Source organism: Cibotium barometz, chromosome 1 (genome assembly GCF_041138505.1).
Source record: "Cibotium barometz isolate CiBa-2024 chromosome 1, ASM4113850v1, whole genome shotgun sequence".
Lineage (NCBI taxonomy): Eukaryota > Viridiplantae > Streptophyta > Polypodiopsida > Cyatheales > Cibotiaceae > Cibotium > Cibotium barometz.
The window spans coordinates 37,055,478-37,127,566 of NC_141046.1; positions in this window are offsets into that span (position 1 = coordinate 37,055,478).

A 72,089-nucleotide genomic window follows, 5' to 3' on the forward strand; every position below is an offset into this window, starting at 1 on the left:
TACTATCTAGTCCTAGTTTACTATTCAGGCCTAGTTTACTACACTGGCCTAGTTAATAACACAATCCTAGTTAATGGCATACACACAGTCCTAGTTTACTATCTATTCCTAGTTTCCTACTCAGGCCTAGTTTACTACACTGGCCTAGTTAATAACACAATCCTAGTTAATGGCATACACACAGTCCTAGTTTACTATCTATTCCTAGTTTACTACACAACCCTAGTTAATACCACAGAGTCTTGGTTAATTGCATACATAGACAGAGTCCTAGTTCACTATCCAGTCCTAGTTTACTACATAGGCCCTAGTTTACTATTCAATCCTACTTTACTACACAAGCCTAGTTTACTACATAGCTCTACTTTACTGCATACCCATAGTCTATTACATAGTCCTAGGTAATGAACCACATGCCCTTTAAAAACCTACCTTACCTCATAGTCTAAGACATCTTATTGTTTTCCTAAGGCCTTGTTTTAGTGTACCCCTTATGAAAGTTTAATACATATGGACCATGCCATGAAATATTGCAATCTCTTACTTGTGGTAGCAAATTCTCAACCCATGCTTTCTTAGCATGGAACCAACATAGGATGACATGGCATGCAACTTGTTGGCGAGTTTCTTGCTCTTGTTGAACCCAACAATGGGGATCTTTGTCAACCACCTTAAGCAATGGCTCTAGTTCTTGTGGACACTTGTCAATGACTAGAGCTGTAGGACGAATATCTCCCATTTTCGAAAAAACCATTTTTGTAGTAATCTCCAAGGCAGTGCTCTCTTGATGAGAGTCAGGGTCATTAGTGTTGGAATTAGGGTTGCAGGAAAGCACACAAAGCTTGGAGAAGAAGAAGCAAGAATGCACACAACACAAAGTGTTAGATTGTGTCAATGTACAAAAGATAAGTTAGCCCTAGAATGATGGGCGTATATACAAGCCGGGGGAAAAAACCTCCTAAAGAGGGAAAAAGTGCCCCGACCGTCCTAAGTGTGTTCACACACATCACTGCCTATATATATGGCAACAAATCCCCCCTGGAGTGATGGTGTGAACGAGAGCTAGCACTCATGTATAGGGGAGTGCCATGCCCGAAGTAGATCAATCCACAAAGGGGAGCAAGCCCAAAGCTTTGCGGAAAGCTTCGAACTTCTCACGAGGAAGCGCCTTTGTGAAAAGATTGGCGAGGTTGTCCTGTGTTGGCACATAGGCCAAGCTTATCTCTCCTGCTGGGAGTCTCTCCCTGACATAGTGATAATGCACCTCAATGTGCTTTGTGCGAGCATGAAAAACTGGGTTTCTCGCAACTGCCAATGCGCTCTGACTGTCAGTGAAGATAGAGGTGGTGGTGGTGGTGTGGCAGACTCCTGTCTAACACCCAAGTCAGCCCCATAAGCCGTCTGAGCCACACACACTCAACCGTAGCTGTGAAAGCTGCCCTGTACTCAGCTTCACAACTAGAAGTGGGCACAGTAGGTTGCTTCTTGCTCAACCAAGATATGCATGAACTATCAAGCATGAAACAAAAACCACTTGTGGACACTCTTGTGTCATAGCAACCAGCCCAATCTGAGTCCGAAAAAGCATGCAAATCTGACGGCAACGATCCCCCCTTGGGATAAAACAACCCAAGATGTATGGTGCCACTCAAGTAGCGAAAGATGCGTTTAACTGCCTTCCAATGCTGAGACCCTGGGCTATGCATAAACCTGCTCACCTGTGAGACTGCAAACTGAATGTCCGGCCTCGTAATGCATAAATAAATGAGGCAAACAATAGCTGTCTGATAGAGTGTGATATCAAAGTGATCTCTAGCATCATGAAGACTCAACTTCAAACCTGTCTCCATTGGAGTAGCAATAGGCTTGCAGTCTTCAAGGCCAAATCTCTGCAACAATCTCTCAATATACTTTGTCTGACACAAAGCAATACCTCCATCACACTGCTTAAATTGTATCCCCAAATAATGATGCAAATGCCCCAAATCTGACATCTCAAAAGAGGCATTCAAATCAGCCTTAATATCAGTAATATGACTTTCATTTGGTCCCGGTGAGCAGCATGTCATCGACATAGAGAGCAATGATTAGATGCACATCACATTAGCATACAAAGTGCTTTCTGTTGGACTATTCTGAAAACCATGTGCAGTCAAATATGCATGTATCTTTTCATACCAAGCTCGTGGATCTTGCTTTAAACCATATAAAGCCTTTTTTAACCTACACACTTTGTTTTCTTGCCCTCTTTGAACAAAACCACGAGGCTGCGATACATACACCTCCTCATGCAAATCTCCATTCAAGAACGCAGTCTTTATGTCCAACTGATGTATATTCCAATCATTATGAGATGCCAATGCACAAATGCTACGAATGGTAGTCATACGACAAGTGGGAGCAAAGGTCTCATCAAAATCAATGCCCTTTTCTTGAGCATAACCCTTTGCAACAAGTCTAGCCTTATAGCGATCAACACTACCATCTGGCTTTCGTTTCAACTTAAAAACCCACTTACATCCAATGGCCTTTTTACCAATAGGCAAATCACACAAAGACCATGTAACATTCTTCATTATAGCATCATATTCACTTTGCATTGCAGCCAACCAATTTTCTGAATTTTGTGCCTCATCAAATGAAAGAGGTTCTTCCTCTTCACACATACTAGACACAGCCAAAGCATAACAATCTGATGTATAAGAGGCATGCTGAAAACCTGAACAAGTACGACTAGTCATAGGTGCATCAATCTTACTATTACGCAAGGTTTGCACCAGCCATTTAGGCATACCTCTAGCCTGCTCATTTTCAGCTCTATCCTCATGAATTACATCCTGTAAATCTGCATCAGAAATAGGCTGATCTATGATGTCGTTTGAAATCTGCATAGGCTAAATATTTGCCTCATTAGGACTTACATTTGAATTCCCACCTGTAAAGAGAGGCAACAATGTATCAAATACATCCTGTGAGCTCACACCTGTCTCTTTGGTACATTATAACAAAGGTTGCACAGCATCTTCCACAAAAACAACATCTCGACTAATCAAGATACGCTTTGATTGTGGATGATACAATCTGTAACCCTTGCTCTCAGCACTGTAACCAACAAAAATGCATTTGACAGCCTTATCATCCAATTTTCTGCGTTGTTGCATAGGCACTAAAGCATAGGCCAAGTAACCAAAGACACGCAAGTGACCAATAGAAGGCTTCCTGCCATGCCAAGCTTCGTATGGAGTAATAGACTGCAAGGCCTTAGTGGGACACCTGTTGAGTACATATGCAGCACACATGACAGCCTCAAGCCAAAATGCATGTGGCAAAGCTTGGCTCTTGACCATACATCGTGCCATCTCCATAAGTGACCTGTTTTTCCTCTCAGCAACACCATTTTGCTGAGGGGTATACGGCACTGTACATTGGTGTTTTATCCCACGACTAGCCAGAAATGCATCAAACTCTTTAGACATGTACTCCCCCCCTTGATCATAACGGAGGGTGCCCACATTACAATTGGATACATTTTCAACCATAAGCAAAAACTGTTTGAAGCACAAAAACACTTCGGACTCTGCCTTCAGTGCATGCCTTGAGTAATCATCAATGAAAGTCATGAAGTACAAGTGTTTACCAAATGACGGAGTTTGCATAGGCCCACATACATCACTACGTACCAGTTGCAATTTGCGAGTGGCCCGCACAGAACCATCCTTTGGAAACGCAGAACGCTGCATTTTGCCCAAAATACATCCTTCACAAACATGTTTCAATGGTGCCTCAAGAGGGGGCAATGAAGCAACCATATCAAATTTCTACAAACGCAGCAAACTAGCAAAGTTCAGATGACCAAAACGAGCATGCCATAGTTTTGCATCTGAAACTACCTTTTCATCAGAAACTGCATTTGCTGAATCTTCCACACACTTGTCATAGGAATTGAGCCTATACAGCCCACGAAACAAGGTGCCAGATACAATAATCGTATCACTAGAAGTCAAATCATGAACAGTACATCTGTCATCCACAAATTTGCCTACAAGTCCAAGTCTAGCAAGCGCAGAGACAGACAATAGATTCTTCTTTATCCCTAGCACATACAAAGCATCTGAAAGTGTGAAAGTGCTGCCATTTGCAGCAGTAAGCATAATTTTACCAATGCCCTTCACTAGGTAAGAAGCATTATTGGCACATGTAACAGTATTCCCATTAGGGATAGCCTCAAGACAAGTGAACATATCACGATGCGAGGTAATGTGCTTTGTAGCACCACTGTCAAAATACCATACATTAGAGTCAACAGAAACTGCCAAACATGCATCATGTACAGATGGGTCATATTGGCAATACACGCTAAACGCCCATTCTGTATCCTGCACAACATTTGCAGAATTTGCATTTGTAGAAGCATCCGCTATTGTGGCTGCATTTGACTCTTTCTTCTTTGCCTCTTTAGTCTTTAGCTTAGGGCAGTTCTTAATGACATGACCATTTGCCTTACAATAGTTGCACCTGGTCTTTTTCTTGCCTTTATCAAGAGCCTTCTCAGACTTATTGTTGCTACCTGTGGAAGGAGAAGAAGTTACAGACCTACTAATAGGAGAAGAAACAGTGGAAGGGGCTGCCTTACCACTTCTTCTCTGCTGCTGGGCAGCAATAAATGCTTGATCAACTGCGCACTGTGCCTGGCCCTATTTTGCCTGGACTGCGCTTCTTGCAAGAGCTTGTTGACTAAAGTATCATACTTGATAGCATCAGGTCTGTCCTCAGCAAGAAGTCTCCATGTGGAAGCAAAAGTCTGATATGTCTCAGGTAAAGCATCAAGAACAGTTTGCACAAGAGAATGATCAGGAATAATCTCACCTGCAAAAATCAACTGTTCTTTGAGATCTTTAATCTCAGCAAGAAAAACATTCATGTCATCATCCTCTTGCATAATCTTCAATTCTAGCTCTTTACGCAAGTAAGAGATTTTTGCCTCGTTACGACCTGCATACAAACCAGCTAGAATATCCCAAGCCTGTTTTGCTATTTTAGCTAAATGAATATGTGGGGTGATGTTACGTTTGACAGAAAGTGCAATCAAGGCATGAGCCTGCGCATCTTTACCATCCCAACGAGCTTGTTCAGCAGTGGGTAAAACAGCAGCAACAGTAGAGCTGCTAGATCCTGCAACATCCTCAACAGATCCTACATCCACAGAACCTGGACGTACATCCATACCCTACACAATGTTCCACACTCCTTTTGCAACCAAAACATGCTGCATTATGTATGCCCAAAGTGGGTAGTTGCTGTCTCCATCCAGCAGACAACATGTGAAATACATCATTGCTGTTATCAGCCATGGCCCCACTGACTAAAACTGATGCAAAAGCTACCTGTAATGAAGCAAAGACTGAACAAAAGACAACTTGTGCTATGTAGCACGGTCCATAATAGAACACGTATGCCTGTTTTGCAGAAAACTGCACTGTCAAAATTTTTACAGAAAATGACGAAAACACCTGTGCAGAACTTGAAATGCAAAAACGGAGCCCGAAACGACCTCAGATGCAAATTCTGAGAACGCAAAGCCCTATGGGTCTATTTGCAAAGTATAGGGACCTGCAAAAGCGCTCGTAAAAACTCACCTCAATCGGAGAACGTGAGTCGGAGGGTGCTGGCGGCGTAGCCCTGGGAGCCGATGCCTGCTCTGATACCAATTGTTGGAATTAGGGTTGCAGGAAAGCATGCAAAGCTTGGAGAAGAAGAAGCAAGAATGCACACAACACAAAGTGTTAGATTGTGTCAATGTACAAAAGATAAGTTAGCCCTAGAATGATAGGCGTATATACAAGCCGGGGGAGAAAACCTCCTAAAGAGGGAAAAAGGGCCCCGGTCGTCCTAAGTGTGTTCACACACATCACTGCCTATATATATGGCAACAATTAGTATACATCATACACCACGCTGGAATGCAAACTCCAAGTTGGTTTGGTAATACAGCTGCATATAATGGTAGGTCAAAATTATTTGACTTGAAAGTACTATCAATAGCCCATGAGTAATTAAGGAGAATTGAAGCGCCATTTGTAACATCCACGTATCTTGAATAATAAGAATTAATGGTTTGTCATTGTCTTCCTTTGCTTGAGGATTGTAGGGCTGACAGAATAGCACCTATATCCACAAAGCATGCAATTAAGAATGTATGTTAAGAAATGAAGGAACTCCAATGATGTCAAGCAAAACCACCAAACTTACCTTGTTTTGTGTCTTTAGTTTCAAGCATTCCATGTACATCAATGCCCAATCATCTTCTGTATCTTTGTTTGCAATAGAAATAATGTCAACAATATCTATTCGCATCATAGAAAAGAAACCAAGAATGTGATAACTATTAGAATGCTACCTTGATTGCGTACGTGGTATGACAACATGATGGAGACTTCTTTTGGGATCATGAAAAACCTAAAGATTGTGTGATCAAGGGCTAAAGATTGCTCCATATGCAATCTCTCTTTTGAGAGTGGCATCCATGATGGCGAGAGTTACCAATGTCAAACAAATCCTCTATACAACGCTCAATGACAATAGGATGGACTGGCAAATGATATCTGATCATTTCGAGTGCCAGGAACATGTCCCTTATGAGAAGCATATAATGAAATAATTGCTTTGTCTTTTGCATTCAAATACTCCACTTGTATCTTAAATGGATAATGACACTTCTTTGAGGTCCTCAATCTCCTTAGTGTCCCCTTTTGACCAGGTTTTCCACCTCTATGAAAAATGTAATCAACAACCCTCTTTGATGGCCCGTGGTTTTTTGTTGAGCGAATTTTCACAAGCCTCACTTTGTGCTCTATCATTATCTCTATCAAATGTCTCTCCACATAAGAGCTATCAATATTCAAAATGGTCATGGGTTCCCTTTTTGGGTTCTTTGCGAAGCCAATGTGGAATAGAATCTCTATCAACTCCTTTTACCATGTTTTTGCAAGCACAATAATTGATGAAGTCCTTTACTAATTGTGCATAGAATGTGGCAATTAGAAAAGCCACAATTGTTAATTACTAATGGAAACATTTTCTCACCACATTCAAATAGACCTGAGAGAGAGAGAGAGAGAGAGAGAGAGAGAGCAAATTACCTTCAATGATTGTACCACCAATGAAAACTTCATCACCATAGTTAGTTCTATATCAATGAAGATTTCCCTTTGCCTTGAGTTGTATTTGAGAGTGGTGGGAGAAAACTTCCTTGAGTCAAAGAGAAGTTAGAAGCAAGCATTTTTCAAGCACAAAAATATAAAAATACTCAATGAGAAGAGTCAATGAGAGGTGAAAGCAAGCTTCTTTGAGTAAAAGAGAGGGTGGAAGCAAACATATGAGAAGGTGGAAGCAAGCATTTTGAATGACAATGAGAAAATGAAAGCAAGCATATTTCTTGCAGGTCCTAGTTTACTTTTCTTGCCTAGTTTACCTTGGGAAGGTGCTCAAAGCTCATTAATTGATCCATTACATGCAACCAATAGATTTGTTTAGAAGATGTGTTGAAAAAAAGATAAAGATTGGAAAATTTGCCAACCCAACCCAAATGATTACCACACGACCTCCCGAATCCGTGATCCGTGTCCTTTTCATAGCCGTCGTCATCCCTAGTTTACTTTTTTTCCCTAGTTTACTTTTTTCGACGGCTAGATCTTTTCGATTTGCCTTCCCACCCAGCTCCACCCTCGATCCCACTTGCTCCACCCTCGATCCCACTTGAGCCCTCTCTTAAAGGCACCGTGCCCTTTAGAGCTGAAGGTGGGCATGGGCATCCACCCTAATTAAGAGAAGGCGGGCAGCTCAGGCTACCACGTGGGGCAGCCAGCAAAAATTAGCATAGTAATGGATGATGCAGGTAGAAATTAGCACAATAATGGATGATGCTCTTCCATAAAGGGTGCTCAGGCCTAGGTAACTGGTCTTTTGCAAATTCTGCCATCACCTCCTCTCTGCACACATTAAGGACCAAGGAAACAAGGTTTCTTATGGCAGAAATTAACCAAGGCTGCTACTCGATGTGGACTACGAGTCTAGCATGGGAGGAGTATCATGAGGCAAAGTTCCTATTGCTTTATGGTACTTACGAGACTACTCCAAAGGTAATTTTGATTCGGCTAGGTCACATGTAAGCTTATACTAGTAGCTCTTCGGTGTGTGCAAGTCTACTCCAGAGGCAAACTTGGAGCTTTTCCTTACATGTGTGTTTTGCTCACGCTTCCCTTTTTGGTTTATCCACTAGAAAGTTAGCTTAAAGTGCATGAAAGTTGGATACACATGTTACTTGGTACGTACTTGTATTATGTGTGGATTCCAACCATGTATTGTGTTTCTTGTGAATGAGTTTTTGCATGAGCCATCTTGTCAATTACTCGTAGTATCAGGGTATGCATTTTCAAGCTAAGAACATCTTTGTATGGGTGACAAGGGTCATTTGTTTAATGCATGGGTTAAGTTGCATCCACAATGTATGAGTGTTTATACAAGGTGTGTGTACACTCACCAGGGTTTGAATGCATGTACAAGGATAGTGTGCACTAAGATAAGAAAGGGTGTATATGCAAGGTGTGTATACCTAGAAAAAAAGTAACTGTCTACACGTACTATTTTGAGGAGTGGGGGAGGAGCGTATGCACAAGGTGCATACACCTCGATAAAACTTATTGCATAGTGCAATTTTTTTTTGGATTTGCACCTACAAGGTCATAGTGTGCATGCACGCATAAGCACACATGCATGCTAAGGTTATTAAGGGCAAGGATGAGCTAGCATTCATTGTCAAACCTCACTTTATACCTAGATGGGTTTCAAGGTGGGACCTTGATCTTGGAAAAAGTTTCAAGTCATTTGGATCATAAGATCATCACAACTTTTTGAAGTCTATAAAGGAGCCCCTTCAATGGTTATGTTGGAATTGGAAAATGACTTGTGAGGTTGCCTGTCATCCTTGCACATGGGTAGTTTTATGCCACCTCTAGTTTGGTATTTTATTGCCACTACAATGAAGATGTAGCAGCTCCATGCTATCAAGGTAAACCTTGGTTTTGACCGTAAAAAGACTTCACACTTAGAGTGCCAAAAGTTATATTTCAACTAATCTTTATGTTCTTGATTAATAGATAGACTGATCATGAGGTTATCAAGAAATAGGTGTCTCTGAACCTATACGAGGTCGCCAATGAACTTGAGCATTCATGATGGGACACATAGTGACTACTAAATTATGGAGGGAAGGTCTCACAAAGATTTCAAATCCTATGGTGTAAGTTACTTTTAGAAAAGCATGTCGTCTCTGTTTTCATGGCTTCAGAGATTGTTTGGCCTACTGAGTGGACCAACGTACAAGTTGTTTTGCATATAGTAGTGGAAATTGGAAGTAAAATATTTCATAGTAGTTCCATTGAGCACTTTTATTTGTGTGGATGGGATCCACAATTGGATTACACGTGTCTTACACACGATGATTGTGTGATCATATGCCATGATCATTATGATGCTTATTTTTTATGTTGAGTATTTTTTGGTTTCTATATCTGTATGATGTAGAGCACGACACTTAAGTTAAACGGGACGAGAAAGTGATGCTTTAAGAACAACTTCTATATCGATATTTACCACCTTTGTAGGACAAAGGGTTGGTGTATTTAGACAAAATGGGTTCTAAGTCTTTTTGAGAGACTTTGTCGAGTAGATGTTTGTATGCATCATACTTTACGAGGAGTTGTGAAGTGATCACTAGTTAGGGGCTATTTTAATCTAGGAGATTGAGGCAAAGTTGAATTTGCCAAACACCTTAGGAAGTTTGCATGTTACTCAACCAAGATTAGACACCATAGGAAGGTGTTTGATTTGATTAGCAAGAACTTCACCTTATGCAAGGAGCCTTAAGTGTGATTTATCTTGGGTACGTAGTCTCTAGGTGAAGGGATCAAGGTGGATCTGAAAAAAGGTTGGCGTTGTCATGGAATAGCCTAAACTTGGTAACTTAGAGAAGTTACATAATTTTGGATGGAAAGGTTCCATCACCAAGATGTATGAGATTATGCAAAGACTTATTTTCCTCTTCAAAGGTAGAGTTTGTGTTTAATAATATTGACTAAGCATGTTTAAGGATATCCGCAAGTTTGTGGCAAGGTGTCACAAGTGCTATGTCAATAAGTATAAATGACTCAAGGTGAGTGGCTCGTTCCATCCATTCAAAGTTCCACAAGGAAAGTGAAATTTATTTTCACCATAACTCATCTATGACATGGTGTTATAAATAGTGATTCATAGTTTGATTAGCCATAGTGAGAGCATTGTTGCCACTACTCATAGGATGAGAATGACCAATCATTCATGGAGTGATATTGGGATACAATGAGTCAATCCGGTCTTAGATGATATTCTAAGAGCATTTGTGTCTTAAATGATATGCTATGAGCATTTGTGTCTTAGATGAAATGCTATGAGCATATGTGTCTTTGATGATATGCTAGGATCATTTGTTGGGTTTGTTTCCTTTATGTTGATGTATGTTTTTCAGTCTCACACTCTCATGGTTGTTCACTTTGAGAGGGAAATGATGAAAGTTGCACACGATAGTTTTAACTTTCTTGGAGATAGAATCTGAAAGAATTTCATAGAGTGATCTAATTTCAAAAGTTGGGGACTTTGACGATGTGGAAGTATGTACAAATTTTGCAGTGGTATTGTGGTTTGCTCACAATACTCACATAAGTTGGTAGTGTTGCTTACAAACTAGAGTTACCAAGGGGATTCTCTAGTGCACCTAGCTGTTTATCAAAGACAGTGGGTGAGGATGACATGGTCATCTCATTGCTAATGTTCTTGTTGTGTACATTGACTATTTCACATGTACTAGAGAGGCCGATACACTAGACACGGTGTCTACTGAGATTATCTCATGTATAGTTAAATGATGTCTCAACTTGAGGGAAAGTGATGCACTTTATGTAGACTAGTATGACTAGGTGCACAGTCTAGAACGCTGACCTAGAGGCACACGCAAGGTTAGGTATAGGTATGAGATAACCTAGGAGGTCAAGCTAGTAGCCTAGGAGGTGAAGCGCCTAGAATGGGTGCCCAAGGGCCGAGTTGCGGCCCATGGTGTGTATACACTGGGTGTGTAAATATACATGTGGGGCTAGACCTAGGGCATCACTTTCATGTGAGCATAGCTACAATGGCTAGGGGGAGATCTGAGCTCCATACCCTCTTCAGGTGTTCATGCGCATAGGGTTACATCTATGTGTCAATGGAGGTGTCCTATTTTGCAATTGATGAAGGTGGAAACATCCACAAAATGGTTACCATTCTAGAAGAAGCTTACAAGAGCCCTCAAGGGGTGCACTAGAAATAAATCTCCTAAGCAAGGTGCATTCAAAGGGCATTTGAAAAACCCCTTTGCTATGAAATTTATAGTTAAAAATGTTAGTATACACTCAATGCCCACCTCTTAGCATGTATCTCACTTTGATGTATAATGCACATTTGTCAGGCCCCCATTATTGACGAGTAGCCATGCTGCATATGTCTTTAGTGGGAACCCCGGCTTAGACGTTGATGGGGTCATTATTGTGACCATTGATGATGGTTAGGAGATGGTCAGGGGTTCGAGCGTTAGCTGGCGAACGGTATGAGGAATATTCCCTCCTCGGATACTAGGTCCATCATTAGTGGGCTGCGTTCTTGATACGTGGGCGATGACCGTGTCTATGGAGTGTAACTGCCCTCGTTGTATACGCGTCTACCACACCGGCTATAGTACTATATATGGACATGGTTGCCATGAGCAAAGGTATCCAATGCTTGTGAGTCCCTTCTACACCTCCTATACATACTCCATCCAAAGTCTGTCTAGATCACCATCTAAGCTCTACTTGTTGTGAGTGCATGGGTGGACATCACCATTACTTGTACCTCTTTGGTATATCAGAATTTTAAATTCTTTCCATTGTGTATCTATTGCATTTTCTATTGTGCTTTGTCTTGCTATCTCTTTCCGCTGTGCCATATTCTTATATGGTATCAGAGCTTAGGTTCTCTTAGCAGGAATAGTGCATAAAGTTCAGTTTTTCTTTGCATAGAATCCTAGGAGTGATGGCTTCTACCTCTGCTTCTGCTGCACACCAATCTTGCGCATTCGTCCATCTGCCTTCACGGAAGGCAAGCTTGATGGGACGAACTATACTCTTTGGAAATTCAAAATTAATGCCATTCTAGACTCTTATGAGCTCCTAGAAATTGTTACGGGAATGGATGCAGAACCAGTTGGGAAGTTCCGACCCCAACAACCCTACAAACATGCTTCCGCCAAATGCTACACTTCCTCGGGCATGGAGAAGGCATAATGCTGATGCACTTTGTGCCATCATCACTAGCGTAAGTGATTCTATTCACTCTGATTCAACATTCTACCAAGGCTACAGAGGCTTGGATCATACAGAGAAATCAGTATGAGACTCGTAAATCATACTAGGATTTTGAACCTGGAGAATTAGCTTGTTGCTGCTGAAAAGTTTGCTGAAGGAGAAGCTGCTGAAGTATTTATCTCGCGGATCAAAAATCTGCGAGATCAAATGGCTACTGTAGGGATTACACACACTAGTGAGGAGTTGGCCCCGGCCGAGTTCTTCCATAGAAGTATGACGCCTTGGCTACATCACTGAACACTCAGGTTAGAGTACCATATTTATCATTTGAAGAATTTAGTGCTATGCTACTTGAGGAGGAGTTGCGGCGGCTGAAGACCCGCAATGGTAGTGATGCTGCATTTTCTGCCAATGCTAAAGGCAAAAGCACGACATCTTCTGATGAGAAGAAGAAGAAGCCAAAGAAGAAGAAGTTTCAAGGGAGTTGTTATTACTGTGACAAGAAGGGTGACGTTGTCAAAGATTGTAGAAAGAAGCAGGTTAACGAGAAGAACGGCACCTTGAAGTCTTCATGCAAGGGAAAGGAGTTAGTCAACAATGTCGACTGAGCTTGAACTTTGGGTTGCCATTGAAGAGGTATGTTCATCTGCTCAGGCTCCAATTGATGATTCATGGATTTTGGATAGTGGAGCATCTCGACACATGACCAGTAAGAAGGGCTGGTATAGTTCTTGGAAGCCTCTACAAGAACCCATCAGTGTTGTTTGAAATGTGGTATTTGCAGAACAGTAACACTCAGTGGAGGAAGGAGGTCCGTCCACTCTATCGTCAACCGGAGAAATAGTCCACTATGAGCCCAACCCACCAGTCAAATTTCCTCTCAAGGAGGAGGAGTTTTCAGATAATGAAGACTCTCACACATCACAATAGCCTGCTGTTACATCACAAGGAAAGACACTTTGAAATTGGGCACAACAGCTCTTTGATGAGCGTAATCCAGTACTTGAGAAGCCAGAATCTTCAGTAGATGGACCACGCAGATCAAGGAGAATAGAGGAGTAGAGAAGAGCATCTGATCTCATTGTTAATATGGCCTTGCTAGTGGCTGAGATAATGGGAACAGTGAAGGAGCCAGGCACCTTGGGATGAAGCCTTAGCAAATCCAAAGTGGAAAGCCGTGATGCAGTTTGAGTATGACACCATCATAAAGAACAACACTTGGGAGCTAGTTAACCGACCACCAAACGGAAAGGTAATTGGTACCAAATGGGTTTGGAAAGCTAAGTATAAGGCTGATGGCTCACTTGAAAAATACAAAGCTAGGTTGGTTGCACATGGATTTGCATAGGGATTTTCACAGGTAGAGGGTTTTGAATTTGATGAAACCTTTGCTCCCACAACTCGTATGACAACTATCAGGGCAGTACTTGCCTTGGCTACTCACAAAAAGTGGCCAGCCTTTCACATGGATGTCAAATTAGCATTTCTAAACAGCCATCTCAAGGAGGAGGTATATGTAGCTTAACCACCAGATTTTGAGATGCCCAGATCACAAAACAAAGTTTGCAGGCTGAAGAATGCATTGTACGAGCTAAAACAGGCTCCAAGGGCATCAAGATAGACCAATTTTTCAAAAAGATTGGGTTTATAAAGAAGTGCTTTTGATGCTAACCTGTATGTTCTTAAAAGTCATGACAAGATTGTTTTGGTTGTCTTGTATGTAGATGACTTAAACATTTCAGGTGACAATGAAGAGATGATCCAGAAGACAATGGATATGTTGAGCCATGAGTTTGAGATGACAGACTTGGGTCTTATACATTTCTGTTTGGGAATTGAGGTCTGGCAAGAGTCAGGTAAAATCTTCATTCCCCAGCAAAAGTATGCTTGGGAGATTCTCAAAGCATTTGGGATGACAAACTACAAGCCTACGTCTACGCCAATGGAAGTGAACATGAAGCTTTCTGCACATGATTCTTCATCACTTGTTGACATCAGGAAGTAAAGGAAGTTGGGAGTTTGATTTTTCTCACTAACACTAGACCTGATATCAGCTTCACACTTGGTGTGTTGAGCAGGTTTTCCAACAAGCCACGAGAGAGTTATTGGAAGGAAGGGATGAGGGTACTTATAGGTACATCAGAGATACTCTTGAGTATGGCATCACTTACAGCATGGGTGACACTCTAACAGGTTATTGTGACTTAGATTGGGCAGGAGATCGTGATTCTAGGAAAATAGCTTCTGGGATATTGTTTTTTGCTTGGTTCCGGTGCTCTCTCTTCGCCAGCAAAAAGCAACCTACAGTGGCACTTTCTCCACAGAGGCTAAGTATAAGGCATCTTGCTTTGTCTCGCATGTGAGGTAGTAGGCTGAGGAGAATCTTGGTTGACATGGGAGTTCAGATCAGGGAGGCTACAGTCTTGAGGTGTGACAATCGAAGTTGCATGGCTATCTCCAAGAACCCTGTGTTTCAGTATCATGAGGTGCGACAATCAAAGTTGCATGGCTATCTCCAAGAACCCTGTGTTTCGCACCACGAAGCACATTGAGATTCAGTATCATTATGTGCGGGAGCTGATAGAGGATGAGATAGTGGAGCTGGAGTATGCTCTACAGAGCAAAACTGGGTTGACATCTTCCCCAAGGCTTTTGGGAAGGACCAGCTCACTCGGCATCTTCATCGACTTGGCATTGGGCCAAAAACCTAGTTCATCTTCGAGTGGACATTGAGGGGGGGTGTTAGTATACACTCAATGCCCACCTCTCAGCATGTATCTCACTTTGATGTATAATGCATATTTGTTAAGCCCCCATTATGAGGAGTAGCCATGGTGCATATGTCTTTAGTGTGGGAACCTCGACTTAGACGCTAATGCGGTCATTATTGTGACCATTGATGATGGTTAGGAGATGGTCAGGGGTACGAGCGTTAGTAGTTGGGGTCTGGGGCATCGCCCCAGCTGGGGGGTCCCAGGGGGGCTAGCAACCCCCCTGGCAGAGGTTCGGGGGGGCGGGAGCCTTTGAGGCAACGGTATGAGGAATATTCCCTCGGATACTAGGTCCATCATTAGTGGGCGATCGTTGGTGGTCAATGGGCTGCGTTCATGATACGCGGGCAGTGACTGTGTCTATGCAGTGTAATCGCCCTCGTTGTATACGCATCTACCACACCGGCTACGGTACTATATATGGACATGGTTGCCCACCATGAGCTAAGGTATCCAATGCTTGTGAGTATCCACCCCCTTCTACACCTTATGCATACTCCATCCAGAGTCTGTCTAGATCGCCATCTAAGCTTTACTTGAGAGCGCATGGGTGGACAGCACCATCACTTCTTTGGTATAATTAGAATTGTAAATTCTCTCCATTGTGTATCTATTACATTGTCTATTGTGCTTTGTCTTGCTATCTCTTTCCACTATGCCATATTCTTATTAAAAAATCACCCCCTTTTCTTTATTTAGATGTGGATTTTTCCAAAGGGTACTAAAACCACCTTTAAGTAAATGTATTTATGTAAATTTTTTTAAACTTTGGGCTTTTAAATACCCTTCCTATTGAACCCACTTTCTACACTTACATATTTTATGGTGAACCCCTTAAGACAGAGTCTGTAAGCAAAAAGTCCTTACTCTCTTGGCTCAATTGCATGTTTTGTATAAAAGGTGGGGCTTCATGAAGGCATTTATAGTCAATGGTATATTGTATGTAGAGAAAGAATGCACAACTTATTTGTATGTTTCTATAAGCATAAAACCTAGGTTTTGGGCTTTATAAAACATAATCATGCTATTCTCTATTGAGCCTCCATTTATTCTATTGTATGTTTGTATAAAAGGTGGTGCTTATTATAGTCAATGTTACATAAAACCTAGGTTTTGGGCTTTATAAAACATAATCATGCTATTCTCTATTGAGCCTCCATTTATTCTATTGTATGTTTGTATAAAAGGTGGTGCTTATTATAGTCAATGTTACATTGTACAGAGGAAGAATACATGACTTTTTAATATGTTTCGCTAATAAAAGAAACCAATGAAGATAAATCACTTGGAGCAGTTACTTTACCTATGCCAATCAAGTTACTTAGAACAATTACTTTACCTATGCCAATTGAGTTTTTAACTTTCAAAAGCATTCACTTTCACATTTTTGAAAGAGGGAGAGAGTTTAGAAATTTAATACTACAAAACAGCATTAGCATTTTATAATGCTACTTCTATCACACGTACCTATAGTTAGTTTCTAGTTAGGAGAATTTTGAAAAAGGAACTACAAAACTCTATGCAAGCTCAAGTTGTTTGCACTATTTTTACTTGTTTTTGGGGATGCAAGATATCCTAACCTTCAACAGCTCAGCTCCAATACATGCATATCGTAATATATAATGAGGCAAGGGTGTCCTAGTGCTTTAGAAGCTAGAATAGTGCTTGATAACTACACAAAACCATAACCTTGGAAAGCCCAAGTTTTCTTAGAAAACGATCATCCAATAGAGACAATCCACCAGGTAGATTTACTACTTGATTAATTGCCAATGAACTTTAAATAATAGCCTTTAAAAAATTAATGAGAAGCTTAATTAAATGAAATCCATAAGGATCAAACACGGTGGGTGGTTGATGGGCTACGTACTTGATACTCGAGTAGTGTAACCGCCCTTGTTGTATACGCGTCTACCACACCAGCTATAGTACTATATATGGACATGGTTGCCCACCATGAGTTAAGGTATCCAATGCTTGTGAGTATCCACCCCCTTCTGACCGTGTCTATGCAGTGTAACCGCCCTTGTTGTATACGCGTCTACCACACCGGCTATAGTACTATATATGGACATGGTTGCCCACCATGAGTTAAGGTATCCAATGCTTGTGAGTATCCACCCCCTTCAACACCTTATACATACTCCATCTAGAGTCTATCTAGATCGCCATCTAAGCTTTACTTGAGAGCGCACGGGTGGACAGCACCATCACTTGTACCTCTTTGGTATAATCAGAATTGTAAATTCTCTCCATTGTGTATCAATTGCATTGTCTATTGTGCTTTGTCTTGCTATCTCTTTCCGCTGTGCCATATTCTTATAAAAAAATCACCCCCCCTTTTCTTTATTTAGATGTGGATTTTTCCAAAGGGTACTAAAACCACCTTTAAGTAAATGTATTTATGTAAATTTTCTAAACTTTGTGCTTTTAAATACGCTTCCTATTGAACCCACTTTGTACACTTACATATTTTATGGTGAACCCCTTCAGACAAACTCCGTAAGCAAAAAGTCCTTACTCTCTTGGCTCAATTGCATGTTTTGTATAAAAGGTGGGGCGGCTTCATGAAGGCATTTATAGTCAATGGTATATTGTATGTAGAGAAAGAATGCACAACTTATTTGTATGTTTCTATAAGCGTAAAACCTAGGTTTTTGGAGTTTATAAAACATAATCATGCTATTCTCCACTGAGCCTCCATTTATTCTATTGTCTGTTTGTATAAAAGGTGGGGCTTATTATAGTCAATGTTACATTGTACATAGAGGAAGAATACACGACTTTTTAATATGTTTCTATCAATACAAGCTAAAAAAAGAAACTAATGAAGATAAATCACTTGGAGCGGTTACTTTACCTACGCCAATCGAGTTACTTGGAACAATTACTTTACCTACGCCAATCGAGTTTTCAACGTTCCAAAGCATTCACTTTCACATTTTTGAAAGAGGGAGAGAGTTTAGAATTTTAATACTACAAAACAACATTAGCATTTTATAATGCTACTTCTATCACACATACCTATAGTTAGTTTCTAGTTAGGAGAATTTTGAAAAAGGCACTACAAAACTCTATGCAAGCTCAAGTTGTTTGCACTATTTTTACTCGTTTTTGGGGATGCGAGATATCCTAACCTTCAACAGCTCAGCTCCAATACATGCATACCCTAATATATAATGAGGCAAGGGTGTCCTAGTGCTTTAGAAGCTAGAATAGTGCTTGATAACTACACAAAACCATAACCCTGGAAAGCCCAAGTTTTCTTAGAAAAAGATCATCCAATAGAGACAATCCACCAACTAGATTTACTACTTGATTAATTGCCAATGAACTTTAATTAATAGCCTTTAAAACAATTAATGAGAAGCTTAATTCATGAGGATCCAATTAATATAAAGGGTCTAGACATTTCTAAACTTAAAATGTTGCTCATATATTCAATCAAGAGAGGGTCATATTTATCTGTAATATTATCCCTTGCATCAAGGAGTAGTTTATTAGTGGACAAGTAAGAATCAAACAAATTACTTTTCATTTACGGTTTTCTCGGCATGGGAGCTAGCGTAATTAACATCCGTTACTCTTAAAAACAACTATAGTATGAATATAAAGCGTGGATTACACTAATAGCTTTGTTTCTCCATTACTCTTCAAGGCCACCATTACTTTAAATATACTCGCATTGCAAAAAAAAAAAACAGAGTTATCAAAACCTGCCAAAGAAAGTAAGTTAATTATACTTTGCAGAGTGCAAAGAGGAAGGCACCAAACAAAAGAAAACCCTCATCTCTGAGCAGTCAAAATTTCGTCTTGTTTATGAAATTAAGAAATAAGCACCGAAAAAGCACCATTATTGGGCCGCGTATGGGCCAATAAACCCCTACCTTGCGTTCGGTACCCTCTCACGAATGTCAAGCTCAAATCTGACGGGCAAGCAAAGGTAATCAAAAATTGGTGAAGGTGCTATTGAAACTGAACAAGTCAGCCTGCAGTAGTGGATTACCCACCCCTTTGCCTGTGTTGTGGCCTATTGTTTTGATGACCCTCGGGTTTGTTGTTTTTCCGACCACCTCCCCTTCTCTCAGCCACCCTGTCTCACACTAAGCTCACCATGAAAATAAACTGCACTAACTTGTGCCATAAGCAGACCAGGAACAGTCTCCTCAGATATGAAAGGGGTACGACTTCAAAATAGCCAATGGTGTAAGTGTGGGGCCTATCCCCCAGGCGGGTCATCTCAGTGTCCACCGCCTCACTAGATGAGCTCAATATCTCAACACGGTGGTCGGTGGCCGATGGGATACATTCTTGATATGCGGGTAGTGACCATGTCTATGCAGTGTAACCGCCCTCATTGTATACGCGTCTACCACACCGGCTACAGTACTATATATGGACATGGTTGCCCATGAGCTAAGGTATCCAATGCTTGTGAGTATCCACCCCCTTCTACACCTTATACATATATACTCCATCCAGAGTCTATCTAGATCGCCATCTAAGCTTTACTTGAGAGCGCACGGGTGGACAGCACCATCACTTGTACCTCTTTGGTATAATCAGAATTGTAAATTCTCTCCATTGTGTATCTATTGCATTGTCTATTGTGCTTTGTCTTGTTATCTCTTTTCGGCTGTGCCATATTCTTATAAAAAAATCACCCCCCTTTTCTTTATTTAGATGTGGATTTTTCCAAAGGGTACTAAAACCACCTTTAAGTAAATGCATTTATGTAAATTTTTCTAAACTTTGGGCTTTTAAATACCCTTCCTATTGAACCCACTTTCTACACTTACATATTTTATGGTGAACCCGTTAAGACAGACTCCGTAAGCAAAAAGTCCTTACTCTCTTGGCTCAATTGCATGTTTTGTATAAAAGGCGGGGCTTCATGAAGGCATTTATAGTCAATGGTATATTGTATGTAGAGAAAGAATGCACAACTTATTTGTATGTTTCTATAAGCGTAAAACCTAGGTTTTTGGGGTTTATAAAACATAATCATGCTATTCTCTATTGAGCCTCCATTTATTCCATTATATGTTTGTATAAAAGGTGGGGCTTATTATAGTCAATGTTACATTGTACATAGAGGAAGAATACACGACTTTTTAATATGTCTCTATCAATACAAGCTAAGAAAAGAAACCAATGAAGATAAATCACTTGGATCAGTTACTTTACCTACGCCAATTGAGCTACTTGGAACAATTACTTTACCTACGCCAATCGAGTTTTCAACTTTCAAAAGCATTCACTTTCACATTTTTGAAAGAGGGAGAGAGTTTAGAATTTTAATACTGTAAAACAGCATTAGCATTTTATAATGCTACTTCTATCACACGTACCTATAGTTAGTTTCTAGTTAGGAGAATTTTGAAAAAGGCACTACAAAACTCTATGCAAAGCTCAAGTTGTTTGCACTATTTTTACTCGTTTTTGGGGATGCGAGATATCCTAACCTTCAACAGCTCAGCTCCAATACATGCATACCCTAATATATAATGAGGCAAGGGTATCCTAGTGCTTTAGAATCTAGAAGTCAACGGAGGACGTCTCGCGTAGCAAGGTCGGTCGAGGTCTTGTGTGACCAGCCTCGGTTTGATTTAAATGGTGAGCTTCCGATACAGTGGATGAGGGACCAAGGAAGCGGCCTATGAGTGAAGCGCTAGGTGACCTGCGAAGGAGCCTAGAGGGTGCTGACCATACAGTGCTCGGGCTCTAGGTCGCCGAACTCTGCCGCCTGAGATTTTTTAGTAGGAGGAACACTAGGGTATGGATTTAGTAATTTACTAGCTACAGAGGAAAACACAGGAGCTCATTTCATGGCTTGGCTGCCTAACTCTTGACTCTTATGCCACCAATAGCTTTTCATTGGTGATGACTTGGACTTTGGTGGATGCACTACCAAATAATAGTACCTATAATTTTGTAGCTCTCTCCTTGATGGTAGGAGTGTTTGGTTTGGCCACTTCAGATGAGAGCTTTGACAAATACTGTAGTAGGTCTTGAATTTGCTTAGTTATTTGTGCCACTTCCTGTACCATTGTCTGTTCTTGCAATTTTGTTTTGCCCTTTTCTTTGGTAGTCTTTGGAATTCATTTAAATATCATCGTGGCGGTTTTAAACTCTATCATCGTGGCGGTTTTAAACTCTATGATGGATCCTTCTTTGTCTTCTCCTTATTGCTATTTTTAGATTCACGGGCGGATAACTTTTCTCTAACGTAGTCAAAAGCCTTAACTAACTGTATTGATCTGACCAAACCCGTAAGTCCCAAGTCAGATCAGGGAAAAACTTGTACTTGGATCATAGACACCAACGCATTTTTCCTCATTGAGAGGCACAACCGTTGATTCTTTTCCATAGAACAATTTTTGTCCAGGATTTACTTCATCTATCGTACCATAACAGAATTGAGTCTCAATTTAAGGATCCATCAGTCTAACCCCATCCAGTCCCGTGGGGGGTTAGCTAACCGCCCAACCACTGTAGTGATGGCATCCAATTAAGAATTTGGTTAGGTTTTGTCCTGGGTACTAGGAAAAAGAGTTCCCACGTCCCCTAGCCGGATATTCATGCAAACTTAAAACTAGTCACACCACTTCTACACCCAATATGAAATTGCCTTTTCTCAGCATCAACTATCTTTAAATCAATCATTTAATGAAACCATTGTGTCACTGATCATCACAATCCTCAAAATCTCTGTTGAATCCTTATTTCCAATCATTCCTTCATCAGTGTACCTATGGCATCATTGGCAACCAAAACGCTCACCACCTGTTCACTCAGGGGCCTTTTTGATAGTTCCTAGCTCATAGTAACCGGCAATATATTCACATATCAAAATGGAATCTCCCTTGAAGATCAGCAAGATCAACCAACGGATCCATATAAAAGAGCCATGGACTCATCCATTGAGGACCAGCAAGGTCAACCAACCAGATCCATGCCCGAATTCAGAAAACAACTCTTACTCCTCCTTGTTCTAATATTTTTCCCGATGGAAGGTGGGCATCACATGGGCTTGTTGCATAGCCATGTCCAATCTTGTAAATTGAAGGTCACTAATGAAGAAGTACTCAGTGGGGGAACCAAAATGAGAGCAGAAAAAGGAATCAAACTCTATAGCACCCCTGTACTCCCTCATGCAAGAGCAATAACATCAATTGGATGAACACCAATACACACTTTGAACTTAAACACACACCAAGAGTTCTTGATATGACAAATAAGAAGCAATTGAAGAAGAGAGATGATGGTAGAGAACACACACCGGCACGCACACACACACACACACACACACACACACACACACACACACACACACACACATACACATAGAGGAGGGGGTGAGCATGTCATAGTGTGTGTGTGTGTGTGAGAGAGAGAGAGAGAGAGAGAGAGAGAGAGAGACGGAGAGAGAGAGAGAGGAGGGCAGGTAGAGAAAATGAAGAGAAGAAAATGCAAAAAGAGAGAGGTGATGATGATGATGTAGCTTCCTCGAGAGGCCAGTGACATGACTTATGGGACCTACCAAGAACATAGAATTCACCTAAAAATATGTAATTGTAGCACGTGAGTTCATGAGGAGGGGTATATTAATTTTAAAAAATATAGAATTACATTTACAAGAGGGTTTTTTTAAACCAATTTTGAAAACAAACCATAAGTTTATGAAGAAAATAGGGTCATTTTATTCAAAAAAGTATGTAAGTATAAGGGGTTTTTTAAATACCCCTTAAACGCACGTGATACATAAAATTTCTTAGAGGTGAACCTCCCGAGGAGACTTATTGAATATGCAAAATTTTCCATCATACTATATATCATTGGAAAGGAAGGAGTTGGTGGGGACAAAGGATCGGATTCGATGCACTCCCCGTCCCAGAGGATCATTGTTACCTTGCCCTAGGGAAGCTTGAGAGTAGTTGTGTTGTCGGTGGAGGTGATTTTACTTGTAGCGTTTTGGACCAGCCTCCACCAAGGACAACTGCTTCTTTTGTTTTCCTTGTGGGAACCATATAAGACTTACAAGCCAATGGGTTAGAGACAGTATGTAAAGTTTGTGTAAAAGACCCAAGGCTTTGTAGGTGTTGTCTACTAGGCAATTGAATTTTGGCTTGGGTAGTTTTAAGAGATGCTTTGCCTAGGGAGACCCATGTTTCCCATCGCAAAAGATTGTGGCTAGCTGTGGAAGACAACAAGGCACACTTTCTTTGCATATTTTTGCCAAAGGGAAAAAATATCATCAATGAAAGTCACGAAGTACAAGTGTTTATTACCAAATGACGGAGTTTGCATAGGCCCACATACATCACTATGTACAAGTTACAATTTGCGAGTGGCCCGCACAGAACCATCCTTTGGAAACACATAACACTGCATTTTGCCCAAAATACAGCCTTCACAAACATGTTTCAATGGTGCCTCAAGAGGGGGCAATGAAGCAACCATATCAAATTTCTACAAACACAGCAAACTAGCAAAGTTCAGATGACCAAAACGAGCATGCCATAGTTTTGCATTTGAAACTGCCTTTTCATCAGAAACTGCATTTGCTGAATCTTCCACACACTTGTCATAAGAATTGAGCCTATACAGCCCACGAAACAAGGTGCCAGATACAATAATCGTATCACCAGAAGTCAAATCATGAACAGTACATCTGTCATCCACAAATTTAACTACAAGTCCAAGTCTAGCAAGTGCAGAGATAGACAATAGATTCTTCTTTATCCCTGGCACATACAAAGCATCTGAAAGTGTGAAAGTGCTACCATTTGCAGCAGTAAGCATAATTTTACCAATGCCCTTCACTGGGTAAGAAGCATTATTGGCACCTGTGACAGTATTCCCATTAGGGACAGCCTCAAGACAAGTGAACATTGAAAAGATGCAGGGAGGAAGAGAGCTTGAGCTCTTGCAAGCACACACACACACTCACAAAACCCTAATAGAGAACACACAAGGTGAGAGGCTGAAAATCTTCTTCTTCTCTACTCAACACTCAACACACCATATACAAGATAAGAGTACACACAATATGAAAGGTGCTCAACCAAATACATACACGGGTTCTCTATAGTGTGAACCCGACTAAATGAGCTGGCGCTATAACTATGCCAGTCTCTAGAATGGCTGTCACACAGCCTGTCATCCCACTGGCCGCATATCACCCAAGATCTCACCAACCATGCCAGTGGTGTAAGTGTGGGGCCTATCCCCCAGGCGGGTCATCAGTGGCCACCGCCTCACTAGACGAGCTCGATATCTCAACACTCTCCCTCGAGCTCAACTCCATCTCATGTACACCAAGCGAAGCCCTGAATCTGCGGAGCTTCTCTGTACCCAATGCTTTGGTGAAGATGTCAGCTACCTGATCCTCTGTGTGCTGACATAAACAAGGTCAAGGTCTCCCGCCAAGACCTTCTCTCTGACGAAGTGGTAGTGGACCTCTATATGCTTCGTACGAGCATGAAAGACTGGGTTCCTGGCCAACTGTATACTGCTAATGTTGTCACAGAAAATGACAACTTGTCTATCCACTGATAGACCCAAATCTGCAAGTAGCTTTCTCAACCAAGCTACCTCACATGCTGCCATAGCAGCTCCTCTGTACTCGGCCTCTGTACTCGATAGAGCAACCGTAGGCTGCTTCTTGCTGCTCCAAGTCACAGCAGCACTCCCCAAAGAAAACATGAATCCACAAGTAGATCTTCTATCTGAGATACTACCAGCCCAATCAGCATCTATGTACCCATGTACACATATCTCTGTCCCAGTCTCATAGAATAGTCCACAATGCAAAGTAGACTTCACATACCTCAGTATGCGTCTCACTGCATCCAAATGCGGTTTCCGTGGAACCTGCATAAACTGACTCACCAACCCAATAGCATAGCTCAAATCTGGTCTGGTGATCGTCATGTAGATCAAACTTCCTACTATGCGCCTGTACATAGTAGGATCCTCCAAGATCTCTCCTGAATCTGCACTCAACTTGCCATTCTGATCCAATGGCACAGAAATAGGCTTACAGCCTGTCATACCATACTTGGACAACATGTCCAAGCCATACTGTCTCTGCAGTAATCCAATACCATGTGGTGACCTAATCACCTCAATGCCCAAAAAACATCTGAGCTCCCCCAGATCCTTCATCTCAAACTTTTGTCTTAGCAAGATCTTTACATCAAAGATCTCTGCATCATGGTCCCCCGTAATGATCAAGTCATCTACATAGATGACAACAAGCACAACTCCTCTATCACCATGTCTCACATACAGCGAGAAATCTACATTGGCTACATGAAAGCCAATAGTGACAAGATATTCAAAAATCTTGTCAGACCATGCTCTTGGTGCTTGTTTTAAGCCATACAAGGCTTTCTTCAACCTGCAAACATGCTCGGGGTGACCCACATCCTCATATCCAGGTGGCTGCAACATATACACCTCTTCTTGCAAATCCCCATGCAAGAATGCATTCTTTACATCCATCTGATGTAAAGACCATTGCTTTGACGCAGCCACTGCTATCACAACTCTCACCGTTGCCATCTTGGCAACTGGGCTAAAAGTTTCCTCATAATCAATCCCATATGTCTGCGCATATCCTTTGGCTACCAATCTAGCCTTGTACCTGTTTATGCTTCCATCACTGTTATGTTTAACTTTGTACACCCACTTGCATCCAATGGCTTTCTTGCCTTCAGGCAATTGCACTAAATCCCAAGTCTCATTTCCATATAGTGCATCCATCTCCTCATCCATAGCTTTCTTCCAACACACATTTCCAACAGCCTCATCAATGCATGTGGGCTCTACAACCTGCACAACCTTTGCCATATATGCATAGTGATGTGCCACATAACCATCATATGTAAATCTCTGCACAGGGTTCTTCACTCTCCCTGATCTTCGCAGCTTTTCATTCATGACTTCCATAGCCTTCTTTACACCAGGTGTTCTCATAGCTGGGATCCCAAGCTCCTCATCAAGGCTCATATCTGAGCCACTAGACTCTCCGTCAACATGAGAATGCCCTGCAGAAATGTCAGGCATACCAAGGGGCTCAACCACTTTCTCTTTTCCTTTACGTGATGTAGTAATCACATTTGCAGGACTGGTAATATGACGCAGCCTGCCACTCCATGGTCTATCAATAGACCCACTAGATGAGGACTCTCCTGGTCCACTCAAAGACTGTGATTGCTGACCTGCATTCTGTGCAACCACACTTCCACTCACATCAGCCACCAATAGCTTCTTTTTCAGCAGCATACCAGCTGCTCATCTCATCAAAGACAACATCCCTGCTTACCCTCAACTCACGTGTAGCAGGGTTATAACACCTGTATCCCTTTTGCTCAAGGGAGTATCCAATAAACACACATTTTTCAGCTTTTGGATCCAGCTTAGTTCTCAGCTCATCTGGCACATGCACATATGCAATGCATCCAAAAACTTTCAGATGAGACAAATCTGGTTTTCTGCCAGTAAACCTCTCCTCTGGAGTTACATCATGTATGGCTGCAGCAGTTGGAGTCCTGTTCATGATGTATACTGCTGTAGAAACAGCCTCAGCCCAATAACAATGCGGCATATTCTTCTCTTCCATTAATGCTCGCGCAATCTCAGCAATGTGCCTGTTTTTCAGCTCAGCAACTCCATTTTGCTGCGGAGTGTATCTGCATGTAAACTGTCTCCGAATACCATTCTTCTTCAAAAATTCAGAGAACTCATTGGAGAAGTACTCTCCCCCTCCATCTGACCTTAGGCACTTTACATATTTCCCTGTTTGCTTTTCAACCAATACTCTGAAATTTTGAAAGTGAGTGAACACCTCACTCTTCTCCTTCATAAAATATACCCACACTTTCCTTGTGTGGTCATCAATAAATGTGACATAGTACCTGCAACCTCCCATAGACACGGTCTTCGTAGGACCCCATACATCTGAATGCACAACATCTAGTGCATTTCTACTCACATATCTGTTACATGGAAACACATGCTTTGTTTGCTTCCCAAATTGGCATGCTTCACAGATTTTATGCATACCTTCCACTTTAAATTTTGGCAGCCCTATCACAATTCCTTTAGTCTGCATAGACTTCAATCTCTGCACATTTACATGTCCAATTCTTTTATGCCATATGTCTGTGTCTGCAACAACTCCTGAACCATTTGCAAACATCGCAGCACTCATTTCAGGCATGTCTACATTCAATGTAAACATTCTGCCCACTCTGTTGCCTTTTGCAACCAACCTGCACTTGTCTTTAAAATCTTCAATATAACACCGAACCTGCAAACCCTGCTCAATCATCTGGCCAATTGAAACCAGATTCTTTGTTATGTTTGGTACATGAAGTACATCTGCAAGGTACTTCACTTTGCCATCCTGCATAGACAATGGCACATCTCCAACATGGGCAATTGGATGAGCAGTGTCATCGCCTGTTTCCACAAAACCTGGTCTTTCCGGGTTTTTCATCTCCTTGAACCACTCCCCATGACTTTCATGTGGTTCGAAGCGCCTGAATCCACATACCATACATTATCTTTTTGTGCTGCATCAACATTTTCAGACATGGCATTCACAACATGCTGCATAACAAACAACCTTTCATTATCCTCATTATTTCTGCTTGAGGAGGATGCATAGTTGTTTTGCTGCACTTTTCCATTTTGCATGTCAGCTTGCTTCTTATAACATTCTACCTGCACATGTCGAGGCTTACCACAATAATAGCATTCACGTGCATCATTATATTGCCTTTACCGATTTCCACGGCCTCTTTGACTCCCCCTGCCTCTGAATTTGCCTCTTCCACCTGTGTGTTGTTGTTGTTGTTGTTGATTCTGGGACTGTTGTTGTTGTTGCTGCTGCTGACCATAATTCTGATTACTTGTTCGGCCACCTCCTTGACCGCATCCACGGCCTCCTCTACCTCGTCCTCTTCCTGAACTCGTGTAGAAGGCCTGTTGCTCTGAACTGTTTTTGCTTTGTGAAGACTGTTGGTCTTCACCCAAGCTCTTCTCTTCGATAATCAGCATAGACACCAAATCTGTAAAGTTGGGAATGTTTTCCCGAGTCTGAATAGACGTCTTGAACACCTTGTATTGTGGCCCGAGACCACGTAGACAGACCTCCACCTTATCATCATCATCTACTGACACACCAATAGATGCAAGGGATTCCACAATACCCTTTATCTTCAACGCATAGTCATTCACAGACATGCTCTTTTTCTCCACAGTATGAAGTTCATTCTTCAACTGTATCTTACGTGCCTTGGTATTTGTTTCATAAAGCTTTACCAAGGTGTCCCACGCCTCCTTGGGGGACTTGGCATCCTGAATGTGCCCAATCATGGTGTCCTGTATACTAATGGAGAGCCAATACATAACCTTCCTGGCTCCTTGGTTCCAATCTTTCACATCTGGTGCCTCTTCATGCTCACCTTCTATGTAGTCCCAATAGCCTTTTCCCATTAGGAAATTTGTCAACCTGAACCTCCAAGCATGGAAGTTATTCTTATCCAGCTTCTCAGCCACAATCTGTGTTATCCCATCTTTGACATCTTGCCAAACACACAATTTTACCAAAACCTGCACTCTGGTTTTTCTGCACAAATTGCTGTATTTTCTGCACAGCGATACTGTAGTACTCTCAAATGTCACAACCAGTGACTTCAATGTGCATACATACACCCAATGGCAACTGTAGACCTCTTTGCAGCACCCACAGTGTCTGCACAGTCAATCTGTCTTCCTGCAGTTCTTAAAACAGAGTTCTGCAGAGAATCGATGACTTACCCGTAGTGCTCGAAATCGCCTGCTTTCTGAAAAACGGAGGTCCAGACGCACCTGAAACGCGTTTTCGGCCCAGAAATAAAGTCCGATAGGACAGTATAGTTGCCCTATAGCTTTACTCCCGCGAAGAAAGCTCCTCAATCAGAGATCGTTGCCGGTGCCTCCCGTAGAGCTCCCGACAAGGGTGTAGTCACCAACACAAATAGGGAAGAGTAGTTGAAGCTCTTACCCTCGTACCACTTCCTATGGTTCTCTTGCTTCAGCCCCTTAGCACGAACCAGGCTCTGATACCATGAAAAGATGCAGGGGGGAAGAGAGCTTGAGCTCTTGCAAGCACACACACACACTCACAAAACCCTAATAGAGAACACACAAGGTGAGAGGCTGAAAATCTTCTTCTTCTCTACTCAACACTCAACACACCATATACAAGATAAGAGTACACACAATATGAAAGGTGCTCAACCAAATACATACACGGGTTCTCTATAGTGTGAACCCGACTAAATGAGCTGGCGCTATAACTATGCCAGTCTCTAGAATGGCTGTCACACAGCCTGTCATCCCACTGGCCGCATATCACCCAAGATCTCACCAACCATGCCAGTGGTGTAAGTGTGGGGCCTATCCCCCAGGCGGGTTATCAGTGGCCACCGCCTCACTAGACGAGCTCGATATCTCAACAAACATATCACGATGCGAGGTAATGTGCTTTGTAGCCACTGTCAAAATACCATACATGAGAGTCAACAAAAACTGCCAAACATGCATTATGTACAGATGGGTCATATTGGCAATACACGCTAAACGCCCATTTTGTATCCTGCACAACATTTGCAGAATTTGCATTTGTAGAAGCATCCGCTATTGTGGCTGCATTTGACTCTTTCTTCTTTGCCTCTTTAGCCTTTAGCTTAGGGAAATTCTTAATGACATGATCATTTGCCTTACAATAGTTGCACCTGATCTTTTTCTTGCCTTTATTAAGAGCCTTCTCAGACTTATTGTTGCTACCTGTGGAAGGAGAAGAAGTTGCAGACCTACTAATAGGAGAAGAAACAGTGGAAGGGGCTACCTTACCACTTCTTCTCTGCTGGGAGGCAGCAACAAATGCCTGATCAACTGCACTCTGCCTAGCCCTGTTTTGCCTGGACTGCGCTTCTTGCAAGAGCTTGTTGACTAAAGTATCATACTTAACAACATTAGGTCTGTCCTCAATAACAAGTCTCCACGTGGAAGCAAAAGTCTGATATGACTTAGGTAAAGCATCCAGGACAGTCTGCACAAGAGAATGATCAGGAATAATCTCACCTGTAGAAATCAATTGTTCCTTGAGATCTTTAATCTCAGCAAGAAAAACATTCATGTCATCATCTTCCTGCATAATCTTCAATTCCAGCTCTTTACGCAGGTAAGAGATTTTTGCCTCATTACGACCTGCATACAAACCAGCTAGAATATCCCAAGCCTGTTTTGCTGTTTTAGTTGAACGAATATGTGGGGTGATGTTACGTTTGACAGAAAGTGCAATCAAGGCATGAGCCTGCACATCAACGAGCTTGTTCAGTAGTGGGTAAAACAGCAGCAACAGTAGAGCTGCTAGAACCTGCAACATCCTCAATAGATCCTACATCCACAGAACCTAGACATACATCCATACCCTGCACAATGTTCCACACTCCTTTTGCAACCAAAACATGCTGCATCATGTATGCCCAAAGTGGGTAGTTGCTATCTGCATCCAATTTGTGAAATGGTCAAGGGTATCTTGATGTGTACTATGCATAATTTTCCAAGATATACGAAGTGCTTAGGTACATCGCTAAATAAATCGATTCTTATCCATGCATGCATAGCTTCCATTTATAACTCTAATGTATTGTAATGTCTATTAACTTTAAATTCTTACATGCCATTTTGGTAGGTCTCACAACTATAGGATATAAAGCATGTCCAACTTGTGGACCATCACTTGTATCAAAACAAGCACATGCACTAAAGAAAGTGGTGTATGATGAACATCATAGATTTCTTCCTCAAAACCACCCTAGTTATGCTTCATCAGAGGTTTCTTTGATTGTGAGTGCTGAGAGGTGCAGAGTGGGAAGCCATGTGGCATTCGCCTCTCACAATGCCATTGGAGGGAAGATGGAGAGTGGGATGAGAGATGGAGGGTGGGATGAGAGATGGAGGGTAATTCTCATCACAACACCTACGGGCATGAAAAGGTACTCAATCTTCTATTGTCTACCATATAAGATAGAGTTAAGAATAAATCATCTTTTGGATCTAATGAATTTTTTTTGAATGTGGAATCAATTATTTGGGACCATCTAATTGGTAAAAAAGACACTAATGCAATAAGGGATGACCTATATCGGACGCATGGAAAATGCATGGCCAAGGGTAGTCAATGACAAGGTGGTTTTACTTAAGGTGTGAGGTTGACAAGGCAAGAGAAAAAGAATGTCAAGAATCAAATTTCATCTTTTCGTACACCAACCGGTTGTAATGCACTCATTAAAGGGTGCATTTACCATAACAAAGAAGAAGGGTGAGCATCAATTGTATGGTCTCAAATCACATGATTGGCACAAGATGATACATGTATGTACATAACTATATCTATTTTTTGGGCACTCCTCAGTTTATGTTGTGTGGACTCTCTATTGATCTTTTATTCTTTTTAAAAATTGATTTCACTAGTTCATACTTCCAATATCAATTGGTGGGTGTAGAAAAGAGAAATCTTGTAATTCCATGTATAAATTAGGTGGACTGGCAAGGTCAGTTCTAGTCAGAACTATAGATTTATTCTTTTGGTATAACATATAGCTTTGAAATTATCTGTTCTTCTTTAATTTATCATTTATTCCTTTATTGAATAGGTAGATAGTGTGACAGAAGATTCATCAAGATTCCATTGAGAAAGCTTGAAGCATTATGTATAATTGAAGAAACCTTTCCAAGAATCATACTCACAACTCAATTGCACCTTCTAGTACATTTGGCAGATGAGATGGCTATATGTGGCATTATTCATAGCTGGTGGATGTTATTTCTTGAACTCTTTATGAAAACCTTGAAGTGATTTGTGAAGAAAAGGGTAAGGCTAGAAGGACGCATGGCAGAGGGATAGTTGGTGCAAGAATCCCTTAGATACATCTCAGAATATTTGAAACAAATACCTAGATTCATCCATAACGATGAGGATGAACGAATGGTGTCACATGTGCCACATGGAAAAGGATGCATTCAAAAGGTACGAGTCCATGTGCAAAAAGGTTATTACATTTTTTCTTCTTAACAATTATGTGATGAAAAAGTGGATTGAGAAATATGAGGATGCAAGAAAGAGAAGGATAGAGGAGAGAAGAGTATTTAAGAGATCAATACAAAGTCACATAGCATACCAACCCAACCTAAAGTCTCTTCCAAAGGATTTGTAACATACCCATCTTCACTAATAAAGAAATATCCATGTAATTATGAGTTTTTATGGTATAAAAATCAATGATTTTATTATTTGAGTCATTTCTACTTAGAATCTTCAAATTATGAGCCCAAATTTGGAATCTGCGTGCGATTTTACCCTAATATAGGATTTTACAGCATCCAAAACGGACACCGGATCAAGCCTATACGCAAATTTCAGTCATTTTAGTTTAAAAACGACGACCTTTAAACCTTAATAAATGCACGACTGGGCGTCCGATTAACGAACGGTCTGAACCCCAACAACCAAGAGAACCTCTTGGACAAAAAAAAAAAATCGCCCCCCGGGGCGGTCCGGCACACAAATCGAGACGGGCGTCCCAAATTTGGGTACCTCGCCCCAAAATTTAGGCCGTACACACTTACTAGGGTGCCCGTACAATGGTCGCCCAAGAACCAAAGGACGGCCGCCCACTGTGTGATCCACACGTACCGCTACGTGGACACCCATACGTGGACACCCATGCTGCCCCAGACCAGATAAGGTACATGCGTACCACTCTTTTCCCTGACAACCGACACCGTACCTTTTTCCTAGACCCATGCAGGCCACTGATCCATAGCCTTTGAAGGTACACCATCCTTGCTTTGTGCAGCGCCCGTACCCATACTCCTCAGCTATATAAACCCTCGGGGTGCTCCACAGGCAGCACGCATTTCTATGCAGCGTATGCCCTATTGTACCGTCGTCCGTACCGCTGTTTGTCCGTGTGCAGTGTACTTGCTGTAGTATAGTCGTCCCTTGCAGCCCCCCTCTCACACCCCCTCATTTGCCTCTTTTCAGATAAGCCAATTTTCCTCCATCCCCCTCTTGCTAGGAACCTCTTGCTTCTAGGAGGCAGTGTCCTTAACTCTTCTCCCCCCGCCCCCCGTGTGAATAGACTTACAGCAACCCTCTCAGCCCTCCTCCACGTTTTTGCCCTTAAGGACATCTCACAATCCCCCCCCCCATTTGCGTAGACTTTAATAAGGGTTTTTTGCCTTAAGAAAGGGTTCGTGTGTCATACTCTTTTGCTCATACGGTGAGCAAACGAACTCAGAATTCAGATCCGATAGAAGCATTTCGATCGCAAAGCAGCGGGCTCTACAAGGCGACACCTAAGATGGCCTCTTCTCGAAGACATCAAAATATTGCCTCAAGAGGAGCGCGCAATAATGAGATTAGGGAAGATGCTCCCAATGCAGCTCCAATGCAGCTCCAGCCCTCCCTTTTCAAGCTCCTCAAGGAAATGGTGGCCAGGTTAGCTTGGTTAATTTTTAAAAGAAGAGATTTTCCTTAAATTAGTGTTAATGAATGGTATCTTTTCCTTTTAAAATGACGACATAAAAATTGTATGAAGTTACGAATTATGTGATGCTGTATTCGATAAATTGCGTTGAAATTGTTATCTTCACGAATTGTGAATGCTATATTTAATAAATTGCATTGAAGTTGTTATCTTTAGAATTCAAGATTTTTTTTGGCTGCAACGCTAACTCCGTTCCGTGCTGTGAAGCCGGGCGGCATCATTAGCAAAGCCCGGGAATGGCCCAAGGTATCCCTCATACCATTGGGAGAATAAGGATCACCGATTAAGGCGAGAGATTATGAGGCTGCCTAGTTCTGAGGGCCCAAGCTAGTGAGGTAAATAAGCCCACCCTAGTGTGCAGACATCCCTCTGAGGGGCGGGAGGATCAAGCGATGGAGCCTGAGAGGGCGACAGGCCAGCTTGAGTCCTCGCCACAGCGGCCGACGATGAGGTGTATGGTCCCGTAGGGTTTTGCCCAGCATGTAGAGGTTGGAAGGCCGAATTCTAGATCATCGGCAATATAAGAATAAGAGAGCCGGTTTGGCTTGTATGGAATTGATTCATGTATAAACTTTTTATATAAATATATCTTGTCTTTGGCATGTTTGTATTGCGTAAAAAGGTTGTTTTAACAAACCTTGTGAAAAAGGGCCTTAATTAAGGAATATGTTTATTTATGTCAAATAGTGTGGTAGGATTAATTAGAAAACAAATTGATGCGTGAGTAGGGTGGAAAGTGGGAGGATGGAATGCCCCGATGGCACCATCCTACGGACGGGTGGACCCGATTAGTCGGGTAGCTTTCCAACAGATTAAGTGAAAGCCCTACGCTAGATAATTAGGTTCTTGGGCAACCGTTATTCTACAAGACTAGGCCAGCGGCTGTGCCTTGCATAAGATGAGGAAAAAAGCGTTGTCTCTAGAAATCAAGTCTAGTAGTTGCCCAATTTATGATCAATTGTCCTATGGGTGATTTGATGTTTAGAAAATCATGCTCCCCCTGCGGGATAGAGCTAGGTCATACCTATGAATCGTATCCTTGAATCTCTACAGGGTCAAGGTGTCGATGAATAGGAAATTTTTCCCAAGATAAGACTTAGTGGACTATCTTAAGTATTTCTCCCATTTTAGAAGGGAGGAACCTTACAATTGGTATCAGAGCCGATCTTAGCTCCTAGGAATTATCATTTAAGGATTGTTTTGCAATGAATGTTTTACCTAACATAATGCTAATTAGTAAAAACATCCTACTAAAACAAATAAGTTGAATTGATGTTTGAATGATTGTAGGAAGAGGAAGATGCCTACTCCAAGTTTCTAGTTTTCCAATGCATCTTTGAGACTGCTAGTCACTTCTTGAATTTCGAGTTCCGCGACACCATGGTGCAAATACTAGAGAAGATGTCCCTCTCTCATTTCTCTCGTATTCAAAGAGGATGGGGTAGAGATTTTTGGAGTCGTGGGCCGAGATACTTCTTCATCCGAGCAGATCAAATTGGGAACCTTACCACCGACCTAAAGCGGATTTGTTGGATTGAGAAGTTGAAGATGATCCGTTTATTTTGGTTCGTCGGTACCCCCAGGGCCGACACCTCGGTGACTATAGATGGGGTTCGCATACCTCAGGATCGTTAGGTGTATGACCCGGAGTGATGTAGATCTTACCTGCTAATAGAGTAGCTGTGTTGGGATCTACCCCAATCCAGAGTCTACCACCCTTACCATCAGTTTTTAGAGTCTTAGAAACTACAGCGGAACCCCCATATTTCACCTATGTGGACCGCTCTACCCTTATGTCATAGTCAAGCCCCCTAGGAATTTCCCTTGATGTCAAATAAGACTAATTATATTAGTCTTAGATCTTTGTAATAAAACTTGTTCTTGTAAATATTTGGAAATAAAATAATTTCAATGTTTTACTCTCCAAAAATAAGCGTTGTGCCAATATGAATCTTGTAATCTTAAAGTTGTTTTTACAATGATGGCTAGGACGACCACCCTCCACTTCCCAATGCGCTTTACACCGATACCCAGGAGAAGAAGCTCCTGCTCAAGCAAATGCAACCTCCCTCCTTTAAAGGAGAAGGTTCAAAGGTTGAGAAGGATGCTGAAGTCTGGATTGAGGCGATGGATGATTATTTCTCTGCTACCGGTATTGGAGTAGAAAGGAAGTCACCAAGCATTCTCAAACATGGGAAGACATCAAGCAAGCAGTGAAGGAAAGATATCTTGCCCCATCCCATGAATCCATAAAGATGAATGAGTTTTTTAGTCTTAGGCAGTGCAGCTTAACTCTTGAGGACTACTACTCCAAATTTATCACCCTTCGGAAGTATGCCCCAGCTATGACTACTTCCTAGCAAGTGGCTCATTTCTACCAAGGGCTAAATGAACCCTTAGATTCCCGCCTTGAAGCAATGAGGCCAAGCACATTACAGGATGCTCTCATACGAACAAAGCCCCTTGTGAAAGAAATGAAGGCTAACAAACCGAAGAATCAAAAGAGATCTTACCCTGAGGCAAATCTTAAAGATCAACCCTACAGGAAACCCCAACAGAATTTCCCCTACCACAACAGAGGGCGACAAGGCAACTCTTTTGTCCCCCACTCGTATGCTGCTTCTTCCAGAGAAGGCCCTCTGTGCTTTGAGTGCAATGAGCCGGGACACTTTAGAACCAACTGTCCCAAGATAGCAACATCATTTCCCCAAGGTAGCAGAGGAAATCAAGGCCGTGGAACCCCTATCCACCAAGGTGCAAGAGGCAGTGGCCGTTGGCAGAGGCTACGGAGGAGCAGTTGCTAGGAATGCCTGTGTTATAAGTGAAGAACTGACCTTGGAAACGGCTGAACAAGAGCGCGCCACCGTCCATGCGGTAGTAGAACACCAAGGTCCGAATAAACAATTTGGTGTAATCCAAACTCCCGCCACTTATCACGGTAAGCCATTTCAGCTTTTGATTGATTGTGGCAGTACCCATTCATTCCTTTCTCCTAGGTGTTTGCAAAAATTAAACTTGGGTCAAAAAACAGCTAGAAGAATGATTGTAGAGTTAGCCAGTGGGAAAGAAGTAGTATCCCACCACTCTATAGGAAACCTTGATTTTGAGCTGGGTAATGAGCAAACTCATGGTCACTTTAGAGTCTTGCCATTAGGAATTTATGATGGAATCCTTGGGATGGATTGGTTAATTGCAAACTCATGGTCACTTTAGAGTCTTGCCATTAGGAATTTATGATGGAATCCTTGGGATGGATTGGTTAATTGCAAACGAAGCTAGCATTCATTGTAACCAAGGGAGTATCACTTTTGAAAATGAGCATTCATTGTAACCAGGGGAGTATCACTTTTGAAAATGAGCATGGCCAAGTAATATCTGTTCAGGGGATCACAGGAAAACCTAAATCTAGGGTAGTCAAGGCAAAACATCTTCTCAAGGGAATAGGGTCAGCAAGTTTTCTTAGTCAAACTCAACAAAGTCATTGAACCTAGTATGGAGACAGAACCCTCTTGGCTCCAAGAATTCTCTGACATCTTCCCTAACGAGCTTACAGGGTTACCGCCTCCTCGAGAAGTCGATCATGAAATCGAGGTGATCCCTGGAGCTCAACCCGTCTCAAAAACTCCCTATAAAATGTCCCTTCCTGAAGCCATTGAACTTAAGGAGCAACTTTCCCAACTCATTGAACAAGGATTTGTACACCCCAGTAGCTCTCCTTGGGGAGCACCTGTTCTTTTCCAAAAAAAGAAGGACGGAACTCTCTGCCTCTGCATAGATTATCGAGGGCTAAATCAAGTCACTGTCAAGAATAAGTATCCTATCCCTCGCATCGACGAACTTCTTGACAGGCTTCATGGAGCCAAAGTCTTCTCAAAAATAGATTTGAGGTCTGGTTACTATCAGATCAAAGTCAAGGAAGTAGATATACCCAAAACAGCCTTCAATACCCGTTATGGCCACTATGAGTTTACTGTAATGTCATTCGGGTTAACAAATGCTCCTGCAACCTTCAACCGCCTAATGCAAGATATATTCCGTCCTTACTTGGATGAATTTGTGCTTGTTTTCTTTGATGACATCTTAATCTACTCCAAATCAATGGAAGAGCATGAGGAGCATGTGCGTAGAGTTCTGCAATTGCTGCGCAGACACAAACTCTATGCCAAGAAAAGCAAATGTACCTTCTTTACTCATCAAATTGAGTATCTTGGATTCATCGTCTCCAAAGATGGCATCTCAGTAGACCCCGCCAAGGTCAAGGATATTCTAGAATGGCCACCCCCTAAATCAGTTCGTGAAGTTCGTGGGTTTTTGGGAATCACGGGTTGGTATAGGATTTTTATCAAAGATTATGCCTTGGTAGCTGCACCTCTAACGGATCTTCTTAAGAAGGATTGCAAAATAGTGTGGCTGCCAATCCATCAAAACAGTTTTGATCAGCTCAAGGTCATTATTACTTCTGTCCCAGTCCTGAAACTTCCTGATTTTGCCAAGGAATTTGAAGTAGTTACTGATGCTAGTAGTCTAGCACTTGGTGGTGTCTTAGGCCAAGAAGGAAGACCAGTTGCTTATACTTCCCGCAAGCTGAAGCAATATGAGGCAAATTATGCCACCCATGATTTGGAGCTCTTGGCAGTTGTTCATTGCCTCAAATTATGGAGACATTATCTCTTGGGGGCAAATTCCAGCTTGTAACTGATCACAAAAGTCTAAAGTGGATCTTCACCCAGCCTAACCTCAACATGCGGCAAAGGAGATGGATTGAAATTCTACAAGAATATGATTTCGACATCAAATTCCGCCCTGGGAAAGATAATGTGGTAGCAGATGCACTTAGCTGCAAATCTTTCTTGAGTGCTATTTCAATGCCAAATAATCCCATTCTAGTCAAGGTGGAAGAAGTCTCATCTCATGATCCACATTATCAGAGAATGATGAAGTTAGTAGAAGAAGGGGGAAATTCAGAGAAAGAGAAGAATCTAATCAAGGGATACTCCACTCACGAAGGAAGCCTCTACTTCAATCGCAGGCTATGTATCCCTAAGGATCCTGCTTTAAAGAAACTAATCCTACATGAAGCTCATGTAGCCCTATTGTGCAGGACACCCATGTCCGGTACTTGAAGCAATGTCTCTCATGCCAAAGGATCAAAGCTGAAAGAGTCAAGATGCCTAGAAAACTTCAACCCTTAGATATTCCCCAAATGAAGTGGGAGTGCATTAGTATGGATTTTGTCACAAGTCTCCCCAGTGTTCAAGGAGGATATAACTCCATTCTGGTAGTAGTGGACTTACTTACCAAAGTAGCTCACCTTATACCAGCGAAGAAGACCTTCAAAGCTTCTGATGTTGCTCGAGTATTCATCAAGGAAGTCCTCAAACTTCATGGTCTCCCAAAAAGGATAGTAAGTGACCGAGATTCTGACTTCACTTCAAAATTCTGGCAGTTCTTATTTCAAGCCCTGGGAACTCAACTTTGCTTTAGCATAGCTTATCATCCAGAGACCGATGGCCAGACTGAGAAAGTCAATCAAGTAATTGAAGACATTCTCAGAGCATATTGTGGACGGGAACCAAGAAGGTGGATTCAATACCTTCCTCTGGTAGAATTTACCTACAATGCATCTTATCATCAAAGGATAGGAATGTCACCATTCAAGGCATTCTATGGGCAAGAATGCCTGTTTCCTCTAAATTTCTCTGATCCAACCATAAGAGTTGAGGCATCCAGGAAAATGCTCGAAGAAATGGAGGAACAAACCAAGGTAATCCAAAAGGATATTAAAGCTGCCCAAGATCGACAAAAGCATTATGCTGACAACAAGAGGTCTGAAAGAATCTTCAAGGAAGGAGACAGAGTTCTTCTACGACGAGTGCGACCCAAACGAAGTTCTCTATTACTTGGGAAATATAAGAAGCTCAGCCGTAGGTATTGTGGTCCTTATATAGTTATCAAGTGTCTAGGTAAAAGTGTCTATAAACTCCAACTCCTAGCCCATATCAAAGTCCATAATGTATTTCATGTAAGTTTGTTAAAACCATATGTCCCCAGTCTCGATCATATTCTTGATGATGAACAAGTTGTAATCCCTACTCAAGGAGTCCTTGAATTATAGCCCAGTAGCATCATAGATTTCTAGGGAAAGGCAACTCCGAAATAGAACTCTTGTAGAACATCTAGTACAGTGGAAAGATTACCCTGAAGAGGATGCAACTTGGGAAGATGAAGCTACACTCTTAAAGGATTATCCCCAATTCATGACGAGATGAGGACATCTTGATTTCTTTAAGGGAGGAAGGATGTAACATACCCATCTTTACTAATAAAGAAATGTCCATGTAATTATGAGTTTTTATGGTATCAAAATCAATGATTTTATTATTTGAGTCATTTTTACTTAGAATCTTTAAATTTTGAGCACAAATTTGGAATCTGCGCGCGATTTTACCTTAATATAGGATTTTACAGCATCCAAAACGGACACCGGATCAAGCCTATACACAAATTTCAGTCATTTTAGTTAAAAAACGGTGACCTTTAAACCTTAATAAATGCACGACTGGGCGTCCGATTAACGAACGGTCTGAACCCCAACAACCAGGAGAACCTCCCGGACAAAAAAAAAAATCACCCCCCGGGGTGGTCCGGTACGCAAATCGAGGCAGGCGTCCCACATTTGGGTACCCCGCCCCAAAATTTGGGCCGTACACACTTACTAGGGTGCCCGTACAATGGTCACCCAAGAACCAAAGGACGGTCGCCCACTGTGTGATCCACACGTACCGCTACGTGGACACCCATGCTGCCCCAGACCAGATAAGGTACATGCGTACCACTCTTTTCCCTGGCAACCGCCGACACCGTACCTTTTCCCTAGACCCATGCAGGCCACTGATCCATAGCCTTTGAAGGTACACCGTCCTTTCGTCCTTGCTTTGTGCAGCGCCCGTACTCATACCCCTCAACTATATAAATCCCCGGGGTGCTCCACAGGCAGCACGCATTTTTGTGCAGCGTATGCCTTGTTGTACCGTCGTCCGTACCGCCGTCTGTCCCTGTGCAGTGTACTTGCTGTAGTACAGTCGTCCCTTGCAGCCCCCCTCTCACACCCCCTCATTTGCCTCTTTTCAAATAAGCCAATTTTCCTCCATCCCCCTCTTGCTAGGAGGTAGTGTCTTTAGCTATTCTCCCCCCCCCCTCCCTGCGTGAATAGACTTACAGCAGCCCTCTCAGCCCTCTCAGCCCTCCTCCATGATTTTGCCCTTAAGGACATCTCACAATCCCCCCCCCCATTTGCGTAGACTTTAATAAGGGTTTTTTGCCTTAAGAAAGGGTTCGTGCGTCATACTCTTTTGCTCATACGGTAAGTAAACGAACTCAGAATTCAGATCCGACTGAAGCGTTTCGATCGTAGCAGTGAGCTCTACAAGGCGACGCCTAAGATGGCCTCTTCTCGGAGACATCAAAATATTTCCTCAAGAGGAGCGCGCAATAACGAGATTAGGGAAGATGCTCCCAATGCGGCTCCAGCCCTCCCTTTTCAAGCTCCTCAAGGAAATGGTGGCCAGGTTAGCTTGGTTAATTTTTAAAAGAAGAGATTTTTCTTAAATTAGTGTTAATGAATGGTATCTTTTCCTTTTAAAATGACGACATAAAAATTGTATGAAGTTACGAATTATGTGATGCTGTATTCGATAAATTGCGTTCAAATTGTTATCTTCACGAATTGTGAATGCTATATTTAATAAATTGCATTGAAGTTGTTATCTTTAGAATTCAAGATTTTTTTTTAACTTCAACGCTAACTCCGTTCCGTGCTTGTGTAGCCGGGCGGCGTCGTAGCAAAGCCCGGGAATGGCCTAAGGTATCCCTCATACCATTGGGAGAATAAGGATCGCCGATTGAGGCAAGAGATTATGAGGCTGCCTAGTTCTGAGGGCCCAGGCTAGTGCGGTAAATAAGCCCACCCTAGTGTGCAGGAGATTATGAGGCTGCCTAGTTCTGAGGGCCCAGGCTAGTGCGGTAAATAAGCCCACTCTAGTGTGCAGACATCCCTCTGAGGGGCGGGAGGATCAAGTGATGGAGCCTGAGAGGGCGACAGGCCGGCTTGAGTCCTCGCCAGCGGCCGACGATGAGGTGTATGGTCCCGTAGGGTTTTGCCCAGCATGTAGAGGCTGGAAGGCCGAATTCTAGATCATCGGCAGTATAAGAATAAGAGAGCCGGTTTGGCTTGTATGGAATTGATTCATGTATAAACTTTTTATATAAATATATCTTGTCTTTGGCATGATTGTATTGTGTAAGAAGGCTGTTTTAATAAACCTTGTGAAAAAGGACCTTAATTAAGAAATATGTTTATTTATGTCAAACAGTGTGGTAGGATTAATTAGAAAACAAATTGATGCGTGAGTAGGGTGGAAAGTGGGAGGATGGAATGCCCCGACGGCACCATCCTACGGACGAGTGGACCCGATTAGTCGGGTAGCTTTCCAACAGATTAAGTGAAAGCCCTACACTAGATAATTAGGTTCTTGGGCAACCGTTATTCTAGAAGACTAGGCCAGCGGGGCGGCTGTGCCTTGCATAAGATGAGGAAAAAAGCATTGTCTTTAGAAATCAAGTCTAGTAGTTGCCCAATTTATGATCAATTGTCCTATGGGTGATTTGATGTTTAGAAAATCACACTCCCCCTGCGGGATAGAGCTAGGTCATACCTATGAATTGTATCCTTGAATCTCTACAGGGTCAAGGTGTCGATGAATAGGAAATTTTTTCCAAGATAAGACTTAGTGGACTATCTTAAGTGTTTCCCCCATTTTAGAAAGGAGGAACCTTACAGGATTGCAATATTAAATGGCTCAGAGATGCCCTAGAGCAAGCCAAAAGGATGGGAGAGGAGATTACAAGAGAAGAATGAGAGTATACAAGGGGAGGATGCGACTACCATGTAAGTAATTATGTTTAAATATTTAACTATCATATATTATATTTTGCTAAGATATATAATGTTGAATACCAAATTGATAACATATAAGCTATATTTAAGATTTTTGATTAGGTTGCAATATAAAGTGCATAATGCAATATAGTCAAAAGGTTGACATTTTCATACTCAACATGTGGACTCCAAGAGAATCACATATGATTGTGGTGTAATGGCAAGTTTTGACCAAGATAACATTATACGGAGAAACTTGAATATTGTGGAGTAACTCAAGACATCTTGGAGATTGGATTCAGATCTTTCGGGGTGTTTGTCTTTGATGTTAAGTGGTTGAAAAGTGGTATATAGAGGTACTCAAGCAACCGTTTCAAGAAGCATCCAAGCGGATAATTTGCAATAAACTCCTATAAAGGGAGCCCATTTCAAGCAATGCAATCATCTCAAGTTCCTCACATTGTGCAAGCTCTTTCTTGCTACTCTTGTGTCTTAAGGTCTTACTCACACACATTATCTATCTTCTAATGGTACGCATACTTTGCCACTTTGCCACTATAGCTTCACCATAGCCATAGCTTAGGAAGCTCAAGAAGCCTCCTTCCCTTCCCTTGCCCTCCCCTAAGCACTATATGACATGCTAATTTAAGAAGCCCCTGCAGTGGATCCATGGTGGAGAGAAAAAGCACGAATCGCGATGCCATCTTGGCCATCCGATCTAGCCCGGATTTTTTTTGGGATGGGTTCACAGTTCGTAAACCAGGCCACAGTTGTAAACCGGGGCGAAACATAAAATAGGGCAAATTTTCTCATCCAGGCCGAATCATAATATAGGGCAAATTTTGCCCTGATTATCCTAATGTGCACATGCACGCTAGCGATATAGTGCTCGCCTCTCATCCGCGGGTTCGAATTCGGGGATCATTCGACCGGATCTAGATTTTCTTCCGGGCCTGATTTAGCCTCGAGATCTGCATCTCTCACCAGCACCATTGATCCCATTGTAGGGGTTTCCCCGACGGCACGTGTCATATAGTGTGGAGGCTCTTTTAATAACTTCAATGTCTTCATCCATATTAAAAAAGTTCAATAATGAGGATGGTCTTATTATGAACTTGCAAAACTGTTCATTTGCACTTCACAAATTTATGGATTTCTTAACCATTATGAAATGAGACTCATCATAATGTTTGTTAAGTCGAGTTATACAACAAGAAGGCCACTTAAAAACTTGATTGAACTCTCCATTGTTTATCTTTTCTCATCATTGTGTTCATCTCAGTAGTAATAGTTCCAGCTTAGCAGTAATAGTTTCAACCTTAATGTGATGCCGAGTTTCATTATCAAATTTTTTTAAAGTGTTAACCCCCTATCCTATCCCCCTAGATTCACCCTTGTATCTCATTAGATTTGCACATAATCACACCATTTCCCTATGTTTTAGTGCACAAAGTTGAATGGTTTTTAGGGGATGTGGGCTTACCATGTGGCATATGGGATAGCCCTAGTTTTCCTATATAATGAGAGCAAGGGGAGGGGGTACTTATTCCCTTCTAGCCCTAGTCGGGGATCCATTATGTGTCTCTTTTTGAGTCCTTAATGCTTACACTAGAAGTTTAGCCATGAGTGTGAGAGGCCATGGTAGAACATCTATGTGTTTTGGGTACTTAGCCTTGCACTAGGTGTTTAGCCATAGGTGGTGAGAGACCTTGGTGGAGCATTCATGTTCTTGTGTGAGCTAGACTTCTTCTTCTTAGCTACTCTTACAAGTCAATAGGAACAAGAGCCCATGGGTGCTTGCGTTCTTGAGTTTGAGGAGTGAGAGTGTGAGCCAAGGAAGTGAGAGAGGTCTAGCCATTGCTTGAGAGTGAGTTGTGTTGGTAGTTGAGTTGAAGGAGGAGAGAGATTGTGTTGTTTCTTTAATCATTTGTTCTTTGTAAGTATTATTTCATGCTTTTATCATTCCCCTCTTGTTACCCTTACCCCTTTCGAGCTATCCTTGTCACCCTACTCCTCCCTCTCTCTCCTCCCCGTCTACTTCATCCCTTTTGATGGCATCGCATTTTGGCTGGTTTGGTGGCCTCCCTATGCATCTTCTATTGGCGCATGGACCCCTGGTTATGCTAGTCAAATGTTAAGCATATTTCCCTCTTTCTCACCCCTTACTCATCTTTCCCTCCTTCTCACCCCTTACGCATGCGGCTCGAGAAAGGGAAAAGCTTAAGCGACTTCCTCTCCCTCACACCCCTTATGCAGCGGTTTGAGAGAAGGAAGCCCTTATCGTGGGAAGCTTCCGGATATGGCTATGCATAGGGAAACCTACACACAACAAGTGGTATGCTCGAATCAAAGAAAGAAAGGGCGCGGTGTGTCACTCACCTCGTGTTTGAAATCTGGATTGTGGAATCCTTGGCGCTCCCGCCACAACAACGAAGGCAACACCGCAAGGGTTGGAAGAGCTACCGGACGGTGAGCGCTCCTTTGTGTAGCCACACACACCTCTCTCACTCCCACACACACACATATACAGAGCAGGTGAAGAAAACAAAACACAAAGAAGTAGACTCAATCTCGTTTTTTAGCCAATACCAAGAATTATCTCTTTGCTCATTACAAATTGGGCTTTATAGTGGCCTCAAAAATTGTCCCGAGCCCCCATACTATCGACCTGGACACTAAATGGCTCATACAGCTCACTAAATTTGCCTCATCTTGATGCGAACATTCCCAATGAAGAATTGGCAATGTTGGAAATTTAATAAAAGAAATATTTACAAATGGGGGCTTGCCCATGGGAAAAATCTAAAAACTCGAGAGTTCCCAAAATTATTTTAAAATGTAAAAATTATAAAAATTACACCTAGTTGGTAGATTGATGGTCATTCTCATGCATGATCCAATTAATAAACCATGCAGATAAATGTGAGAGGGCCAAGTTTTAATAACCTAGCCTCCTACTAAAAATCACATGCTCATGTGTAGTTGTAATCCTACCAGCTAGTTGTCACTTTCGATATAGAAGATGGGTGTTTGAAGGTCATCAAGAGAGAGAAAAGGAAGATTCAAAGATTAGTGAGAGAAAAATTTTTGCTGAAGTCTCGTGCATTGAATGCAATGAAAATAAAATTAGAGCAAGCTACCTAGCCCTCTTCTATGCAACTTTTCCCCTTCGAGGCCAAGTAGCCCAACCTTGGCCTCAGTTCAACTTGTCCAAACCCACCCTTGTGTATGAGCTTGCAACGGGCCTAGTTATTCATTAAATAACTAATAACTATGCTACACGTGAGCATAATATTACACAATGACAAGACTACTTTAAAACTACAATGAACTCTCCATTGTTTATGTTGTTCTTGCATCTTGAGGGTTCCATTCCTTTTGATAATGTTGATATTAGTTCTTTAAATTTTATATTATAGCCACACATGGCTGGTGTGTTTGTTGTACACCTTGTAGATCCATAGGATTGCATTGCATTGCATTGCATTGCATTAATATTGCAAAAGACAACAATAGCTTATGAAATTAAGGAACCACTTGTAATAAGTAAATGCAAACTTTTCAAAGAAAATATTGAACTTGTTTTTCATACATTTAGGAGTATTCTATATATCTCCATGTATTTTTAGACCAATCTACCATTGGATGGACATTGTCAAACAAGGTGGCTAGTATGCCAAGTGTAAATGCTGGCTAGGTGGGTTGGTGAACAGGCATGTTGGGCATCACCGTTGTCAATAAAAGAAGTGCCTGAGCTAAAAATATGTCAACATATTCTCTCTCTCTCTCTCTCTCTCTCTCTCTCTCTCTCTCTCTCTCTCTCTCTCTCTCTCTCCTTCCATGTGAGCGTGCATGAATCATACAATTGGTTTTGTTTGTAGTCAATTCACAACTAGCTAATTGCATAATCACCATCAGCTCTACAAAAGCATCTTTAATCTTAGTTAACATTCATGTTGTTGAAGTCTTTCTTAGAGCAAAGAGCCTACAATTTAACATAATGTATTTCTTTGTTTTTTCCTCGAGAGAGATGTATAAAAAAGAAGGGAAGAGATACAATCCTCTTCTGAATACAAGAAAGAGGGGGGGGGGGGGAGTTTCCAAGTTCACGCTCTTATAAAAGTCAGATCACAATCATCCTATAGGATTACCAAAAACAATCAGTGCTAAAAATGCACCGAGGGCAATACATAGGGTTACACCAACGGGGAATCACATCTTTTTACAAAAAGTTTATGTAGACTTGGTCAATTACTCCCAAATTGTTCATGCAGCAGTTGCATGAGGATCCATATGTATTTCTTTGTTTTTAGAAAACAAACTTTGCAAGGGTTTCGGGTTCTTTGCTTGATACAACAGCCCTAAAGTTTTACATTGATTTTCACTAAAAAAATTTATCATCATTTTTGGCGTGATTTGTGGGTTGTTTGGCCATTCACATCAAAGGCACATAGTCATGTATCAGGTGCTGTAAACGACACTCTCACAATTGTGAATTCACAAAAATTGTGGCAAAATCAATGTTTTCAATTAAAAACGCTCTCACACGACCCTGCAAGTATATGCAAACAACCCACAAGGTGCATGTAGATGAAGAAGAAATAGTAGAAGCTCGTTGTTGAGTGTTTGCAAGGAAAGGTTTTTTTTAATGAGCAAGTAGCATTCATGGTGCAAGCACACTTCTACAATAGTGGCAACGATTACCATCAATGTGTAAAGGGCAACAAGGAAAAGAAGATGCTCTCCGTCGCTAATAACGGAGCTCTGTCTCACCAATATAGCGGCTCTGCAAGGCACACATGTAGGAAGTATCTTGGGGAGACACATCACTTGCTATTCAAATAGATTAAAAGATAAACTTCAATTATTACCATGAGCAAGATAGCATAAAAACATAAATAAAACAAACACATGAGAGAGTATTGGGTGCAATCTATCCCCCCTCAAGAATTGTCGACATTCTTCCACTTCTTAAGTATTTATGATTTATTAATAAAAATATCCCATAGCCAAAAATAGATGCACGCTTATGCATGGGCTTGTCCTTTACAAAAATGGGGGTTGCTTTTAACACAAGCTTAGGTAAAGTATTCCTATCTAAGCACTAAAGAAGAATTACAAAAAGAACCCTAGGGACTGATTCTCGTGCAAATAAATAAGTCCACGCCCAAATATAACAAAAGTGGACGGCTCAATAGGTCTACGCCTAAATACATCAAAATTGGGCGGCCAATAACAATACAAAATCTCGTAGTAGATACTGCGGCAAAAATACCAAAGTGAGAACCATCCTTGTAATAGGTCCACGCCTGAATACATCAAAATTGGGCAGCCAATAACAATACAAAATCTCATAGTAGATACTACGGCAAAAATACGAAAGTGAGAACCATCCCTATAATAGCTCTTGCTATATCACCGCCATCACATCCCAACCATTCTGGCTTATGAGCACAAAGCCCGTCAATCTCACCAACCTACACAAGGTTGTCCATTCAAACACAATACAAATTAGCAACACATGCTAAAAGTACACGACATCACATAAGTATTGAATCTAACACTTAGTTCCAACCATCCCTAATTTCATATGTCCTACATACGCGGGAGTGCACTACTAGAAAACCCTTGGTATATCACGTGTGTTCAAGAGGTATTTAAAAAACCCCTTAATTAAAATTCCCCCCCCCCCCAATAAAACAACCCGTCTTTACTTATGAACTAACGGATTTTTTTCTAAATTTGAATTAAAAAACCCCTCCTGTTAATGTAATTCTATTAATTTTTCTCACTGTATCTAATTAAAAAACCCCTTATGCTGAACTCACGTGGTACACTAACATTTTTTGAGGTGAACTGCCTGAGCCTACATATCGAATATTCAGAATCACCCAAGCTCAAAAGACTAATATGAAAAGAATTATGAATTCTCCAATGAGAAGGAAGTGAAAGCCTCTATGCTAGGTCATTAATCTTATGAGAAATTTGAAAAGGACCATAAAAACGAGGAGCTAACTTAACAATAGGGTTAGTCTCAACACTTTTAAGATGTCTCTTTTTAATACAAAGCAAAACATATTGACCTACTTGAAAAACCATATGCTTTCTTTTCTTATTAGCATGTTTAGTGTATTTCTCTTATGCTTTAGAAATAGCCTTACAAACATGATCATGAATGGAAGTGAAATCAATGGTGCTTCAATAGTGTGTGACAAACGAGTGATAAGAGTAGGTAAACTTTGCCATATAGAATTACAAAAAGTATTTTTCGAGTGGATGAATGCTATGTGTTGTTGTATGCGAATTGCAATAATGGTCAATGGCATGAATTAAATCCAATATTATGCTATTTGTCACTTCAGTTTGACCATTAAATTCAGGATAAAATGCAGTGGAAAAATCCAATGTAGTGTCTAGATTATCAAACAATGTAGTCTAGAAATCACTGCAAAACTTAGAATCTCTATCAGAAACAATCACTTGTGTAGTAACCATGATGTGTGAAAATCTGTTTAACAAACAAGTGTGCAACTTGATGTGCAATAAGTATTTTTACAAAGAAGAAAATATGCATGTTTGCTAAATCTATCAACAACAATGGTCCAAATCATATCATTATGGCTTGCAATCATGGAAAAACCAGTGATAAAATCCATAGAAATCTGTTCCCAAGGAGCGTTAGGAATAGGAAGGGGCATACCAAGTTTCTTACCCTTGTAACTTTTTGATTTTTGGACAAACGTCAGATTCATAAACAAATCTAGCTACATCATATTTCATTTTAGGCCAATAAAAGTCACTAGAAATGGTTTGGAATGTAGATGAAACACCTCGATGTCCCACTAGAATAGAATGTCTAAAGGGTTGAGTAATGCATAATATTTTCTGGAAGAAAATATATCCATCATCTTAGGAATACTTAACAAAAGGGGTCTAACGGTTTTTGCTCAGTCTAGACCAAATGTCACTAAAGTCAGAGTCTTGGTCATAAGTAAGTCAGGGTCTTGGTCATAAGTCTCACGTATAGAGTCAAAAGATGTATTCTCAATCACATATATATTTTGAATGGAATTTCTTCTACTCAAAGCATCGGCAACTTCGTTTTCTTTACCAAGTTGATATTGAATAATAGGCTGAAAACTTTGAATAAAATCTGTCCATTTAATATGTCTATCCAAAATAAGTGGTTGAGAAAGCAAGTGTTTGATACTCTGTTAATTAGTTTTTATAAGAAACTCTGAGCCCATCAAATAATGTTTCTAAATTTTTAATGCATGGACTATAGCAGACAACTCTTTGTCAGAGGTGCTATACTTACTTTTACCAAGATGAAATTTCCTACTCTCAAAAGCAATAGGATGACCATCTTGCATTAATACAGCACTAATGCCCTTACCACTAGCATCGGTTACAATCACAAGCAAAGGACGTGAAAAATCAGGTAATTGTAACATAGGTGCATTAAGTAAGTATATATTTTAATGCAAGAAAAGATTTCTCTTGAAGTTTGGACCATTAATAAGGTTTAGTTTTCTTGAGAAGTTCAATGAGATGATGTGCCTTATATGCAAAATTACAGACAAATTTGCGATAATAGCTACACAACCCTAGAAAAGATCGTAACTCATGAAGATTCTTGGGTCGTGTCCATGACACAATAGTTTCTATTTTCCTGGGATCAACATAGATACCCTTAGCAGAAACTATATGTCCCAAATACTCAATCTCACTCTGGAAGAAACTACCCTTTTTGAGATTAAGGTAAAGTTCATTTTCCTTGAGAAAATTAAATACAATTTCCAAGTTCTTTTTGTGCTTTTCTTTAGATTTACTAAAAACTAAGATATTATCGAGAAGAACTACCACAAAGTTTTGATGGCCAAGAAAGATCCTATTCATCATACCACTAAAAGTCGCAGGAGCATTAGTAAGACCAAATGGCATCACTAAAAACTCAAAGTGACCAGTCTGAGTTCTAAACACAGTTTTATAAATATCTTGCTCGGTCATTCTTACTTGATGATATCCAGATTTTAGGTAAATTTTACTAAAGACGCTTGCTTCCCTTAATTTATCAAGTAGATCATCAACTCTAGGAATTGGAAATCTATTCTTGATAGTGTTCTTGAGAACCATGTAGTCCACACACATACGATAAGTATCGTTTTTCTTTTTTTTACAAGAAGGATCGGTGCTCCATATGGTGAACTACTTGGTCTAATAATTCTTCATGAAAGCAATTCCTCGATTTGAGTATGAATTTCTCTTTGCTAAAGAGGGTTAACTCTATAAGATGCTCTACAAGGCGGTGCACTTCCAAGAATAATGTCTATGTGATAATCCTTATTAGGACGTACACTAGGGATTCCAGGAGGTAGGCTCATTAAGGAAACAATCAAAAACTTTAGAAAGGAAAGAGTTAGGGGATGTATCCCTCGGAGGTGGTTCTTCAGCACTAAGCTGGTTAAACATAATTAAAAAAGCTTTCTTGCTCTTCCTCAAAGCCCTCTTGGCGTGAGTATGGCTCAAAAGTGGTTAATCCTTGTCTTCAAAAATTCCTTGTAAACAAACATTCTTACCATGATGCATAAAAGACATTATATGCTTTGCATAATCAATATGTGGGTGTACTAATGTTGAAAAATCATTCCCAAAATCATGTCAATACCATGCAAAGGTGCTACTAAGAAAGTACATTCATCAAAAAATTATGCAATAGAAAATGCAAGATTCTTCACTCTCTTAGTGCAATTATACTTTTGATTTTGAAAAGCAGCCTTTACTTTAAAACAAGAAGGAATCATGTCAAGATAAAGAGCATGTGCAAGATGTTCAGAAATAAAATCATGTGTAATACCATCATCATGCAAGATTGTGATTTCTTTATCTTAAAATTTTCCTTTCATTTTAATTAAAGTGTGTGGTGAAAAAAGAATGAGGATAATCATCAACATCTCCAATGCCAGTGTCTTCATCTCCATCCACCATGTTAAGCCATGAAATTGGCTACTTCTTGTTGTTGTTCTTGTTGTAGTCACTTGGACACCTATTAGCGTAGTTCTCCCTTTGATGGCAAATGTAACATCGAATATTCTTCGCTTTTTTATCTCGAGTCGCTGAATCTGGAACATCTGTCTTCTTTGGTTCTCCACTTGCTCCATTATTATTGTTGCCAATATTTGCTTTTATTGTTGTTAAATTGTTGGCTTCTTTGATCTTGACCCTTGTGAAAAGGGTGTTTGAATGAAGAATGCTTGTCAAAACCACTAGAAGATGTCAAAGCTTTGGAGAATTTAGAAGTACGATTCTCCTGTTGGAACTTGGGTGGCACACCATTTTTCTTTTCACAGCAATTCAAAGCAAGAGATTTAGCACAGGAAAGAGTATGAGGATAAAGCATGTTAACCTCCGCTCTAATCTTTGGATCCAACCCTAAAATAAACTTTCTTTTAATATTCTTTTCATGCACTTTTTCAATGGACTGCATTTGAATGAGAGCATAATTTTTCAATGTAAGTTTGGACATTGTAAGATTCCTCCCTCCAGTTTTTGAGGTGTACAGGTGTAAGAACCTCCCCTTCTGATCTTGTAATTATTCCCCTCTTTGAAATAAAAGAAAGATTCTATTTTACCCTGTTTTGACCTGGAGAGAGAAAATATCTAGAGAGAGATAATCCAAAATTGAGATATTTTTGGATATAAAAATCCTCCTAGTGCCTAAAATGGTTTCCCCTAAAATAGAAATTCAAAAAGAACTTTCCAATGTGCATTTGGAATTAATTGAAAATAAGTATAAAGGGCCTTAGCCTAAGGGTCTAGATTTTCAAAAAGGATTATGGTCCAATTAAGGTTCCTATGGGGCCAATAGAATCAATCCAAGTGTGGGGAGGAGATAAATCCAATTTATAAAAGAAAAATACCCAAAAATGAGTAAATGCCCACTTAAGATGAAGAGTTGACTGAGTACAAGGTTTATTAGTAAAAAACTATGAATATTACTAAACAAAATGAGATATTTTGGGTATAATGATTCAATTTTGACACCTTGGTAAGGAGAAGGGGGCTCTTCAAGCAGGCACCTATTTCACATGTGTGGTGGAGTTTTAAACTCAAAAATATTGTGATATTTTTATCTCTCCTCTCTCCTGGATCAAACCAAATCAAAAGGGAGCCAAACTAGGTCCAAATCAAAAGGGAGCCAAACTAGGTCCAAATCTTGTCCAAATTCAGCGAAACTGAACCTGGAAAATTCTAGAAACTAGTTGGACTTGGTTAGAGGCCTCCCTCACCTATAAATAGATCATAAGTCCTTTGTAAAAAAAAAAAATATGAGAAATATACCATGCCAATATTATACTAAAATAATGATATTTTCTATTATCCTCTACAAAATGGAGAGATTGGAGTTTCTCTCTCTCTTCAATCTTCCTTGGAGTCTTCATCAACATACCAAACCAATTGATTGGTTGGGGGCCTCTACATTGATTAAAGAATCAAGCAATCTAGGAGGTAAAGTGTGGTTTATGGTCTTTTTTTTTAAAATCTCCAAATGTTCTCTCTTCTCAACCTCTCTCAAGCTTGAGAATCATTCAATTGAATGGCCTTTTAATACAATTGAAGTTCTTTAATGAATTGTAGTGATAAAACACATAAATTTCTATTTATGCTTAAATTAAATATTTTTTTAAAAAAGCATGTCTCTCTCTCCCCCAAAGAATGGTCATTCCTATAACCTATTCTATATTCAAATGAAGCTTCTCATGAAGCAATTCTCTAATCTAAAAGTAATTTCTATGCTTGTCAAATTGAGACCAAATAAGTGGCTTTTTAATACTTTTATGCTATTTAATTCATGGAAAAATTAGGAATCAAGTCCATAATTGGATATTGATCCAATTAATGGTTATTTTATCATATGATATTACTAAACTTTGTCTTCAAAATTATTGAGAATTATCAGTAATAGTAGCAACGAAGCTATGGCAAAAATTTTAAAAAATTAACACATAAATCATTTTCATTCATAATATGAAAAGAGGACTTCCTACCATATTCTAGGATTAATCATCCTAGATTGATTGAATGATTCTCATTATAATCATGGAAATTTTGATTTTTATGTTTGTGCATAAATAGTTAATAAGAAAAAAGAGAAATTTCTAGTAATTCATTTTTATGTTAAAAGAATAATCCCCATGACAATGGAAATCAATGTATTTAAGTAAGAGAAAAATTGGGATGCTAAAATAATGTATATTTTATTTAAAAATTAAAGAAGAATTTTAGTTAAATTTATCTTTTTGCATAGATAAATTTAAATGATCAAAGAGGAATTCCCACCATATTGGAATTCAAATATTTAAATGAGAAAAGTGTAATTTTTAGCATATTGAAATTAATGGGTATTTTATTTAAATTCAAAGATGAATTTTAGATAAATTTATTTTATCTATGAGAAATATTTAAATGGTAAAAGAGAAATTTCTATGACATTTGGAATTCCATCATTTAGATGGGAAAAGAGAAATTCCTAGCATATTGAATTAATGAGTATTTTATTTAAATTCAAAGATGAATTTTAGATAAATTTATTTTATCTATGAGAAATATTTAACATTTGAAATTCCATCATTTAGATGGGAAAAGAGAAATTTCTAGCATATTGGAATTAATGAGTATTTTATTTAAATTCAAAGATAAAATTTTAGATAAATTAATTTTATCTATCAAAAATATTTAAATGTTAAAAGAGGAATTTCTATGACATTTGGAATTCCATCATTTAGATGGAAAAATAGAAATTCCTAGCATATTGAAATAATGGATATTTTATTTTAGATAAATTTATTTTATCTATGAGAAATATTTAAATGTTAAAAGAGGAATTCCTATGACATTTGGAATTCCATCATTTAGATGGGAAAAGAGAAATTCCTAGCATATTGAAATAATGGATATTTTATTTTAGATGAATTTATTTTATGAGAAATATTTGATGATAAAAGAGAAATTCCCATGACATTGGAATGAAAATAATTAAATGCAAAAAGAGAAATTCCCATGGTATTTGAGATCCAAGAAATTAAATGGAAAGAAGAGGATTTTTTAGTATAATTCAGTTTATGATTATTTATCAAAAGTGAAAATATGGGTAGAATTGATTTCTGTAAATCCCATGAATTCTTTAATTCAAAAGAGGAATATTGAATATAATTCAATTGAGGAATTGCGAAGGAATATAGAAATAGTCGTTCGAGAAAAGGAACCTTTAATTAGGCCAAGCAATTGGTAGAATTTTAGAAAAAGTCCCATTATCGGAATCAAACTAGAAAAAGCTACTAAATGGGAATAGCATGTGAAATGGATGTGATAAGATGTAAATAAGATGCGATAAGATGTGAATGGATGTGATAAGATGTTAATAGGATGCGATAAAATGTGAATGGATGTAATAAGATGAAAATAGAATGTGATAAGATGTGATGTAATGGAAATGGATGTGGATGTGTATGTGGAAGAATGGATGTGGATGTGCATGAAGAATGGAGGTTGATGTGTATGTGGAAGAATGGATGTGGATGTGTATCTGTATGTGGAAGAATGGATGTGGATGTGTATGAAGAATGGATGTTAAGAATGGATGTGGATGTGTATGTGGAAGACTGGATGTGGATGTGTATGTGAAAGAATGGATGTGGATGTGTATGCGAAAGGATGTGATGTCAATGTGAGTGAATGGATGAGATGCAATGGGATGTGAATCAGGATGTAAATGAATGAGATGTGATGTCATGTGAATCGGATAATGTTGAGATTCAAGCTCGATGTCAGCTTGTGCCAGCTGCACCATGTGCTGGCATGTTAGGTAGCAGCATGTGTGAGACATAAATGACCGCGTCCAGCTGGTCATAGTGTGTGTGGATACAACACATAGTGTGTGTTGTGTATTATGGATTATGGCTTTATGCATGGTGTGAGAGGGGAGATGGCTTCCCTCTATGGTTAGGGTTTGCAATATACATTAGGGTTTGCTCCTGTGTGTGTGTCTCCTCTCCCTCTACCTATTTTTTCATCATGGTATCAGAGCCTGGTGCTCTCTATTAGGGTTTATGAGTGAGTGAGAGAAGAGGAAGAAGAAGCTTGCCATTGGAGAGAGTGAGAGAAGAGGGAGAAGAAGCTTGCCATTGGAGCTGTGAAGCTTGGAGCACACCGATTTTCACCAAATCTGTGCTTGGTCTATCGGGTAAGGTATTCAAAACATCCTTGAGCAGATTGCAGGTGATTCAGGCACAAACAAGGCAAATCGTAAGGTATTCAAAACATCCTTGAGCGGATTGCTGGTGATTCAAGCACAAACAAGGCAAATCAGGGTTGCCTAAAGCAAAAGAAAATTCTGGTTTTTGCAAGCTCTCCATTGAAGCTTGAGTGTGGTGAATGTATGAGGCAAATAGATGCAAATATGACAAAGAATCATGTATCTAGAAAACAGGAATGTATTGGCAACTCATGTGCAAGCCCTACAATGAATTTGGAGCAGGTATGATGCATTTGAGTGATTGAAAAATTACTGTTTTTGAAGCTCTCACAAAACAGAGAAAAGAGGTCCATTTTTTATGAAATTAAAGCTAGTTTTTTGCAAAAATCATGACATTGATGGATTGGGTACATGCCTAGGAGTGTTGGGCATCTTCATGTATAATCAATAGCCATTATATACTCTCCAAATCATCCCTATAGCAGGCGACACAAACAGCATTGCAAAAACAGAGCTTTTTGTTAAAATCTTGCAAATGGAGGTCAAATACAAGCTATTTGAGTGGTTAACTTCAAAATTGGCTTAGCAAATTTGTGATACACACAAGTGAGAAGGTTGCTATATGATTGGTTGAAGCAATTATGCATTATGGAGCTGGAAATGAGCTGATCAAACAGGCTGTCTATTGTGATTAGTAAATAGAGGGTGATTAATCGGCTAATTACTCTCTCATCTTAAACAATTGGTCTAATTACTTTTACATGGAGTTAGTAGACATCAATGCTAAGCTAATGAATGCCTGGTCTCTCAATTTGGACAAGAATCAAAGGAATCAGAGCCATTTTATTACTGGTTTTTTTTGGTTTTACTGGTTTTTCTCAAAACAGAGAAGGGGATTTGACAAATTTGGTATGTACGCATCTTGGTTGGTGTTGATATGCAACATTGAGCTTGTTTAGGTGTCAATGCAAGTTATCAACACTTGATTGAACCACTACATTGCAATTTGAAGCCTTGGAAAGCACGCCAAAATAGGGTACCTTGGACTGCGTATGCCAGTTCATTTTGGATGCAATCAGGTTGATTTTCTACATCAAAAGTGAAGTTTGTTGAGTACTTTGGAGTATCTAGAACACTTATTAGAGTGTGGTTGAGCTGAGGAAGGCTCGTTTACAGATTTGGACGAGTGCGAAAGGTGCATTTGCATTGAGCAAATATGTTAGACAACCTAGTACAAATTGTGGGTGAAAAGTTGGATAGGAAGAACTTCCAGGCATAGAAGTACAGGATTAAAAGCTTTCTGAAGGGAAAAGGTTTTTGGAATCTTGTTACAAGTGCAGAGGCACCCCGACAACCTACACAACAACAGGTTATAGCTCATAAGCAATGGTCAGAAAGAGCATACAAAGTTTTGCATTACCTGTCTATATGTATCTCGGATGCTATACTCATACATATACATGATGCTGAGAATCCCAAGGATGCATGGGATACATTGGTAAAGCTGTTTGATACCACAGACACTAGTGCTCGCAAGTCTCGGTTGCGATAACAGATTCATAATGTGAAACAGAAAGGAAGGAGCATCCATGATTATGTACAAGAGATAAAGAAGTATGCAGATGCATTGGCAACAATCAATGCCCCCATGCCTGATGATGATTTGGTAGACATTACCTTGCGTGATCTTGGCAAGGAGGATAAGTCTTTTGATACATCCATCTCGGTTTGGAGTACAGGTTTACCAGATTTTGATGAGTTGGTTTCACTCTTGCTTGTTGAGGAAATCAAACTCAGTGACTCTTTTCATTATGCATCTACTAGCCATGATGATAATGGCAGAAATCAGGCTTTCTATTCACAAAGGAGATTTAGAGGTAGGGAGAGATTTGCATCACGAGGCCATGGTGATGGTCGTGGATGGCAGGACAGGTCACCACAACAGAATTTTCAGCCTACATATGGTGCTAGAGGTGGTCGTGGATATACACCTCAGAGAGGCAGAGGTAATCCTCGTGTGGTAGAGGACGTTGGCAAGGCCAACAAACATCTATGCAAAATGTGGAATGCCATTACTGTGGGAAATTTGGTCATATGGTACGTGATTGTTTCCGCAAACAAAATGATTTGAGAGAAGGTAGAGCACAACATGGTGGACATTATGCACAACATGGTGGAAATTATGCAAGTGGTGGAAATTATGCATCAAGCAATAATGATGGCAGCGCAAATCACTTGTTTGCCATGAAACATGTTGTGGGATCTATGATGTCGAATGGTGAAAGTGATGACATTTGGTATATGCTCTGGAGCATCAAACCATATGACTTGTCATGGTGAATGGTTTGAGCATATGAAGCCTATGGATGTGAAAGGCTATGTAGAAACAGGAGATGATACCCAACATGCTATCACACATGTTGGAAGTGTACCATTGGTTATGCACAATGGGGTGAAACAAAGTCTATGGCAAATGTCTTGTATGTGCCTTCTATTTACAAAAAGTTTGGCCTCAGTTGGTCAAATGGTGGAACAGGGTTTACAGGTTCGTTTCAACGAGCATGGTTGCTTCGTTGAGGATTTCAAAAATGGATGTAGAGTGCCAAAGGCAAGAAAGAAGGCAGGTTATTTAAGTTGGATGCTGGGATTCCTGAGTTGAAATCAGCCATGTTCTCTAAAAGCCAAAATGTGGTACAAGACATTGACATGTGGCATAAAAGGATTGGACATGTGAATATACAAAGGTTAAAGAACATGCAGGCAAGAGGCATTGTTAGTGGGCTGCCTAGATTCAAGTATGATGGGAATATGCATGTTTGTGATGCCTGTCAGTTTGGAAAGCAGGCGAGGTTGCCGTTTCCTAGAGAAGGCAACATGAGTAGCAGGCCACTTGAGATAGTTCATAGCGATGTATGGGGTCCTGCACAAAACCCATCCATTAAAGGCAGCTTATATTATGTGACATTCATTGATGATTTCAGCAAAATGACTTGGATTTACTTTCTCAGAGAGAAAAGTGAATTGTTGGGAAAGTTTATGGACTTCAAAGCTTTTGCAGAGAAGCAATATGGCTCTTGGATAAAATGTTTGAGGACAGATGGAGGTGGTGAATACATCTCACATGCTTTTGAGCATTTCTTGAGAAAGCATGGCATAAGAAGGCAGTTAACTTGCAGGTATACACCTCAGCAAAATGGTGTTGCTGAGAGAGTCATTTGTGATGTGGCCAGGGCAATGCTCAATGAAAAGAGCATGCGAGACTATTATTGGGCAAAAGCATGTCCACGGTGTATGTACTTAATAAGACACCCATAGCAGCCATACATGGAAGTACACCAGAGATGCAGCTTACAAGATTTAGGCCAGACATTGGACACCTCAAAGTGTTTGGTTGCATAGCTTATGTACATGTGCCTGACGAGAGAAGGAGGAATTTGGATCCTAAGGCAGAAAAGTGTGTGTTTGTTGGATATGCACAGGATCGCAAGGCATATAAATGTTATAATCCACAAACTAGGCAAGTGGTTATCTCACGAGATGTGGTGTTCGATGAACTTGCTAGTTGGTACAAAGCAAAGGATGAGGGTGTCATTGATTCCCTTGATGCTGATGTGCATGTGAACTTGCCACAAGCAAGTTCTATTTCTATGTCTGGGCTAGCAGAGTCTGAGAGTAGCACTATACGTCCATGGTCAGGATGCTTGAGACATGAGAGTGTGAGCACTGGGAGTAGTGCTATGGATAAAGGGAAAAAGAAGGTTGAAGGAATTGGCATTACAGGTTATGAGTCGTCAAGTTCAGAGAGTTTGGATGAGGAACTTGGCATACCAGTTTTACGCACACCTGGTGCAAGGCAGGATAGATATGTGCCTCCACATGCTAGAGTGACATGTGTTCAGAGTGATCCGCATGCATTGTGGAGATCCCAAAGGGTCAGGTATCCAATTGACAAGTTGACATACCGTGAGTGATTTTGCTATGCATTACGCATATATGACCTCTTTGGTGAAGCATGTGGAACCTACATGCTATACAGAAGCTATTGGGAAGCATGTATGGAAGAAGACAATGGATATTGAGATGGACGCTTTGGTTGAAACATTGGATTTGGCTGCCTTACCACCACAAGGCAAAAATGTCATTGGTTGCAAATGGGTTTACAAGGTGAAATGCAAGTCAGATGGTTCCATTGAATGTCATAAAGCGAGATTGGTAGCTAAGGGTTTTGCACAAACCCAAGGCTTGGACTATGATGAAACATTTAGTCCAGTTGCAAAGATGGGAACAGTGAGAGCAGTCATTACTATGGCTGCAGCAAATGGTTGGGAAATGCATCAAATGGAAAGTAACACTTTTATAATAAAAAATCAATATGCATCTTTCTATGTATAGAATTTAAATCTAATGAAAATCACTATTTTATAATAAAAAAATAACCAAAATGCATCCTTTTATGCATAGAATTTAAATCTAATGAAAATCACTCTTTTATAATTAAAAATAATAATCAATATGCATCTTTCTATGCATAGAATTTAAATCTAATGAAAATCACTCTTTTATAATAAAAAAAATAAGCAATATGCATCTTTCTATGCATAGAATTTATATCTAATAAAAATAACTCTTTTATAATAAAAAATAACCAATATGCATCTTTCTATGCATAGAATTTAAATCTAATGGAAATAACATTTTTAGAATAAATATATTTCTACTATACATTTTTCTATGCATAGAATGAAAATGACACTTTTAGAATACACAAACGATAGGGATTATTCTTTTAGAATAATAAAAGATGAAACTTATTTCACAAAATTTTAGAAAATGTCACCATAACCTCCTTTGTATGGCTGACCATTTTTAAAATTTTTCTATCTTAATTTACTTAAAAATTAACCCCAATTGGTTTTAAGCACTCTAAACTAATCAATTTTCACTTTTAAAAGAGAAACAATAAGGGTTGATTTGAATGCTTTTAAGGTACATGGTTTGAAATAAAAAGGTAGAAAGTTCAAGAAATAGGGTAATGATGGGCAGCTATACAGCTTTGCTTATAAACATTGTGAGAGGCGTCTCATTTGAATGAAGAAAGGGGATGGGCAATTTGGAGAGGAGAGATCTACCAGCTCCATTAAGGTAGCTATCTTATATTTTTTAACATCATAAATTTTTGATAGTCCCAATAGGTAGCTAATCACGTTTTTATGTATGAGCTCCATGAATCAATGTAAAAAAATAAACTTTTTATTTTCAAGGGAACCTTTCCTTATCCTTCACCTACCTAGGTGTTTTTTTGTGTGGTTCCTACCTCCATTAGGGCTAAAAATGTTAAAAAAAAGGGCGACATTTTAATCACTTGTACCGAATTTGGATTAAGGTTTGGACCAATAGAAATGTGACATTCAACCATAAATATGACATTGGGTGTCATATCCACTTTTTACTAACTTCACTAGTTTTAGCTATTATAGTGGGTTATCACCACTTTAATGTAATACAGCGCGGCTATTTCAACGTCACTTTAGTGGGTTATAACTTCAAGGGCCTGTCCTCACATGCCAAATGTTGGTACTTCAAAAATTTAAAATTTAAAATTTAGGTTCCTCCCAAAATGAGTAAATGCATTTGAAATTCCCTAATCTACCATGATTGCACTATTCAAGCTTGATGTCAGCTTGTGCCAGTTGCACTATGTGCTGGCATGCTAGGTAGTAACATGTGTGAGACATAAATGACCGCGTCTAGCTGGTCATAGTGTGTGGACATAAATGACCGCGTCCAGCTAGCCATAGTGTGTGGACATTAGCTAGGGTTAGCTGTGTGTGGACACAACACAAGTAGTGTGTTGTAGATTATGGATTATTGGGCTTTATGCATTGTGTGAGTAGGGACATGGCTTCCCTCTATGGTTTAGGGTTTGTTGCTTAATACATTAGGGTTTGCTCCTGTGTGTGTGTCTCCTCTCCTCTACCTTTTTTTCATCATGGTATCAGAGCCTGGTGCTCTCTATTAGGGTTTATGAGTGAGTGAGAGAAGAGGGAGAAGAAGCTATGAAGAAAAGCTGTGGAGCTTGCCATTGGAGCTATGAAGCTTGTGCACACCGATTTTCATCAAATCTGAGAGCTTGGCCTACCGGGTAAGGACTACTAAACATCCTTGAGCGGATTGCAGGTGCAAAAACACAAACAACATCAGATTTGAGTTGCCCAAAGCAAACGAAAATTTTTGTTTTGCAAGCTTTTCATTGAAGCTTGAGTGTGTTGAATGTATGAGGCAAATGGATGCAAATCTGACAAAGAATCATGTATCCGGTAAATGGGAATGTATTGGCAACTTATGTGCAAGCCCTATAATGAATTTGGAGCAAGTTTGATGCATTGCAGTGATTGAAAATTTAATGTTTTGAAGCCCTCACAAAAACAGAGAAGAGAGGTCCATTTTTTATGAAATTGGAGCCGGTCTTTTGCAAAAATCGACACATTGATGGATTGTGTGCATACCTAGGAGTGTTGGGAACCTACACATGCAATCAATAGCCACAACAAACCACCCAAATCCCTCCTATAGTAGGCGGCACAGCCTGAAGGCAGAAACAGAGTAGAATTTTCAAACTTTTGCAAAGTGGAGGCCAAAATTCAAACTTGGTGCTTGATTAACTTCAAAATTTGCTTAGCAATTTTGTGATACACACATCTGAGAAGGTTTCTATGTGGTTGGTTGGAGCAATTATGCATTTTGGAGCTGATTAAACATGCTGTACATAGTGATTAGTGAAACAGAGGGTCATTAATTGGCAAATTACTCTCTCAACTTTTACAATTGGTCTGATTCCTTTTACATGGAGTTAGTAGACATAATTGCTAAGCTAATGAATGCGTGGTCTCTCGATTTGGACAAGAATCAAGGAAATTAGAGCACTTTTCCTACTGGTTTTTCTCAAAACAGAGAAGGAAATTTGATATTTTTGGTATGTACGCACCTTGGTTGGTGTTAATACGTAACATTGAGCTTGTTTACGTGTCAATAAAAGTTATCCACACTTGACTGAACCACTACATTGCAATTTGAAGCCTTGGAAAGCGCGTCAAAACAGGGTACTTTGGACTGCATATGTCAGTTCAATTTGAATGCAATTACAGTGATTTTCTACATCAACATTGAAGTTTGTTGAGTACTTTGGAGTATCTGGAACACTTATTAGAGTGTGGTTGAGCTGAGAAAGGCTCATTTACAGAATTGGACAAGTGCGAAAAGTGCATTTGCATTGAGCAAATATGTCAGACAACCCAGTACAGATTGTGGGTGAGAAGTTGGATAGAAAGAACTTCCAGGCATGGAAGTATAGGATTAAAAGCTTTTTGAAAGGAAAAGGTTTTTAGAACCTTGTTAAACAGGTGCGGAGCCAGAGCCGGGAACTACCTCGACATGCTACACAACAACAGGTTGTAGCTCATAAACAGTGGTCAGAGAGAGCATACAAAGTTTTGCATTAGCTGTCTATATGTATCTTAGATGCTATACTCATGCATATACATGATGCTCAAAATTCCAAAGGATGCATGGGATACGTTGGTAAAGTTGTTTGATACAGATACTAGTGCTTGTAAGTCTCAGTTCTCAGACAACAGATTCATAATGTGAAGCGGAAAGGAAGGAGTATTCATGATTATGTTCAAGAGATAAAGAAGTATGCAGATGCATTGGCAACTATTAATGCCCCCATGCCTGATGATGATTTGGTAGACATTACCTTGCATGGTCAGGAGTACAAGTCTTTTGATACATCTATCTCTGTTCAGAGTGCAAGTTTATCAGATTTTGATGAGTTGGTTTCACTCTTGCTTGTTGAGGAAATCAAACTCAGTGACTCTTTTCATGATGCATCTACTAGCCATGATGATAATGGCAGGAATCAGGTTTTCTATTCACAAAGGGGATTTAGAGGCAGGGGGAGATTTGCATCATGAGGTCGTGGTAATGGTCGTGGATGGCAGGATAGGTTACCACAATAGAATTTTCAGCCTACATATGGTGCTAGAGGTGGTCGTGGATATACACCTCAGAGAGGCAGAGGTAATCTTCGTGGAAGAGGATGTTGGCAAGGCCAACAAGCATCTATGCAAAATGTGGAATGCCATTACTGTGGAAAGCTTGGTCACATGGCACGTGATTGTTGTTACCCCGCAAACAAAATGATTTGATAGGGGGTAGAGCACAACATGGTGGACATTATACACAATATGGTGGAAATTATGCAAATGGTGGAAATTTTACATCAAGCAGTAATGATGCAAGCGCAAATCACTTATTTGCCATGAAACATGTCGTGGGATCTATGATGATAAATGGTGACAGTGATGACACTTGGTATATGGACTCTGGAGCATCAAACCATATGACTTATCATGGCGAATGGTTTGAAGCTAATGGATGTGAAAGGCTATGTGGAAACAGGTGATGATTCCCAACATGCTATCACTCATGTGCGAAGTGTACCATTGGTGATGCACAATGGTGAAAGAAAGTCTATGGCAGATTTCTTGTATGTGCCTTCTATTACAAAAAGTTTGGCCTCAATTGGCCAAATGGTTGAACAAGGTTTACAGGTTCGTTTCAACGAGCATGGTGGCTTCGTTAAGGATTTCAAAAATGGATGTAGAGTCATTGCCAAAGGCAAGAAAGAAGGCGGGTTATTTAAGTTGGATACTGGGATTCCTGAGTTGAAATCGGCCATGTTCTCTAAAAGCTGAAATATGGTACAAGACATTGACATGTGGCATAAAAGGATTGGACATGTTAATATACAAAGGTTAAAGAACATGCAAGCTAGAGGCATTATTAGTGGGCTGCCTAGATTCAAGTATGATGGGAATATGCATGTCTGTGATGCTTGCCAGTTTGGAAAGCAAGCAAGGTTGCCATTTCAACATGAGTTGCAGGCCACTTGAGATAGTTCATAGTGATGTATGGGGTCCTGCACAAAACCCATCCATTAAAGGCAGCTTGTATTATGTGACATCCATTAAAGGCAGCTTGTATTATGTGACATTCATTAAAGGCAGCTTGTATTATGTGACATTCATTTGATGATTGTGGCAAGTTCACATGCACATCAGCATCCTTTGTCTTGTACCAACTAGCAAGTTCATCAAACACCACATCTCATGAGATAACCACTTTCCTAGTTTGTGGATTGTAACATTTATATGCCTTGCTATCCTGTGCATACCCAACAAAAATGCACTTTTTTGCTTTAGGATCCAACTTCTTCCTTCTCTCATCCCGCACATGCACATAAGCTATGCTACCAAACACTTTGAGGTGTCCAATGTTTGGCCTAAAACCTGTAAGACACATCTCTGGCATACTTCCATGTATGGCTGCTCTGTGAGTGTCTCATTAAGTACATACACCACTATGGCACACACTTCTGTCCAATAATAGTCTGGCATGCTCTTTTCATTGAGCATTGCCCTAGCCACATCACAAATGACTCTATTTTTCCTCTCAGCAACGCCATTTTACTGAGGTGTGAACCTGCCCCACAAGCAAGTTCTATTTCTATGTCTGGGCCAGCAGAGTCTGAGAGTAGCACTATACGTCCATGGTCAGGACACTTGAGACATGAGAGTGTGAGCACTGGGAGTAGTGCTGCTGTGGATAAAGGGAAAAAGAAGGTTGAAGGAATTGGCATTACAGGTTATGAGTCGTCAAGTTCAGAAAGTTTGGATGAGGAACTTGGCATACCAATTTTACGCACAGGCAGGATAGATATGTGCCTCCACATGCTAGAGTGACAGGTGTTCAAAGTGATCTGCATGCATTGCAGAGGTCCCAAAGGGTCAGGTATCCAGCTGATAGGTTGACATATCTTGACTTTGCTATGCATTATGCATATATGACCTCTTTGGTGAATCATGTGGAACCTACATGCTATACAAAAGCTATTGGGAAGCATGTATGAGAGAAGGCAATGGATGTTGAGATGGATGCATTGGTCTATAATGAAACTTGGGATTTGGTTGCCTTATCCACCACAAGGCAAAAATGTCATTGGTTGCAAATGGGTTTACAAGGTGAAATGCAAATCAGATGGTTCCATTGAGCGCATTAAAGCGTGGTTGGTAGCTAAGGGTTATGCACAAACCCAAGGCTTAGACTATGATGAAACATTTAGTCCAGTTGTTTGCAAAGATGGGAATAGTGAGAGCAATCATTGCTATGGCTATAGCAAATGGTTGGGAAATGCATCAAATGGATGTGAAAAATGCATTTCTAAATGGTGATTTACAAGAGGAAGTTTATATGACACAGCCAGAAGGATATGTACACGTGAGATACCCCACTCATGTATGCAAATTAAAGAAAGCATTATATGGTTTGAAGCAAGAACCTCATGCTTGGAGTGATAAGATAAGTCGATATCTTATCTCCCTTGGATTTCAGGTTTCTTCAGCAGATTCTTCACTCTATGTGAAGAATACAGATCATGGGATTGTCTTGCTTGTCATCTATGTGGATGACTTGATTGTCACAAGAGAACCTCGTGCTTGGAGTGAGAAGATAAGTCGATATCTTATCTCCCTTGGATTTCAGGTTTCTTCAGCAGATTCTTCACTCTATGTGAAGAAAACAAATCATGGGATTGTCTTGCTTGTCATCTATGTGGATGACTTGATTGTCATAAGAGATCATGCTACAGATGTTCTGCATGTCAAGAAGGATTGAGTGGGCAGTTTGATATGAAAGACTTGGATGAATTGAGATATTTTCTTGGGATTAAAGTGATCAAAGACCATGCAGGGACATGGTTAGTGCAACGCCAATATGCATTGGATATGTTGGCCAAATATGGGATGACAGGGTGTAAGCCAATGAGTACACCTTTGGAGTAGAATGTGAAGCTACGGGCTGATTTTGGTGAAGAGTTGGATGATCCATCTATGTATAGAAAGATGGTTGGCAGTCTTATTTACATGACTATCACACGACCAGATCTCCGTTATGATGTGGGGCTAGTAAGCCAATTTATGCAAAGCCCCAGAAAACCTCATTTGGATGTAGTGAGATGCATTATGTGCTATGTAAAGACCACTGCACATTATGGTCTTCTTTATATGAGCATGGTAAAGGCTTGGATGTACACGGCTACACAGACGCAAATTGGGCAGGTAGCTCGTATGACAGGAGGTCTGCTAGTGGTTATACCGTTACATTTGGAAGTGCAGTGGTGAGTTGGAGCAGTAAGAAGCAACCTAATGTTGCTTTATCTAGTACAAAGGCTAAATACAGGGGTGCAGCCACCATTGCTACATGTGAAGGAGTATGGTTAAAGACTCTTTTGGTGGCTGATTTGGGTGAGCCTATTGATGGCAAGGTTGTCAGTCATTGTGACAACATGAGCAGCATACAATTGGCCAAGAATCAATTTTCATACGCGGACCAAACATATAGAGGTCCACTATCATTTTGTCAGAGAGAAAGTGTTAATGGTACAATGGATTTGCAGTATATGTGAATACTGAAGAGCAGACTGAAGAGCAGTTTGAGTACTTCCGTACTATGTTGGTACATGGGATGAGCTTGAGGGGGAGTGTTGAGAGCTTTGATAGCCCAAGCTCATCTACATCTTCATCTATGGCAGTAGTACATCATGAGCTTGAGAGGGGCTGTTGAGATTCAAGCTGGATGTCAGCTTGTGCCAGTTGCACTATGTGCTGGCATGTTAGGTAGTAACATGTGTGAGACATAAATGACCGCGTCCAACTGGTCATAGTGTGTGGACATTAGCTAGGGTTAGCTGTGTGTGGACACAACACAAGTAGTGTGTTGTAGATTATGGATTATTGGGCTTCATGCATTGTGTGAGTAGGGACATGGCTTCCCGCTATGGTTAGGGTTTGCTCCTGTGTGTGTGTGTCTTCTCTCCCTCTACCTGTTTTTCATCATCTTTCTAGTTGTATTTTTGCATCATCCTCTCCTCTATTCATCATCTAACAATGTCGAGACAAAAATATAACCTAAGGCATACTCCTAATGCCATTTCATCATGCATTCTTCATAATGTTAAAGATGATTAGGGTGTGTTGAATGGTGTAAACTTCAAATTAAATGATTGGGTGACTATGCAACCATCATGCAAAGGTCCTCATAGGATAAAAAGGCAAAGAAGAGGCTTAGTACAATACCATTGGAAGATACGTTTTTTGAATTCAAGATAGCAAAAGATGAATGGAAGGCAAAGGTGCAACATGTGTACACGACAAGAGAGATGCACATGCATCCTTCTACTCCAGCATCTGCATTGCAAGCTCATTGTAAGATATTTTTTATAATTTTATTTATGTTATTTATGATTTTATGGTTTATTCACATGTGTTGTATATGTGATAGTGTCACCAAGACTTTCGAAGCCATGCATGGCTAATCTTGGGAAATTATTATTTTTGATCAACCATCTGCTTGTTTCATTAATAAACATATATTTTTTACAACGCTAAGTATATTGTCCCTACAAGACCAGAAGCTTATGGAAGACTAGAGAGTTTACCTATACCAAGCTTAAATTCATTAAATTGGGACTTTGGAGACAAAGGTACTCTATTAGCATTTAAATCCAAGATTGTCTTTGATATTCATAAGTCTATGAAAGGAGGAAGGATTTCTAAGAGGATTAGGCTATCATGGTTTATACCTCTTCATGTATTTGTGGCATGTTTTCAAGAAGCAAACATGAAGAGGACAAAAGTAATGTGGCTATCTACTCATATATCTGAGTCTGATTTGGATAATGTAGTTGGAGTAGAATGGAAAGTGAATGAAGTCATCCATAGGGGTGATCTTATAAAATGTGATGCTTGTATTGAATTTGTGGTGATGGCATACAATATCTCTCGGCAAACCTTGTACATTATATTAGAGTATAGATGATGGAAAAAGAGTACAGGGACTTGGATGCCATTGGATTCAGAGGAAAAATTTAGGTAGTATGAACTAACAATCAACTTGAGTGATGATGACAATAGAGTCGTCCCTATAAATACAAAATAGACATTGAGGGATGTGCGTATCTCCTTGGAATGTCTATTAGATGCCATACCAGCAGACTAGAAATTTAAGGTAGATGGTATTTAGTGGGAAGAAGGTCCGAAAATTTAAGGTAGATGGTATTATAGTGGGAAGAAGGTCCGAAAATTTAAGGTAGATGGTATTATGGTGGGAAGAAGGTCTGAAAATACTTTTAGTTGCATAAAATGTTTTCCCCCCTGTAATCCTAAAGTTTTCTTAATACAATATAATTTTACGCCCATATATCTTGTCTTGTCTATTCATTTCGTAAAATAGTTATTCAACATTATTAAGACAAGATAACAAATGTAAAATGAGAAACTAAACTCAATATTTATTTCATATATATATTTATTACAATGGTTTCTATGCAAATTGGTTGGTTACAATGTATGAGAATAAAAAACTATCTACTTTGGAGGGTCAGTGTCCATAGAAGCCTTGGGCTCTTCGCTTCCTTGGTTGGCTTGGACTCTGATTTCTAGGATGTTTTCTTTGACTTGGCCTCTTTTTCCTTAGATTGTTTCTATTTTCGAGAAGCCTTTGCCTTCTCCGCGTCTATCATTTTCTTCTTCTTGAATTTCAACAGAGACATCATAGGTCCTTTCTTTTTTAATGGTTTCTTTGCCATCATAGGTTGGATTGATGGTGGTGGTGGTGATGAATCTCGATCTGCGAGACAGGAAGGTCGAGCATTAATCTAATTGCTTTTGCTCTCACCCACCAAATGTATGTGTTTGTATAACATGAAGTTGTGAACTATAAAAAATCATGACCAAAATCTTAGTATATATTAGGATATAAAAGTTTAAGGAAAATATTTAAATTTTTTATAACTCTTTTTAATGTGTTTATCGAAAATACTCATAGCTACTCTTTTTGATATGTCTACTCAAAATTTTGATTACATATATCTCCATGTGTTTAGTGTCACTTGCATTGATTGATATGAAGAAGAAGACTTCTGAGCTGGCATCCTATTTTAGGCCAATAAGAAATAAGAACATTTGTTTTGTTGTTTTGCCATATGTAGAGAGGTTTGTCTCTAACTGATGATTCCTTTGTGTTTTGCAAATATTTGTCATGCGATATTTGCTTTCTTATATCTTTTTCTTTTTTCCAGTGGGGGCACTGGAGTGCTTGTGTCATTAATCTTCTGAGAAGGACTCTTATTTTCATGAACAATCTAACTGGCATGCATGGGCAGATTAAATTATAAGTTCTTAATAACTTGAATATTGAGCTTTATTCTCTATTTTTCCTTATATTCAAATTGTAAGTAGTTCTCCTTGATAACTTGAATATTGAGCTTTATTCTTTATTTTTCCTTATATTCAAATTTGGTTTTTAATAGGGCATGTAAGAGAGCTATTGCAACTATTGAAGATGAATATTCAAATTATAAAAAGGAGGCAGAGTATAAGTTTTTGAATCAGCCACCAGTGGCTTTACAAAAAGATTCTACCTCATGTGGATGGCATGTTATTGCCAATGTCTAGAAATATCTTTTATCTAAATATACCAAGATTGATAGCAGTGTAGGTTAAATTAAAGACGTACTATTTTTGCAGTAAAATTTTACTTAGTTTTTGAACTTATTTTCTATAGTTCTTGGTTCTTAAATCTTAGAAGTTTTTTTTATTTGACAAACTCTTGGGTCTCACGAGTTTTGGATGTGGAGTGTTCGTGCAAGAGCTACCAATATAATTTTGAATAATTCAATTACTCCAAATGATCTAGATTCTCCACCACCCCCTTGGCAAGCCTCTCCCTCTAAGAAGAAGAAGAAAATGGGCCTATACATTCACCTTTAAAGCATTTTATATTTAAGCATGGAACTGTACAAAAAGAAACCAAGGGTGCTCCTCAACAAGGCACACATAAAGAAACCAAAGGCACTAAAAGATGAAATACCTCAAAGAAAAGTGGTCCTCAAGTAGGTGCCAAGAAGGGTGTTGGTGGCAAGAAAGCTAAGAAAGAACTCAAGTTCAAGTTTACAAAGGAGGCCACAAAACCTGAGAAGACAAAGGAGGCCACAAAACCAGAGAAAAAGGGGGGACTTGGAGACAAAACCAAAGGAGATGGAGACAAAATAGAAAACTTCATTCTCCTCCCTATTTATCATTGTAAATAGTTATAAATTTTCTTCTAATTTTATAATCTTGCATGTAAATTCTCTTCTCACGTTGTGATGTTTTTTACTCAAAACACATTTGTACTTGAGTTTGTAATGGTTTTGAGATATTGTGCCATAATTTTCATCTCCTCGTGACTCAAGTATATCTCTAAAAGGAAAATATTAGAACTCTTAAGGGGATTCATAAAAAGGTCGGAATATTGTAATTCTGAAAGATAGCGATTACTAAGACACAGCAATTACAAGAAAAAACTTTTCATTGATGAATTACATACGTAAATTTACAAAATCCAAAGAGTAAATAGACTTCATAAAAAACTCCAAAGCTTTCTTATTAAGTCATGCTTATACAATCATATTCCCAATCAGCATCTACCAAGGTCTTTGACTCCATTCGTATTCGAATCTTTCTATTCTTCACCTTGAACTGTGCCCCACTTATATCTTCACTTCCCATGATATTGAGGTGCTCCCTAATATTTAGTAGGCTCCAATGCCTTCTTGCACTTACAATTTCCACCACACCATTGGGAAGCCTAATGCATATGCCAAGAGGCAAAACAACTTGTTCATCTGCTTGCAATGGGACCCAACTACTATTTTTCTTCATCCACCGTTCGTCTCATAAAAGCGAATGTATAAGGTAGCACGAGCTTTAAGATGCCAAAATGTTACATTGGACTCTACTATTTTGCACTTGAATGTATCATCCTTATGCTTCCCCTCTACAATGTCCCACTGCTCTCCAAGCAAGGCAACCATGTCATCACCTAGTACTTTCTTGCACACAAACATGGTAAGTGTTTGTGAGAAAGTAAATTGATTGAACATCTTAACAAAAATATGAATTGGACATACCCAAATGAGACCAACAGAGCAAGATGGCTTTG